General features: G+C 38.6%; 1 protein-coding gene across 1 annotated transcript; it reads left to right on the top strand.

Moving 5' to 3' along the window:
• Positions 1 to 12,515: 12,515 nt before the first annotated feature.
• Positions 12,516 to 70,269, top strand: LOC5568814 (fatty acid synthase). Its single transcript, XM_001658130.2, has 11 exons — positions 12,516 to 12,792; positions 25,180 to 26,029; positions 43,334 to 43,854; positions 53,708 to 55,374; positions 55,440 to 55,894; positions 55,958 to 56,103; positions 61,304 to 63,231; positions 63,296 to 64,011; positions 66,933 to 68,664; positions 68,733 to 68,876; positions 68,974 to 70,269. The coding sequence occupies exons 3-11, from the start codon at positions 43,482 to 43,484 to the stop codon at positions 69,079 to 69,081; spliced, it is 7,269 nt and encodes a 2,422-aa protein (XP_001658180.2). The 5' UTR covers positions 12,516 to 12,792; positions 25,180 to 26,029; positions 43,334 to 43,481; the 3' UTR covers positions 69,082 to 70,269.
• The last annotated feature ends 1,820 nt before the right edge of the window (positions 70,270 to 72,089 follow it).

Below are 72,089 nucleotides of genomic sequence, written 5' to 3'. Positions count from 1 at the left end.
TCAGGAATAAAAAAAAATATTAACTGGAAACAGTTTTCCACAAAATTTTCCACCGTTGAGAAAATTCATAAAGAAAAGCCGGAAAAACTATGTTCCAAGTACAGGGTGTCCGCAAATTATCCGTACAAACTTTGAAGACATGGTTCTATACAATCAAGCATAATAAATTCAATATTCTTGTATGGTTTTAAACATTGGCTTATTATATTCTTAAGAAGTGAGTTTGACACATTTCCGATTTCAAATAATTGCACAACCAACCAAAATGTATTGAGGTGTCTTAAAGGGAGCTGTTTTCCGAGCTTTATGACGGAAGAGAAATGTCCATACAACTCACTGGATTTGCACCGTACAATTTTCTATTTCCAGTCTAACTTGAAGCCACTTACCTGTAGATTACTTCAAATAATAATAGGACATTTGGATTCATCTCTTTTAGGTTTTAGGGATAACACATCTCCAGTATGACTAGCGGCCCTCAGGAAAAACGTTTCCGAAAAATTTAAATTTGCCTATCTCAGTAACAAGAAATTATTTCGAAATTTTTTAAAGTTGTATTTTGTGTTAACATATAGATATATTATAAAAGGTACATGGACATTGATTTTTCATTGTTTTCAATGCGAGGTCGTCTTTCTAATATTTTGCTGTTCGGATAATTTGCGGACACCCTGTAGTGGAAAACTTTCAAAAATATATTTTTGAGAAGGTAATTTCATAAGCTTTAATCGCTGAAATTTTTGAAATGTACTTTTTTTTCGTTTTTGAGTTATGGCCAATTTGTTGGAAAATGACCATATAAGCCTTTTCTTTGAAAACCCATATTTCAATCGAAGCATTGGAAAAACAAAGATTTTTTATCAAAACAATTGCAAATTTTCTTAAACATCTGAAAAAAAGATATGGGATTGGTTTTAATGGAGTATAAGTCGGAATGGATGATATTTTTCATGAAAAATTACACCGCTTAGAAAAACTGAAAAAAAACTTTCTGCCTCAAATTTTCATTACACTGAAAAGGGATTCTTTCTTTTCTATGGAACAAATAGGATTAATATTATTTTTTTTTAATTATGTTTATTCAATTATTCAGTATATAACTTACATTTTCATCTTAATACTATCTATTTTTTCAACCGGGAAGATTGTCTTTGGTTGCTAACACCAGAAGATTTTCGTTTCTTTGTATTATTAAGAACAAAGCATGCTGTGTTTTCTTGGTTTTCATGTGCATCTAAGAATTCACTAGCAAAAATGCTTTGTTCGTCTTTTGGTATAAATGAATGATATTGTTTGGCGTTATTAATTTCTGCTGACTTTCTAATACTAGCATCTTTAGCCATTCGCTTAATGTCAAATTTCAAAAATGTATGTAGATGCCACGCGACGAGAAGCAGAACAAGTCCGCCAAAACCCGTGCCAGGAAGTTGTACCTCAACATGCTGACGAAAGTTGAATGCTGCACCATGGACGACGTTAAGGCCGACTTCAAACAGATCCCCGGCAACCTGTTTTTCACGGCCAAGGATAAGTTCAGCGTTCCGGAGCATGTCCGCACTCAGGAGATGTCCAAATTTGCGAAGAAATTTCTGGTTTGGCAAACCAACGTCCCAACAATCTTCTGGCCGGATTTGGCCTCATGCCACTACTCCAAGGACGTGCTGAAGTGGTATGCGGACAATAAGGTTAATTTCGTGCCGAAAATGTTCAACCCTCCCAACACTCCGGAGCTCCGCCCCATCGAGAAGTACTGGGAGATTATGAAGCAGCACCTTCTTAAACGACCTAAGGTAGTGAAAACAGTCGAGGAACTGAAGAAAGTATGGGTTTACATGCAAAAAACGGTTGATTCACAGGTTGTGCAGAATCTTATGGCCGGGGTTAAGGCCAAGGTGCGGGCATTTGCGTATGGACTGTAAATAAAATACGAGTAAAATGGTAAAATGAAGTTTAATAGTTATTTTTCAATCCCTGAAAATTTGATGGCAATCGGATGAAGCCTCGAATTTTACGAATCAATTTTGTGTGTGGCAATTTCATCGTGGACACCCTTTAGGAACATTGTAAAAGATGTCTAATGGTAAAATTCTTAATGGAAGATTTAACTGAATAAGAAAATTTACCTGAATTTAAATCTTGGAGTAAATTTTGGTATTACTTTGGTAGTAATTTCTGATGGATTACGGGAATTAGAATTCTGCAAGTTTTCAAAACTTGAATTGACCCTTTTTTTGTAGATTCTCTTGATTTTGCTAGTATTGCTGTTTTGATACCGAAATCCGGGGTAACATTGATCAGGTTTTTGGATATTTCTCAAATATTTAATATGAAAATGCATATGTTGCAAGTTTTGTATTTTTAAAACAAGTACTGCCACCCATATCTCGTGACTATATATTGTATTTTGTTTCTTGATAGATGTAAGCATGTTTAAAAACATGTTTTAAACGACTTTTTGATTTAGCTGATATGAGGTTACATTGATCACCTATGTAAACAACGCTCGGTAATGTTAAAAATGTCTTTGCTTACTTAAATCATGGCTTCTGAAGTTCTAAAGCCAACCTTCGAAAATCGAAGAAATATCGAACGGTGGCTTCTAAAAATTTGCCACAAACCCATTGGAAATTAGTTTAAGGATTTCTCATGAATTTAAAAAATAAATTTTCTAGGAAAAATGTAGTTAATAGTTTAAAAAAAAAGTTTGTTCATACGAAATTACTTAACAAGTTGAAGCAAATTTTTTTTTGGTTTTGGTTGGACGTTTTCATACCAGGATAAATTTCCGACACCCATCTGAAGAAAACTTAGCCAGGTTCAAATTCCTTTAAAAAATCTGTTAAGCATTAACACACTGAGGAGTTAGCCTCAAAATCAGTTCGGACGCTAAATTCATATAGTAGGTTGAATTTAGCGTTCCAACTGAGCTATTGTACACTGAAAATAATCCACACGTTCGATACAAATTCTTTTTAACGTGAATCTGTCGTGTAGATTAGCAAGGTAAAATAACGTGTGAAATCTATGAATCTGTTAATGATTGTCATTTGTTCGATACTAAAGATTTTTTCACATGGTTTGAACGTGTTTTACAATGGCGATATCCTTCACTAGTAGAACTAGTTTGTCTATCATGACAAGGACTCACATTTGCTTTTCAGCGTGACATGTTGAACAACATGTTATTGACTTCGCAGCACCAATCTGGAGTTCGCCGGTTGGACTTCCGAAGCGAAGTTTTGAACGAACTAACTGTCATTGCTCTACCGGCTCGGCTTTTATCTCGACTGTTTTTGAAAACAGTCCAACATCACGTCGACGGATGAAGTTTCACCACAACGGAGGATTTGTCAGTTCGAGCGCGCCAAAATCCTTCCGATTGAAAATGTGTTGGCGGTGCTTAAGATGCAACTATTTGCTATCCATAAATGATGATCAATTTTGTAGTTTTGGGGATGTGATATCGGTTCTACCGGACAGAGATGAACTGAAAGTGTATCAACATGCCTGTTGTTAGCAAGCATATGATCCGATAGATCATCAAATGACCGATATGATATAAAACAAAAAAAAAATCCTTTTCAACGATAGTTTGAACATAGATTGTTCATGGATGCCAAGATGAGTCTATCGTGTGTTACCTTAAGTTCGTTGAAAAAGAAGAGGAAATTGAGCGAAGTCCTCTTTCTGAATTTTATCGGGATGTACAATATTTTTTGGGTAAATCGGGCGCTCGTAATGCGCTTGTAATGGGTACCTGGTATCAGAAAATCAAGGAATCGCTAACAAACAGTACACCAAAGCTTTCCATAATTTGTAAATAAACGTTTTACATTTGAATTTCGATTGTCGATAGCGACTGGTTCTACACTATCGATTAATGTGTTTTACAATTAGTGAAAATTCACGTGTTAAACAGTTTTCAGTGTATGAAAATCCTCGGTAGTGTCATTAGTCAGATTGATGATATGCCGTCATCCTATTTATTTACTCGAGCTTTCAAATGAACATAAATTTAAACATTTTTAATAACCAAGTGTAAATAGTAGCGAGAATTACTCAATACATAAAATTTGAATGCCTAGATGAATTCTTGAAGAAATTCTTGAAGATTCCTTTTAAGATGTTCTTTGTTAATTAAACTCCTGGTGGAGTCCATGAAAAATCCTTGGTATGATTCGTATAAGTATCTTCGAAAGAATCACTGGTGGGATTTTCACGCAAAATTCATTGACCAATCCAAAATAATAATTATCTACATTATTAGTAATGTGTTTTTGTCCCGAGTTATCCACTGAAAACTTTTGGAAAAATTTTTATAGAAAACTTCTGCAGAAGATCTTCACACTAGGAGTCTTGGTATGTTTTTCATTGAAATCATAATAAATTCGACAACTTCTTTCTAGTACCTTTGCATGATGTTTACGACAAAACTAATCAGAAGATTTGGGACTGCTTCCGGGTAGTCTTTCACTTGTTATTGGCAAAATTGAACTTACCCACCAGAACAAGGTCTGTCTTTTAGCCCAGTCATGCCATCTTGTTATTCGGCCTGTTTATTCATAAATTTGGACTCTTCTGCATTGTTCTCATGATGGTGATCAAGGATTCTGGATTTCCGCTATCGTTAATAGTAAAATGGAACTGGTTTTGAAATATTTTAAAAATATTTTTATCTTAACAACAAATAGTATACTGATTATAAAATCCTCTGGAACCGGTTTGTCCAATGCAACGGTTGCGTTTAGTGCACCCTAATCTTGGAAAAGTATACATTTGTGGTGGCCATACATCGAAAATGTTATCCGTTGGCCACAGACGTCTCTCTGAGAGAAAGTTCAGCTTCTCTTTTTCTCTCTTTTTTCTCTCGGGATTTTCTCTGATGAAGAAATATTAAGGTAATCAAGTTTTTCAAATTAAATTACTACATATTATGCTTATTATAGAGATATTTTTATGGTTCATTATGTTATTGCGAATCAAGATTCGTAGATTAGATTTATTAATAGAAATCAGTTTTTTATGTAATGTTCAAACTAATTATTTATGTTTGCCCGCCTCTCTACTGGGTTCTCAAATAAAATTGAGCACCAAAGAGAGCATTTTTTGTTCAGAGAAAGAAAGAGAGCTGATAAAATAACGCTTTCTCAATGTATGAGCTTCAATGTAGCCGGTTCGCCTGTCTCGTGTTTATTCATCAACAAAAAATTCACAGTGTGTGAATTCCACGCGCGCACTCATATAAAAAATCCTACATTCCCATTGGATATTTAGCTGGTGGTCTGACATCGTGCTACTCACACACAAACAACCACATGCTGCATGGGTGGACAATGCTGTTTGGGGAAGGTTTGTTGGGGAACTACACAATCATTTTTGTATTGGTTTATTGTTTGTACTAAACCCGTAAACAGAGTCCATATTATTGTTTGCAATAGTTTTCTCGAAAGGGCTACACGTCAACCGTGCAATGCGTAGTTGTCTGATTAGCTCACGCGTGAAAACAGATGACACGAGTGAGTCTCAGCAGACGGCGATTCGAACTAGTATCGCCATAACGATTGTTCGACTAGATATGCTATTAGTCACAGTTGAATTTGCATCATGACCAATGCACTGAATGGGTGTCGCAGCGAAGGGAAGGTAATGAATTTCCACGAATTCAGCGCTCGAGTGATTGTTTAATTAATGAGCAACGAGACATCGTACGATTTCCACTCGCGTACTAGTTCACCCACTTTTCACATCCATCCTACGATGTTCTCTCTCAATCTCTATCTGCGAATATGTTTCGCTCAGCTGTTCCGATCTCCACTGTACCGTTGAGTCTCAAACTGTGCACATAACTCATATTTGTAACACTCGACTTTTAATGGTCGTATTTAAGATAATTTGTGCAATTTTCTCTGAATGACTCGCAATTTATTTATATTTCAAGTCCTTTTTGTTTAAATAAAATTGTAATATATGATCTTGGTTTTCCAAAGTGTCCAGCCATGTTCAGAATACGAGGCAAAACGGTACTCGAATGTGGAAAGCAGTGGAGTTTGTTGCACGATACTTTCTGGTAACTAATTATAAATTCATTAATTGAGAGTTTTCAGTCATTATCCATTAATTACTTTTTGGTTTGTAATGCTTTGATATGTTTTCCCAAAGTCCTCTAATGATCACAATCCTTATTTTCGATTATGAGGCACATTTTGGGTAACGATTTTTATTTGCGAATTTATGTTCGAAAATATATAAAATCAGGCTAGTAAATAGGAAAGAAAGATAATAGGATGAAATAATAGGTAAGTTCAGATTTCCAAATTGGCCGAGCTGAAGACAGAGTAGCACAATTTTAGTCATATCAGCTGACAGCTGATTGCCCTTATTGGTAAATATCAATATTCAATAGCTATCGATACATTTTTGATTTATTGAGCATCAGCTCAGCACTTAAACTTACTCTAGTTCAGAATCACTACAAAAAAGTTATCACGAGGTAGGATGATGTGCTAATATCCATCGTATTATGCTTTGATCAGTGAGAATCTGCTATTTTCCCAGTATTGCTGATGTCTGATACAAACCGATGCCAAACATATTCCTTCCCAAGACGGCTTTCGCATTGTGCGAAAGTGTTGCCAATTGGCGAATACAGAACAACTAGGGAAAGTGTGCCAATTATGGGCATAAATATTAGGAATATGGAGAATTTACACTATGAAATTATCATGTTATGCAAAATAGGAAACCACTATGGCACATCTACCCTAATGATTTTAAGTCAATTAAATTTAAATCAATACTAATGAAGAAAATTAAAAAATAGGCGGGATATCTTAAACACTTAAACTCAATGTGTCATTGACCTATGGGTAGCATGGCATGGAAAACTGCGCCCTCTTACCTCTAGTTGGGGGTGTGGGTGGGCAATTTCCTTCACAATTTATTTCTACGGTATTGCTAAATCTATGCAAACGTCTAACTCTTCCAATATTTCGATTCGTATTTTTTATATTTAAAACTTTTGAAAATACAGCTAACACGGGGCGGGAGACTGCGACCGGACCGGACGTTGGTAAACTTGTGCGTGGCGTCATTTTCTCTCGCAATTTATATCGTACGATGTTTTGCTCTCTGATTCATGTGCGATCCCATCCCATCCCTCTTACCCCTCCATAACGACCGCGTGAGAACTCAGTCGGCAATCCAAACTTCTCTCCTCGATAACGATACACTGAACGCAGGGCTGGTAGCAGGTCTCTTTTTGGAGACGGCTTCTATTTTAATGCTAGTCTCTTAGAACTCTATATTTTTAATGGAAGGTCTCTGATATCTCCTTTTTCAACACTGCAACCAAGGAATTATCTCAGGAGTTCCTTCAGTTATTTTGCAGATATTGTTCTACAGATTTCTCCAGTTTATACAGGAGCTCGTTCAAGAAAGTCCAAATGGGTTTATTCCAGATTTAACGAATTATTCGTTGAAAGATTTTCCAGAAAATCCCCTTCAGGAGTTCCCACGGTGATTTTGTCAGTTATTGTTCTAGCCATTGTCATAAAGGTTTCTTCAAGGAATCATCCACATCTTCATGCATGTCCTCAATAAATTAGATCAGAAATTCCCCATAAAGTTACTCTATGAATTTCAATTGCAATTGAACTGTTCCGCAAAATAAAATACAGTAATTCCGTAAAACTTTGTTACCATACTACGACATTATGTTTTAGATTTTAGACCAGTGGTCACCAAACTGCGGCCCTCGAGATCATTTTGTGAGACCCACGAACAGATTTTGAGTGTTGAATGACCCGCAGTAGTTAATTCAAACGATTATCGAAATCACGGCCAATTCTTCTGTTTTTCTACATGACATGATAAATTAACCCCTCTACCGGCAGCTTCGTTTTTTTACCGCCAAAAAATTCAAATCACGATATTTTTTTTTGTTTCTTAATATTTTTGCACCATTTTTTTCACCAGATCTCAAAAAAACTCTTCTAGTTTAAAAAGCCGTTTCGATATTAATTATTGGTGATCCGGTTTAGAAGATATTGCGATGTTCCTTGGGGGACCGACATATTCCATATTAAATGTCTTTGGCGGTAATTTACTTTTTCGTCAATTTATCAAAAAATAAAATGTGGACTATACAAAACCAGGTAATAAGGAGCTACTCTGAAAAAATCATACAAATCGGTTCAGTATTCTTTGAAAAATCAGAAAATTACGATAAGAGGCTTTTTAGAGTTTTCAAGATCTTTATTTGTCCAGGGTGGTACCAGAAATATAAATGTTCATGGATTGGACATAAGCCGACACATGACACGAATGATATAACGGCTCATGCCCAGCCTCCTAAACCATGTGTTTTCGACACCTGTGGAAATATGGAATGCAGCCATCTACCCATTTCTCCGAAAAATTCATCGAAGGCTTTTTGACGCTCATGAACATCGCCTTCTTTTGCACCTACCTTAGCCAGAGAGTCCGCTATCTCATTACCCGGAACGGAGCAATGGAAAGGGACCCAAGCCAAGGTAATACTGTAAGAGCGGTTTGACAAAGCACTCAATGCTTGGCGTATTCCATTCAGAAAGTACGCTGAGTGCTTTACCGACTTCATTGACCGAACAGCCTCCAGAGAACTGTGACTGTCGGAAAAAATACAGAAGTGCTCGGGTGGGAGAGAGCTGATGTACTCTAAGGGGGCGTCCATAAATGATGCTACATCATTTTTCACTGATTTTTTACACCCCCCTCGTAACATTTAGTCACACATGCTGATACCCCCCCCCCCCTTGGAAAATACGTAGCACATCAAGCACCCCCCCCTACCTTATTTTTTGTTATTTGTTTTCCTCATCGATTGGGATAGAATCGGTTATTAAAATACAAATACAGTATGGCCCATAAAAAAATGCGAAAATCGACATATCATGTTTTATGGTAGTTTTTACATAGAAAATGTGGATGAAACATATATATTATTCATTACCTGTATTGTTTAATCTATTTAGACCCAGTTTTTCGCTTTGAACATGATTTTTATCTGTTACTTTCACCTTAATAGAGAGGAATTGGAAGCATACCTTCAAATTTTATCATGCGGACGTCGAGTTCAATATCTGTGTGATGAAAGCTTCTAAAACATCAACGATGGTGTGAGATTCTTCACAGGCCTTGTCTCCAGCATACGCCCATATCAAATGATAGAATTGGTTCATACCTGGGTAATTGGAGACTTAAATATATTTTCGAAGAAACGGCTCATTTTGGAGAGTTTTGATTGAACCTTCATATAAGTATGATAAGTGGCTCCGTTTTGCTCAAAACCTACGAGCTAGTATTGATATAAGTTGTCTCTAACCAAAGGAACAAATTTCATCCTCAAAAATCTGTTATTGGCCTCCGTATTTATTTTTTATTCCACTTTAACAAAAAATAAAGGCATATCAAACCTATAAGACGCAAATGTCCTCAAAACTATGACCCTGGCAAAATATTTTATTGTGATCATGAAAAACACGTTCTTCAAGAACTCCTCCATCCTCTGATACCAAACACACTAAAATTTTCAACAATATAGTGTAAATTTTGAAAGTGTAAAGTTTTTCACCATAGTATACGACAATCAGACGCTGTTTCTAGCTTTCTAGAAACCTTCGAACTTATTTGCTTTATTGCATCAATTAGGACAGTAAGAAAAATATTACAAAAATTGTCCTAGATAGCGAAGTTGTGTCAGAATATACTACAATAATCAGAAATTACATTTTCTATCAAAAACAATGAAAATAACGCCTGTGTTCAAACAATTTTCGCATTTTTTTATGGGCCATACTGTAAAGTTTGATATTAATTACTGACTGAAACTTCAGGATAATTTGACGGTTGTTAGTTTGATATACCGTAGAGCTCAAAAGTCATTTGGAAAACAGTTTAAACTAACTTAGGATTTTTTTAAATTATTCGTGGTCAAGAAACAGATTTCAGTGAATATGATCAACAAAATACCTTTATAGTTGGTTTTCATGGTTAACTTGATGGTCCCTTGGATCGCAGTTGCATTGGTTTTGTGTTCTGTAACTCGATACCTCGCTAACTCGATGGTCCCTTCAATATCGAGTAAGGGAGAGTTGACTGAATTTTCAATTCGATAAAGCATTAAGTTTTACTTTATAAATAAAATAGTTTGGACACGAATACAATATAATATTCACATCACAATTTGAAGCTTCATAAAATCTGTTTAATTGACAGGAAAATAAAAAAATCTTTTATTTTATCATACTAATGTATTGAATCATCATTTCATAACTTACATATATAATCAGTCTTCAAAAAATCTCACTCCAAGAGCTGCTAAGATCGAAATCTTCAAAGTCAAGATCGTTTGCGTGCGCTCAATTCCTTTTGATCAAGACACGCTTTGAATCTTGCCTCTTGTATGAGAGGATTCAATCCCAGGATTGAATCCTTGATGAAGATTACGTCTGGCATTCGATGAAAATATATCTAGTTACCGTAGATGATTTAGTGTAAGGAATAATTTGGTTTGACAGGACAAATTCTCTACTGCAGTGTATTTTTATTTTTTTTTGCGATCTTGGTGGGAAACTTGAGTTGATTCTAGCGATGCATAAGTGAAACGATTAATATGAAATCGGAGCTTTTCTAACCAACGTAAAAATATTGTAGACAATTTCAAGCAAACGCATCTGTCAACGTTCCTCCAAGTCTAATGCTTCCAACGTTGATAATGTTGATCTAGAAGGTGTAGTTTGCAAAGGTCATATCGTAACTATGATGGCACCGGAACGTATTATGTCCGTAACTAAAATCAATCAAAACTGACTTGAATTAGTTTCAAGAATACAGACGTCCCTTGTTCAGTTGGAGACCTTAGAAAACACTTGGAAAATGAACACCAAAAATATTGAAAAATAAATTAAATGTATCAAAAATGAAATTAAATAACGGTTTTGTGCAGAATTGTGTTTTCCCTTTCTTGAATTGCAAGCGAAATCCAATTTTAGTTTTAACTAAAAATCCTTGAAGTCCCTAGATTATATGTAATGCATTTTATTCTTTTCACATTAGCGGAAGCTAGAACGTTGCACGTTGAAAAATCTTTTTATCTTTACATAAAAAAATAAAAACAAAACCAATACTAAAAAAACTGGAGAGCGTCAAATGTCCACTACAAGTAAGCTCTCTTCTTGATAGGGATCTTGCGTTATTTTTCTGGAGCTTATAAGATCGATCATCAAACTTATCTATATTGGAGGACATTTTTGAATCTTTAATTTGAACAGTAGAAAAGACTGTTTTAATTGAGGTTTAATGACTGAGAGCCAAAAATTCTTCCAATATTTGAGTTACAGCCGATCTTTCACTTATATTTTTTCTATTAGTTTTAAAACGCACCCAAGCCGATTGTCAGATCGTTTGATTCCTACCAGGAAGGGTGCCAATGTGTGGCCATCGGCGTTCGCAAAAAGCTGGACAGAATTCAGCTGTCAGAATTCCACACAAAAGTGAAACAAACATCTCCCGTACAGAGATACAAAAATGACACTTCATGAGTAAGGATTCAATCCTTGGATTGAATCCCTAGCAAAATTACGCTCACTGAGATTGAAAAATCAGGATTCGAAACGATCCCATTTATTGGGATTTATTCAAAGCATGCTTGTTTGAATCCTGGAGTAGAAGGATGATCTTTGAAGACTGTATATAATTTTTCAAAAAACTATGAATGGTTCGTCCAGCCATTTTTTATATCCCAACGATCCATTTACCATTAACAAACATCCCTTCCTTTGTTGAGATGCAAAAATAAACAGGGTCTCCAAATAGCAAAGGTTACACACTAACATTCCTTCCCCAAATTCCACTTGACTACAAGGCCGTGGCCGGCGCCGTATAAATAGAAGCACTGAATTATGCACACTGAAGAAGCTTATGGCCTGTCCCAGAAAAACTTCTAGTTGATTCTTTGTGCATCTTCACTTACTTCGATCAATCACGGAATAGCAACCATTGATTTGTGTAGTCAGTGTAAGCTAAAGCTCTTTTCGGTCTCTTTATAGTTTTTTTCTTGAGGCATAGGTAAGGTCACTTAAGAGGAAAATCATCATTTGCGAATTTGCGTTTGCGAATTTTCAAAACCAGTTTTTTTGCTCAAATTTGAAGTAATGTTCATAAGTTCTTTAAATTTGATTGAAAAAACTGGTTTTTAGTTTCCAATGATTGCTGTTGATTGAATGATGGATTCTTGAGCCTCAAAGTTCCTATTTTGAAGACACTCAGTCGCTACCAGCCCTGTGAGCACTGGATATTCGCCTACGGCTTGTGGGACAGATGTAGGGTTGGTTGGATATGCGAACCTTCTCTTTTCTCACTCGCATCGATTTTCTCGGCCGCCGCGCGCTCCGTGACACGCGTTTCTTCTTCAGGCCACGCCAACGAAAGCCAGACCAGAGCAGAGCAAACCCATGCACATTTCGGAGCTCCGATCGGGTCACCTTTTCACTACTCAGACATCAGCTTTCGAGTGCGGTGGCGTGTTTTTCCTCCTCGTCGTCAAGTCGCTTTTCCTACACCATTATTGTGTGACATTTCAAGTGCATTTTTAATTGTGCAAGAGTCAAGAGATAACGCAGTGAATATCAGCATCATTTCGTACAATCCAGTCAGTTTATCTGTTCTCCCGGTAGCAACAGGGCAGAAGCCATCCGACGAAAGTGTGAACACATTCCTAACGCAATAGCAGCAGATCAGCGTTTGTTTAAAAAGGTAATTCTTTACAGTGATACACAATTAAACGTTTTCTAATCAATCGATTTGAAAGATTAATCGATAAACCGCATTTCATCGTGAATAAAGAAGGAAGCTAGCAAGCGAAGCTCTATTTTTTGCCAAACCGGACATATAGTGCTTATAAGCTCAGCACTATTAGATCGATTAAGTGCTTGGTGGTTCTTTGAGAATTGAATCAAATCGTTTTACGATTTCACTCGCGTTCTAATCGATATCGGAGATGGTGCCGGAAAATGTTACATATGTACTTATTTTACCGGGCCGGTGAAGGCTCCGTCTAGTGCCTAGACAAGGGAAGTTGGGGTAGGGCTAAAAAATCGGCGACTGCCACCCACAACCGTTACGTTGTTATCCGCAGCAAAGGGCCTTGGACCTTCATCCACACATCAATAGGACTCTGAGTTGGTATGTGTGAGTGAGTGGGTTGGAAAATTTAGTGAAATGGCCCCCACCCCTCTCCGGGTGAGGGGCCTCCTGATGTGCTGATGTGTGTATTTCCCAAGGACAGGGAGGAAAACCCGTGTCCTGTTGTAGACCGATTCTGTGGTAGACGAAATTCCCACGACAATGCTGGTTTATCACCAATTGTTAAATGTGTTACAAGGTGCATTCTGGGAACAATCGGGATACGCAATACGTACGAGGCCATTGTCAAGTGGAGTGTATAGTATTATCTTCGCAGTATAGTGATTGATTAGTGAATACTGCATATTGTTTGGGTTTGGGCAAAATACCGTTTGGCGTGTGAAAGTAATATTCCATACTGAGCACCTATTCTTCGATCCTATACCTAAAGATGTTTTTTTCTCTTTTGTTTTCTGTTATAATCAAAATGGAACTTAAAAGAGATTATCGTAAGATTTTGAACGGTCCTATCATTAAGCATAAATTTGCAGCCTAGAGAGAACTATATGAGAACTATAATGCTGCACTATTTTATGTTACTGCATAATGGTACTGCGTTTCTATTTTGTTTAGAACTTCATTATTTTTTTGAATCGAATACTCTATTTTAAATGTCATAAACATAACCTAAAAGAAACCAGATGATAAGAGTTTGATTCTTCATCAAAGAATCATTTCTTTTTATGCAATTTCTCGTGACATTACGACAGTATGACTGGTCGTATTACTGAATTATTTTTCATGATTTTCTCTAGGAATCTAGGTATTTTTACAAAGATTCATATATTATTCAGAAGATTTCAGCGGTAGTTCATTCCCAGTGGAATTCCTCCAAGAATTAAATTTCGGATATCTCAAGAATATAACCTAGTTTTTTTATTCTTAGGATAACCAAAATTCTATCAGGAATCTCTCCAAAAATTCTTTTAGATATTTTCCAAGGAAGTCCTTAGACCTAAAAGATTTTATCCGGTGATTCTTCCATCAATTTTCTTAGTTTATCCTCTGAAGTTTCCACTTAGATTTAAAATACACAGCGTAACAAAAATGACATTTTTGCGTGTCTCAAGGATCAAAATATGTGTCTACAGTAGATTTTTCGTTTCTCATATATGGGAAAATACAATTCTTTTCAAAACCATCAAAAAATAACTTTTACGCATCGAAAGTATTATGAACGTTGCTGATAAGTATTGTTATACACATAAAGTTTGAATTCTGTGGCAAATTAAGCAAATAAATTGCCTTACAAGCTGGTAAACTTACATGCAAGTTGGCTAAAATAGTCATTTTTTGCATTTTCGACAGATAATATCTCAAAAACTAGACGTGCTATGATATTTTTGAAAACGGCAATGGATTCAGCAACCCTTAATTGAGTGAATAGCGGTATTTTGGTGCTTGAGACAAAAACGTATGTATGTCCATAAAAGAGTCATGTAATATCTATCATATGCATTAATTGCCTTTGTATCAACAAATCAGATGTGCGATTATCAAAAAATGGTCGGCTCACTTTCTGCTTTTTTGTCTTCTTTTTTCAATGTTTCTTAAGTTGTTCAAATAAACTTAAAACATTTCGGGTACCGTCAAACGGGGCTTCTTTTGACATTATTTCCACATTCTTTAACTTTGAGGATTTGTAACTCTTAGAATTATGGATAGATGTTGATAATTTTTGCCTATATTTAAGTTGTATTTGGTCGGGGTTCTGCTAAACCGCACCAAGTGCCATTTTTTCCCTAATCGACTTTTTTACACCAGAGGACTCAAATAATCATTACCTTTCTACCACAAAAATATCAAGTAATTTGAACAGCCCCTTGTAATCTTACATCAAAAATTGTCTTTGGATGGACATGTAAAACTGTAATTTTGTTCAGCCAGAGCGAACCATAAACCAACGCACGTCATCAGAGCGAATTCATTTTTCAGATATAAAGCTACATTTTTTAAACTTCCTTCTATATTCTTACAATTTAACCATTGCAAGCAACTCATAGAAATAGAGGCCAGTGAAATTGAGCAGCAATTGATTAAATAAAATAAAATATAGCTCCGTTGGCGTTGATCTATTTTCTTTCAAATTTTATCCAGCCACACCGCACTAAGTACTGTTTATCTGAAAATCACATTTAGACATGGAGTAAAGGCATTTACATGCAATACATACTTGCATCAGCTTGTTATATAATATGTTTATCAAACCACCCATAAGCCGTAATGAAAAAAAAAAACGAATTAATTTAATCTGATGCTGTGTGAACAACTCAGGTGGACTTGGTGCGCTTTAGTTGTTCAGAAAATGGCATTATCGCCATCATACCCCGTCAGACAAACTGCACATTACTTGATTCAAGTTTATCACCAGTCCTTCAAGAAGTGAAGATGACCTAGTGGTAGCACACTAGATTACCACTCAGAAGGCAAGAGTACGAACCACGGTGAAACTTTTTTTTTCTGATGTTCTATCCGATGGTGATGGAAATCAAACAACTTTTAATTTCTGTAATTATTTTTATATTGCAGAAAAACATCAGCAGGTCAATGTACATCTGAAAAGATGGTGATTCCTGGTGAACACTTCACGCATTGAACTGTGAACTTTATCAGCAAAGGAGCACCAAATGGGAGCAACTTGGTGCGCTTTGGCAGAGCGAATTCATGGTTTTCTTCGATCATTAGGATCTATGTATGAACACGTGAGAACCTTGATTCAATGCATACGAATACTTCCCATAAACACTTATGACATGGATTCCAACATGCCCGGTGATGATAAACATAATTTGTCTTCAATTTTGTTTGTGTTGTTGAAAACTATGAAACACATCCAACCAAACCGAACCAAGAACCATATTTTTCAATTTTTGTTCAGCCAGAGTGAACTGAGTGCTTCATATTGTTTAATAAAATCCAATCACATCATTAATTTTTGATGATTTACTAGTATATTTAATCTCGGTGTACTTATTGAACACTGTTAATCGCATGTGAGCGATAAAAAAAATAAAATTATCATCCGCGATAAACTAGTACAGGAAAAGACTTTAAAGTAAAATATCTCTGAATAAAGATTTTGGCACTTGGTGCGGTTTAGCAGAACCCCGACCATTTGTACGTAACAAATGTGCAAAATATGAGGCAAATCCATCAAGAAATAATAAAAATGCTTGAATAGCGAAAAAAGTGTGTCCTTCAAGACAAAAAAGGGGCTACTTTGGACATTTTCACAATTTGCTAATGAAATGATTTATCCTCATAACTTTCAAACTGATTCAATAGATTGTCGTCCACTGTGATGTTATGGAACGTTTTTCATTGAAAAACTTAATGTAGAACATTGCAAAGCTAGAATCAATTACACATATATAACAAATTTCAATGAAACAGGCCATTCACTATTCTCAGTTTACAGTATGAAACTTTAATTTTCAGCTTCCTCTTAAATGGAACCATCAGTAACGAATGCTCGATTTTCAAGTTGACATAAACGAACGACATAACTACTAGGTACTGCGATGATGAATGAGTTATGTACAAAAACTCTTTTTTTCTATTCTTACTGTTATATGAACGATATGTTGAAGGATCACATTAATACCGGTAACTAATTTAATACCAGTAAGTAATTTTGATTGAAAACGCAATCTATGAAGTAAAGTTTAGCAAGATCGTAAAGAAGTAAGTTTGCTTTTGTAATATGCTTTTAGCTTCTTAGTAGTTTAGAGCTGGCTTAAAAGTAAGTTAATTTAGGCATTTGAAGGATGCAACTGTTCTGTACTATAAATTCATGTAAACTATGACGAAAATAGTTTTTTAGAGATTATGTTGTGAATTTGGCATTGGTACGTATTGAAATATATGTGTTTTATGTCTATTCACTTTTAAAAACATTTATTTTATTTTTTTATGTTGTAAAATACACAAACCAAAACATTGTAATAAAATAAAAGTCGCAAAAATAAGACCTGTGATCAATTATTTTAATAAAACAACAATTTTAAGCAAAACAAATCACAAGATTTTCATAAAACATGACGATTCGATAGTTTTGTGATGCACCCAATAAGTTTCTAAGACATGGGTAAAATTCAAACAATGTTTGTATAGCCAATGTTTTATACCTTGTGAATATTAATACGGGCTTTTTTTAAATGTTTTCTTGTTTATCCTGTTATTGTTGATGTTGTTCCAAGAAAAAATCATGCCTAGTGGTAGAGCATATATTGGTTAATAAAAGTGCTGAAGACACAAAATTGCTCAGATTGATATTTACGCTGCTAATAAATACAAAAGGTGAGTGTCCAAAGTAGCCCCTGGAATCAAATGTAGCCCCGTCCGACGGTGATACATTATTGGCTGTTCTGGAAACAATCGAATGTATATGCAAAATATAAGAAAATATCAGTAAACCCAAACTTTCACTGAAATATAATGTTCAATTTAGATTTTTTAAAGCTTTGATCCATGAAATTTTATGTCGCTCAGGCCTATTTTTGAGTAGGGTGATTTACGTATGTGGTATTCAGTGATTTTATCATTGAAACCCGATTTTTGTCCACCAAAGTCACATGAATTTGTTTATAATATGATTTGTACTATAAATACTATTAAGTATGCGTATTAACAAAATATCCAAATGAGTACTTTAATAAATGTGTGAAACATAATAAAAACTTAAGGTGCCTTATTCTGAAGATCCCCTAACAGAAAGTCAACAAACTTTACCTTAGACTAATAAATTTCACACATCGCCAAAAGTTTCTGCTTTCAAAAAGCATTCAATATTATTTTTAGCAAAAACTATTTAGATTCAATGACAATCGTCAAATTTGTTTATCATAATTTAAAAACGAGAACTGATAAATTCTCGCGTAACATTACTAAAGGACCTATGTACAAATGAGAGGCTCTCTTTGTTTACTTTCTCTTTCATTAATAACTGAGTCACATTAATCTCTTCTGTTGCGTTTTTTGTATGAAACGCTAGTCAAGGAAATTGACTTTCGATCTATAGTGAAAAACTTCCCAAAATCTTTAGTGTTCCACTGTTATAATCGAAAGAGAACGAGAGAGGAGAGAATCTCTCATTTGTACATAGGTCCTTTAGTAATGTTACGCGAGAATTAGTTAGGTGTCAAATAAATTCTTCTTCAGATGATATGCTATCATTAAAATATGAGTGCCGCTTACAAACTTTGAATCTATTTTTGATTTTCAATTGCTCCCACTTTCGCCCCCTTTCTAGCATTTTCGCCCCCCAAATTCAGTTTTATAAATTTTCGAATTCGCCCACTTTGGGAATCACTGTCCTAGAGTAACAACTGGAGAATTTGGTTGCAGAGTTAGTAAAAAAAATATCTGGAGGAACTCCTATACAAACCTTGAAAAACAAATCGAGATAATCCCTGATGAATTTACTGGAGGTAGTATCGTTGGACTGCCGATGGATTTTCTTAGCACTCCCCAAAATGGAATGTGAAAATCCTCAAAGCGCCCTTTGAGAAAACGCTCGAAGAATTTCTGGGAGATTGGTAGCGGAATCTCTAGAAGAATTTATGAAGAGATCCACATAGGAGTCCCTGAAAGTATTCTAGATAATCTCTGGCCAAGATTTCTTGAAGTTTTTCTCGACGAATGTGAGAGAAAATTCTTGAATAGCCGCGTTATAATCTTTGAATTTTTATCTGGAGCTTGTAGAATTTCGCATCATAATTTAGATCATGCAATCAGAAAAGGGAGAAAGGAGACTTTAGAGCCTCTTTTGGTTGGAATAGAAACTTTAAGGTGATTTTAAAACGAAGCCATACATTGAATTTCTAAAAGCACAAGGCTGCAAAATCTAACAACCGTTCACGTTGAAAATCGATCAAATCAATCATTAGCTAGTGACCAATCGATTAAGTTTTCAGCCTGAACGGATGTTCGGTTCTCCAGATTTGTGCTCTTGAAAATTTGAGGTTTGGCTTCGATTCACCTTCACTTTAAAGCAGAGTCCATGTCTATGGAAAGAGATCTGCTACCAGCCCTACACCCATTTCTTCAACTCAAAACTGATAAGAATTGTATGTTCAAGGTACCAATAAGAACGGAATCATCAAATGGATTTTGATGTTGACGAATAAACCTCAAAAACGTTGAATTTAACCTGTAAACATATGGAATCTACAAAGACATATTAAATACTAGAGAAAAAAATAGTTACTCTAACTTTCTGGATCCACCATTACTAAAACCTGCATAACTTTTTTTGTTTCTTGATGGATTTTGCTGAAATTTTCAAGAGTTCCCGAAAAACTCTTCTAGTTTAAGTTTTGGATAAATAGTCTAGGTATCAAAATTTGCCACATCATCCCTCCAACGGATATCTCAGGATCCTGATGAGCTACACTGAAATGAATTTTATTGTAGAAACTACTGAATCCATGGTAAAATTAAGAACTGCACCAACGATTTTCAACCGACTGCATTAATCTGTTAACTCTACCAAAACATAGTCAACATCACTACACAAGAAAATTAATTCTGTTTATTTAACCACAGTTGTAGTATTTATGACTAGAAACATTCTAGATTTGACAAGTTTGGCATTATACTTTTGACCACACTGTGTTGTACGGTGGGTGTCACGGATCGAAATACAATGCTGTGTAGTGTAGTTACTATGGACATAGTCACATTTACAGCACTGCTCAGTGATTTTCACCAGATTATAGTAAACTCAACAGATTTTTGTAGTCGGTTGAAAATCGTTGATGCAGTTCTCAAATCTACCATGGATTCGGTAGATTATACAACAAAATTTGTTTGCGTGTAGACGGTCGCTTGTTGTTCAGTGGACTGAGGGATATCTGGCACTGAAAAATCTGTTTGGGAATTCGTCCGCTAGGTGGCACTAGTAACATTTTTTCTTAAATTTTCAATAACTCTAGATCCTGATGAGCTAGAAAGTTGGTGTTTTCGGCAAATGTTCAGTAGCACTGAAAAATCTATTTGTGAATTCGACCGCTTGGTGGCGTTAATAATTTTTTTTTTCTTTAATTTTCTATAACTCATGATCTTGATTGGTTGGTGTTTTTGGCGAAGTTGTTCAGTGAATCGAGGGATACCTAATGGTGAAAGATCTGTTCTAGATTTCATCCGCTAGGTGGCGCTAGTAATATTTTTTCTTTGATTTTCTATATCTCGGGATCTTGATCTAGCTCATTTGGTGTCTCAAGCAAGGTTGATCAGTAGAACGAAAACTATCTGACAGTGAAAAATCTGTTTGGGAATTAGTTTTTTACCTATGGATCGTTTGATAACAATAAAATATGAAATACTATTGGAAATACCTAGTTTTGCTTGGAATATCAATGCACTTTACTGTATCCAGCTTTTTACGCTCGATATAAAAACAATATGCTATAAAATATTTGACAGATGCTGACTATCAGCACTGAACTGAAACTTGGAAATATATCCTCAGCATGCCTTGACGAACCTTCAAATTTCATTGTATTTCTTTCTGTCAATCAAATGAATTATTTTTGAATTTGTGGAAATAATCTTATTTGTTATTTTTGTATTTAACAATGAAAAACTCTTTATTTTATTTTAGGCTTAAATTAGTTGGTTGACCATACCTCGCAACAACTTGAAGTAGAAATATTTAAAAGCTCTTTGAATTTCGCAAGGCCAAGGCTTAACAAATTTACGAAAAAATAAAATAAAATGGATCAAACATTGCACAGTAAATGGCTGGGCATGGCATACCATTGGTACCTCGCGTACCTGCAGGAATTAAATAGACCCCTTTGTATGGTCCTTTGCCTCTTGCCCAGCAATTCCTATCCCTACCTCCTCGTGGTATTGACCGGGGTACGAGTAACCTTGAGAAAGATCGGGTAACCAACTCCGGTGGGAACTTTGATCGTATGCTGACAGAGAAGAGCGGGGGAGGAGTTTGCTTTTGCTTTTTCTTCTGCAAACCTGGACATCATTCTCACCGAATTCATGGCAAGAATTTTCTTTGAATCCAGAGCTGGAGTCGGCAGACTCCATGGCGTAATATTGAGCACGATTTTAACTCTTGGTAGGTGTTTTCACAAACCTTGTTGGAATTGTACAGTAGCAGGGATCTCAAATTTCCAGACAACAATCCCTTGAGTGATTTTCATTCGATTTACGGAAATGATGTACCGTATTATATTGTTTCAATAATTTGGCCTGCAGCTCAAATGCAGCGACTATAATCTAGATGAAACCTAAAAAACAAAAATGATTAAAGCATTATCTATGGAAATCGGAATTAGATTTAAGTTTGAGTGACAGAAAAGCAACGAAAATTATTTCAGTGAGTGATGGGTTACTAAGGATTTATTTTCATGTTTCAGTTCAGTGGTGATGGTCAGCTTCTGTCAAAGATTGTATAGCATGACTAGCGTAAAAAGCTGGATACGTGTTGAAGTTATACAAATCATAATAGGCATATACTCGATGAGCGCAATACATATGCTTAATAAAGGATAATAGTTATTTGAAACTTACTGTCACAGACAAATTTCCATCATCTATAAATCACTTACAAAAATCAAACAAACTGTAAGCGTTTAAATAGAACTAACGCCAACGAATTCATGTAACGTACTACATACAAAACAGCCAGTTGGCTAGTAAAGAAAAAAATGCCTAGAACTGGCTAGAATGGGATTCGAAACACACACACCGTATCACTTATGAATATGCCCTCAGTTTTAATTTGAACTTTAAAAAGTTGATTGTCACCGGTTTCTTTGGAGTATACCCGATTCTGTTTTTGTACGGATTTTTTTACACGGCCATGGAAAAAAGTTTCCATACATTTTTTTCCTCCAAAACCATATTTTTACATGAAACGTCTAGAAATGATGTTACTTTTTTGCAAGGTTTTTGAAATTTTGAACTGAAAACTTTGTTTTTGCAATTCCGTTGCAAATCAATCAACTTTTCATTGAGAAGTTGATCAACATAACGGCCTACTTTTCCTACCAAAAGAAACAGTGCTGAAAAGTACTACTTTTCAGCACTTTTTTCGGTGCTGAAAAGTAGCACTTTTCAGTACAGTAGGCGTCAACCGAATAACCCAGTGTCCCAGTCTCTTCATGCCATGGTTATTCTGCGCGGCATGTGAGTCGAGACGAGTCGTTCTCACCTCGGGTGACGTGAGGCGACTAATGTTAATGAAATGGAAACGAGTCGACACCTTACCGACTCATCTTGCCTTACATGCCGCACAGAATAAGCACAATGGGGCTCTGCCAGGGGGGTGAAATGAGCCAATAATTAGCTACCCAACATTGATTCAACATGGCGTCCAGTGTCTTTGTTTTGATTTTTTGGAGACTGACAAAACATATGATTTTTTTGGATTGGATACAACAATGATACCACACTGATGCGCAAAACATTCAACAAAATGTCGAAAAGATGAAGAGCGTCATCAAATACGACGAATCATCGCAATACATGTAATTGCCAAAAACTAGCACTAGCAGCACATGAGCCGTATACTCGAAAATCAGGAGCAAGTTAGGGCAAACCGACCAGAAAGTGGGTACCAAAAGGCGAAGTACCAAAAACGATGTGAGGAAGAGACGAAATGTATGCAGGATGACAGCCGTGTCAGTCCTCTGGGCTCTGCACTGTTTTGATTATGTATGGAATTTTGACGTTTACTGGCTTTGTTGATTACTAATTTTATGATAGAGTGAAAGAGAGAGAATGATTTTTGTGCAGAGCCCCATGGCATCTGATTCCTGAGTTTATTCTACGTCTGGCGTGAGCTGAGAATTGTCGGTGTCCTATGAACCGATGCATGAGTTCACTAATTTGACGTTTGAGCGGTGCCGAATTCACTAGTTGCCATGGTCACGTAAATAACACGGCACCGCTTAAACGTTAAATAGTGAACTCGTGCATCGGTCCATAGCGAGCTGACAATTCTCGACTCGAACGAAGTGACATTCCATTTGATTTACACGGCGAGTCCTTCACTAGAGTCTACATCCGTTGTGCGATAAGCTTCCGACACATGTTGGCGATTCTGATGTGGGATCGGATATTACCTGTTCATTCCTCTAATAGGGAATATAGATCTTTATGATACCGTTGGGAGCGAGAAAAATTGAGACATTCATGGGCACTACTGTGTCACAGCCTACGTGATAGAAAAATACTGAATTGAAACAACGCATGGCTGTATGCCCATGTGGCTCCTCTTGAAATGTTTGTTTGTGCTTCCTCCGTGCAAAAACAGGATCTGGTGTATTACTAAGTTTATTTGTTGTAATTTAATTAAAATTCACAAAAATGTCCAAATTCACAAAATTCACAAACATAAAGAAAAGATCAAACCAACTTTGTGCTTTTATTTGCATCAAAGTATCTTTCCTAAACACTCATTTCTACAAAAAAGAAAACATAATTTGAATCAAAATTATCCCTACTAGATTTTGACTGTCTGAACAATTTGCCAAATACACTTATCTTATGAAGATCTTAGTAATCTGAACAACTTTTCAAGATCATGAGACAGAAAAAATAATTATTTATAAGAAATCCATTAGATAAATCAGAGGAAAATAGAGCCTGAACAATTCTGCAAAAGAAATCAATAAATCAGTAAAGTAGATAGCAGAATCTTAAAATCCGAAAAAGAAAAATGAAAAAAGATGTTGGAGGCTGATTTTAACCGTTCACACATTTTCACCAGGTACTGCTGAACTGGGATTTTATAAAACACATATTCAGCTTTTAATCATGTTCATACTAAACATTTGCAATGAGCTGAACTGGAAAGAATCTAAACCGTTAATTCAACTTTTGAAAACTAATTTATCTAGATACATTTGTTGAGCGGAATATTTAACAGAACGTTTAACAGAAATAGAAATATTTTAAAGGAACTGGTTAAATTTCATGATTCTATAAGGAGGTTTTTTACCCGTAGGTGTTGAAATGTTATGCCTCTAATTACAAAACTGAGCTCCTCTATACTTTGGCATATTCCTTATACATGTGAGTGAAACAAAATCATTCAAATGGACCCAAAATTTCCCAGCGACTAAAATAAAAGATGTTCAATGAGCTAATTGCTTATTAAATTAATAAATGTAACAAATCTGAAGTGAATAGATGTACGGTTGTACTTTTGCAAACTAAGTTCATCACAGTGCTTAGTAATCAATATCATTCAAGTAAATGATACTGATTTAAAAAATCTGAATTTTAGAGGATTTTATTACAAAAAAAAGTAGAATCATGATCAGTTTGCTTTCAGCTTACGGGCGCTCACAAACTCTTGGGTTGATCATTATTAAGGAAGCAAACCTTCACGTTCATGGCACGATTACTTTCATTCAATATTCCCTGATCTACTTCGTCGTCCCGGCCTGGCATCACAACGCTGCTGCGTGTTATTACCTACCTCCGATCTATCATCTATCGTGTCACTTGCCGTAATATTCCATCCAGACATAAAACAGCGTCGATCACGCCAGTAATCCACTCTGGTTCATCCATCGCACCTACATAGTCTACGTAACGTAGTCTTTACGCTTACTGAAATTCACACATCACCATCATCATAATTCGCATAGCTATACGGTTGTGTTTAACTCATCGTCATCATCGACACGCCACAGCATCCACCATCCGCCGGTTGTTTGTCCTTGAAATGTTTCCAGGCGTCATGTGTGTGGACTGTGTAGTGCACCGTAGTCGCAAATCAGCCGATCGTCAGATCATGTAGGAAATCCATGGATGTGTGATGACGAGACGCTAACGCTTATCAGCGGAATATGTAATAATGTCGTATTATGCAATCCATACGTATGCATGGAATTGGTCCATATCAATCAAACCTCTTTACCATGCCGTCTGGTATTGCTCTGGATAAAAATAGCTGACATTTTGCTTTCTCTCCACTGTTTCTAGCTGATTCAGAACATTTTGGGGAAAGACTTGCGCGAAGACAGCGGAGACACGCCGGCATACCGCCAGAGGAGTGTGCATAACAACAATACGGACTCGGCTACATAGTCAGCGGCGGTGTTGGGAAGCATCAAGCGGAGGAGTTATCAGTGCGAATTTCACGAGACGGGAGAGTGTCCGCGGAGAAAGAGTGTAATCGAAAAAGAGAGCGCGCGCGAGAGGACCATTCCTCGCGTCGGAAGTAAATAAGTACAAGCCAACGCCGTGAAGAAGGTTTAGTTTGAAGCAGTGCTTCAACGCGTTCAGATCGTGAAGTAATTTCTCAGAAGGAGCTGTAATCTCACAAATCGCGCGGATTGATCCCTTGGCAACCGCTACCAACAGCTTCCCAAACGGACAATCAAAAAAGAAAAAGTGTGTGAATTATTGCTTTATGTGGTTTGATGAGCATCAGGATCAATAAAAGCGATTGAAGCAGCAAAAACAAGTGATAACAGAGTGCACCAGAACAGTGAAGATCAATAACGACAACAGCGAGGTACTGTTCCAGTGCGCACCCTGATAAAAAAAGTGGTGTGATCCAGTCGGAAGCCGAAGTGTTTGTGTGTGCGAGAAGTTTAGGAAGAGAGTCCAGTGTGTAGTTGCTTCGCGAGAAATTGAAGATCCTTCTGCGTTGACCGTTCCCCGTTCAAGAATCTGATCTGAAGCGTTGCAGTCTGCTGAGGAGTTCAGTCGTCTTCTGGACTTACTAGTGAGAAGGTGTTCTTCAAGTCTGCTGACTAGTGAGCGGAGGATCCTTTTTTTGGGATTCCAGTGAAAAGTTTTCATCGCCCAATCGTTAGCTGAATTAACGGTGAGTTTAGCTTCATTTAGTATAGACTTAAGTAATTCAGATCGGAAGTGCAAAATGAAGTGAATTCGGTAGATCGATCTCTTCTTTCAACCTCGTTCGTGGGCAGAGTTTAGATTTTGAATAATTTGGTTCGCGAGCATGGTTGCCCGCGAGTTGTTGTGTGTTGCGCTGAAAGAGGCAGCCAAAAATGGCGAAAATGTAATTATTAGCTTTGTTGGAGGGCTTGCGGATCCGATGTGCAGATTTTTCGTTCACATTTGGGTGGCTTTCGCCGCCGTCAGCCAGCCATAACGAAGACCTGAAGCGATGTGAATTTTCTGAAACCGCGGTGGCAATGTGAAAGTGATGAAAGTTCGCGAGCAGAAATGTGGCGTGATTTGCCCAATTGAAACCGTTAGCGGAGATCTTGATTTTTGATGGATGTTTTTCGGCTGACGATTTTGCTCCCATTCCATATGGGAGAAGCTTATGTAACGGAGCATTAAACTTTTTTTTCGAGTTGTTTGACTTTATATTTAAATCTAATTTGGATTAGTGAAAACTATCTAAAGATGTTCTGAAGTTGTTTAGAAAACAATAGGGAAAAAGCACTCATTTTCGACCTACAAGAATTCCGGATTTTCATACAAATTAGAGGTGGGTCAAAAATTAGTGCTAGATCGAAAATAGATGCTTTTCTTCTAATCGAATATTAAATTTTCAAAAAGTTTGTGTAGCCAAATTGAAACAAATCAATATTTCAAATCAAAGGTTACAGCATATTTTTAAATCAAATTAGTCTTTTAAGGTGAAGAAGATAATCTAGAGAACCATATAGTTATTCATGCTAAAAACTTGACAAGTTTTCATTCAAAAGTGTTGAATTGTTCCCTATACTTGTGCTCTTGGAAAGTTAAGGTTTGGCTTAGATTCATCTTGACCATTTATTCAAATTTATCATAATTTATATAGTAGCAGTTATAATATTGACTTCTATTTGACTTTTACTTCTATTATAGCAGTTTATGTAATTTCTTATAAGAACCACTTCACCTTGTTAAGACTTTACAGGTTCGGAGAACTACAAAAGTTACATTAGAGTAAAAAAATATGTTCTACGAAAATCTGGCTTAAAAACCTAAACTCAAAGTGTCAATTCGAATGAAGTATGCTTTTAGCTTACCTTCAGTTTGGAGGGCCGAATGTTGTTCGGTGTTAAAGCTTCGTGTACTGTTTTACCGTTGTTACTAATGTTTGACCTTGGCCACGAAACAAACAAATTGACTGGATTGTGGAAAAACCTGAATATCAAATCACCCACACAACGCTAATACAGAGTTGCGAGAATTTTTGAAACTCTAAAGCGTATCTGGAATATCCAATGTCTTCAAAAATCCCATCAATTTATTGGATACGAGTAACTGACACTGAAGAAGACTGCAAGTGGTAGTCGATATACGCGTATCTGTCAAAGATAAGCATTTAGGAGCGGAATTAAAAGGTATACGGTACTCCATCTACTTTTAAGTTTCTCTATTGAGATTCTGCTCAGAGGATTCGAACATTAATTAAAGAATTACTAAAATTATTAAAATTTCTTTACCTTCATAATTAACATCTAACTTGCACTGAACTCAAATTGAATCATTTATTCCGTACTAAACAGTACAAATAGTATTTTTTTTTTCTCAAAACGAATATAACAATGTTTTGGTTAGAGGTTACACTGTTCATTTTTCCTACACGCTTCAAAACAAATACTCATTTTTATCAATATAGTTTGTTGAATTGAATGCTTCCAGAAAGACTACTCCAGCAATGTTCCTAAGAGTTCGTTCTGAAGTTCCTCTAGTTATTTCTCAACAGACGCTTAGAGAAATTAATCAAGAATTTACTCTTGGAAATTCTCCAGCAGTTCATCGCTGATCCCTTCAGTACTTTCCACCGGGGTTACTCCGAAAATTCTCCCAACGATTCTCAATTTCAGAAAATTCTACAGCATTTTTTCCAGCAATTTTCATCTAAAATCCTCAGATTTTTTTTTCCTTAAAATCAGCCAGCAATTTCTCGTACAGTTTCTTCAAGAATTTTCTTCAAAGATGTCTCCAGTATTTCATACAGATTCCTCTCATGCAAAATTGTTTCGAGTATTTTTTTTTTTTCAAGAAAATTCTCCATGAGTTCTTTAATAGTCAATTTAAGGGTTCACACCAGAAAAAGCTATAGAAATTATTCGTGCAATTTTTCTGATTATACCTATAAACATTTCTTCAAAAATACAGCTTCAAGGATTTCCCCACCAAATCTTGTCGGATATTCTCCAGGGTTTCAGTTACATGATTGTTACAACTACACAAACGTTGCGATTTTCACTGATTTTACAATTAATTAAACATGATTTCTTATGTAGAGTAGTTAAGAGAGATTTAAAGGCAAGAAATTCGAAGAATAAATCTGAGGAATTTCAGAAGACAGGAAAGACAAAGTTCATAACAGGTATGCTTTTTTTTCTTTTGTTTTGTATTATAACTTACTGAATTCTTTAGAAGTTTTGAATAATTCCAGAACGGACACTAAATAACCAAGCTATAATGCAAAATTTGATGCCGAATGGATGATGATATTTCAGATTTGGACATCAAACCCGCCAAAAGAAAGACCCAGTCAATCGAAATATTTCAAGAATGAAAAAAAAAACAAGCATTGGAACCGTTGGTGTTATAAACGCATATGTGATTGCCCAATAATGAAACGATCTTATAGTTTTAAATTAACCAACATCAACATCTTAGAATCCCAAGATAGTCGACACAAAGGTCGACTTGTGACCTTACTTTCGTTTTCAAAGCCTCTTTACTAAAGAAATAGTAAACCAACGTTCCTGATCTTCCGATTTTAAATTTTCGGTTTGTGCACAAAGCTGATATAAAGAATTCATGGTTGTTTCTATCATGTTTCGTCAGATTTGTGCTTCAAAAGATGCAGTGTAGTATTAGAGTTCAGTTCAGAATTTATGAACCAATTCAAAATTATTGTTTTATTTTTGCAAAGGAATTTATGATCATTAGTTGAGTGTAAATCGAGCTTTACATAGTTTGAAATGATCATAGTACCAAATATTTTCGTATTAGTTTTGATCTCATACAATCGTATAACAAAATCCATATTAATTTTGTGAAATACCCAAGTAACCAAATAGCACTTTAATTCGCCCTCCATGCTTATATAGGGCTATTATAGAGCTGGCATGCCCTATATTAGCCGTATAACAGCCCTATAAGGCCAAAAAGGCGAATTAGCGGGCTAGTGGTTACTTGGGTAGTGTTCTTTCTTTATTGTGTATTTAGCCAGAGTAAATAAATTATGTAAATGACTCTGTATTTAGCGTACATTGATTTGCCTTTTAGTATTTCTATCATCTCAAAGGTATTCTGAACAGGTTGAATCGATTTTCTAGAAATCAGTGTTATGTAATTCATGATACAACTAATTTGATAGCGATTCGAAACAATTGATATACGTATCTGGTATTTAAACAAATATTGAAGCACATCATCATCGTCATTCTAAGGATTGTTAGATGATTCTGCATAACACCACCATATTTGTATGAAAACAAAAAACAGCCAACAATTCATCCATTGAAAATTTGCGTCATTCCGCCCTGGACATGTTGTGAAACATTAATACCTACATGAGTATAACAAACCAGCGCACAGTATTACCTCAACAACACACATCATCCGATTCCGAATTTGTTCGGCTTTTAACGGAACAACTCACGCGATATCCAACCAACAAACCATCCGACCGAAAGCAAAAAAGAAAGAGGAACGGCGAAAAAACACCGTGCCCACAAAGAGATGGCCAGAAATTTTGCAAACGAATGCGAGAGAGCCCCGCAGAAAACCCTCAACTACAATACCTACAATAGGAGAGTCGAAAATCAGGTGATGTTCGCGCTTGGCTGGGGAGAGCACATGCTACTGCTGCTGCTGCTAGTGATACTACTACAACAGCTGTCGTCAGAAATGCACATCACACAGAGGCACGATTGATGTTTATACCAACGGACGGAGGGAGTTCCCCCCGTGCAGCTAAGACATGGCCGATGCCTCGGGCCAGCTGCTGGGGATATGCTGTACCTATACAAGGGCGGTGGATGTCATTATGTCTTTGTCTAACAATGGGGATATCCAACGACCAAACCAGAGGACTAGTTTTCAAATATTTTTAAATATCCAGGATCAACCCATTCTGGAACTACTACACATTGCATACTTATTGAATGTCTGTTCCTTACAATCATGTGTTATTGTTCATCTAAAAACATCAATAATGAAATTGATTTCCTAAACCTATTTAATATCATCTTGAACGCTAGTTTCTTTAACAGTCCACCGTTAGATACTAACTGATTATTCTTTCCGTGTATACTTTCCTCCACTGTCCGCCTATCGTTTCCGTGATACCTACTTCAGTCTTCGAGTATTCGTGCCTGTATATTTTATCGCTCCAACTTAATTCTCTCTTCTTTAGCGTCGCTTTTGTTGAATCATTAGATTCGCGAAAATTGGTCAATTCTTCTGTTGGGGTATTCTCGATTACTTTTCTTGCACGGTTGTAATGAAAGACCGTAATATTGCTTGAAAGGTATAGTCATTTTGGCTCAGAATGCTAAACAGATTCACTGCTATTATGTGCTGCTATGCTCTTGAAGACGAACTAATTTTGGATTCACTGACTTTCTACACCTACTTATGTTTCATGGTTTTCTATGTAATCCGAAAGATCGCGAAACAGATAATATTATGTGTGAACGACAATGTACTCAAATGACGATAATATGATTCTCGAGTTGAGAATACTCCTTTATGTCGTTTTATGTTTTGTATTCCAATTCATGAAGTGTATGAGAAAAGCCATTTTGCCGAAAAATGGATTAGCTAGTTCCCGGTGGTGCAGAAAACGCTCTGGCGCTCATCATGCCAAACAGTTCGGGATAGCAACAACGCAGTGTGCTACGATCTTCGAATCGCTCGATTGTTTGCGTGGTAACAGGAGCATTTTGGAAATCCAATCAAAGTAGAACTGGCTTAGGTTGGTATAAAGAGCAAGCTTTGACAGATTTTGAGATCTTAGCATTGGAAATGCAGACACGCGACTGTAAAATATGTACAGTTAGTAGGGCTGTGATCTCAGAACATCGCCTACTAATAATTCGTTTGTTCAAAATAACATTTAGTAGCAAAAGTCCGTGTACCAGTAGTAAGTAGTAAGTGATTTGTACTTTCATACAAAATTCTTCATTTTATAATGTATGCTTTGTGTACTCCAACTTAGCAGCTTTATTAGGATTTAAAAATCCACTTTGCATGTGTTATTTCATCGTATCCGATGTGTATGCGACATACTTGAGACCGCGGGTTGTGACGCATAGGATGACTATAGGATTGCGCATCTAGTTCACGTTTGCGGGAAATTTGACAGTTAACTCAATGGAAAATTGTCAGATTTGACGCACACAGATGTTATGTATGTTAACTTAAACCCTTAAACGTTAAGTTAAGTGTTGGACAAAAATAGCATATTAGGGTGTTTGAAATTGAAACCATTTTATTGAACACTAAGACTGCATAACCCTCTTAAAGTTTGTATGAAAATTACTATGGACAAATCAAAACCATGCTAATACTTTGAGATACATTTCTCATCTATAAATTTGTCGAAGGCCGTTTTTGAATCTGTTGCCTTAGAAGTAACACTTACCTCATTGAAGACAACAAAACAACAACTAAACTATATAAGTTCGTGATCGTGAGGATCATCTGAAAGTTCTTCGTGGTATAAATGGAAGATAATATTTAAAATATTGCCATTCATCGCATTCAATATTGATACAAATAAATTCATTGTGATGAGCGAATTGTGTTTACTCTAACACATGATTTTCAAAAAAAAATCCTTCTGTTGTCGTTCGATGAAGTTCAACGATAATTGATGGAGTATCTTTTACGGATGGTTTCAGAATCTACAGGTTCAAATTCTGCGAACATAGGATGTTTTGTAGAAATTCTTCCTGACAGATTTGTATATAAAGTTATCAAAGGTCCATTTAAAAGTTCGATTTTTTTACAGTTTTTCAGGAATTCTTAATTTCAAATTAAACTTTAAAACCATTTTTCACATCCAACACACATGGGAAATTATTCATATGTACATCATAAGATTTGTCAGAAATGAAATTGCAACCTGGCATCGACTGACGACGTGCGATTTACTCACAAGCTCATCGACGCTTGATTAAAACTTATGAGTTACGTTAGTACACGTTAGTGTACATATGTTCAGTGATTGCAGTCAGAAAAGCGTCCGGATTGTAAGGTCATGGCCGGCATCACTATTGAACCCTACATTCTGAGCGTTTAGCGCACGATTCTGATGCCGACGATGTAGAAAAATGATTGTAGGCGAGGTATCTGCCTATAGCACTGAAATAATCTGAAAAGCGATTTGATCCAGATTGTGAGCAGTCAGTCCCCTTTGTGAAGGGCCAGAAATGGATGTGAGGGCTCGCAAGCAGTGACACTCGCACGAAAATCGTTTCAGCGGAAGAGAATCTTCTTCCAGAAGGAAGCTTTCACGAACAACTATAAAATCAAGGCCTCGATTGACAGAATACTCCCAATAGCTGGGGTTGGAAGAGCCCGCCCTTTATCAACGAAATGTTAACAACAGGAAGGAGGCAGTCCCAAGCTCCCTGCTCAAATCGTTATATTGGGGTGCCCTGATGGTCCCAGCTCAACCCAAAATCTCACCGGTATTTGGACGCGAGAACTACAAACGATCTCGCTTGCTTGGTTATTCATGAACCTCTACCATGTCAAAGACGCGCAGACTGAAAAAAAAACATTCCGGCGACGCGAAAACAAAAAAAAAATATGATCTCGCTTGCTTGGTTATTCACAAACTACTACCCAGAAAAAGAAGCGTAAACCAAAAGAAGCACTCCGACGACGTTAAAACGACAAATGGTTTCGCTTGCTTGGTTATTCACGAACCACTGCTATATAAAAGACCAAAAAAAAAGCACTCCGGTGACGCGAAAACAAAAACAAATGATTTACTTGCTTGGTTATTCTCAAAGTACTATCCAGAAAAAGAAACGCAAACCGAAAAAAGCACTCTGACGACGTAAAAATGAAAAACGGTATTGCTTGCTTGGTTATTCACGAATCACTACTAAACAAAAGACGCGCAGACCGAAAAAAAAACACTCCGGCGACGAGAAAACGAAAAACGGTCTCGCTTGCTTGGATATTCACGATCAACTACCAAAACAATAAGCGCAGGCCGAACTCCAGCGTCGCGAAAACTAAAAACAATCTGGCTTGCTTAGTTAGTCACGAACCCCTACCAAGCAAAAGACACGCAGGCTGAAAAAATCACGTTGGCAACGCGAAAACAAAGAATACGGTCTCGCTTGTTTGGTTATTTACAAACTACTACGCAAAAATCGACACGAATGCACCAAGCGGTGTAAAATGTCGTAAATAAAACAAAACAAACAAACTATCCGGAAACGAAGCGCAGGCCGAAAAAAAGCACTACAACGACGTAAAAACGAAAAATGGTCTCGCCTGCTTGGTTATTCACGAACCACTCATTGAAAAATGATCGTAAATCTGCAGTTACTTAAAATCGTTGTGGTGTCTACTGCGCCATGATTTGAGTGCTCTTCTGGTAGCAATGTTGCATGTCAAGCGGTGACAAATGTAAGTATTAACACGGTATTAGCTCTCAATAGAACACATAGTAAAACAAAGTAAAACTGATTGAGTGCTCTTTTTGTTCTTCCCATAATGATTCTCATACAAAATTTAATGTTTTTTTTTGCGAAGAAGCTGTCGGGTTCTTTTTCGCGAGCAATCAGAGTGATTTTGAATCCCACCTTTTGCTTGTTGATTTCGTGTTTGTGACTGTCAGTGAATTCAGTCGAGGACGAATTACCAACTGGTGAGCTCGTTTCATGCTTACGATAACACATATTTTCATCGTGGCAAACCTGAAGGCAGGCATAAATCCCAATTCCTGTTTTATATAATTTTGACGATACGCGTACCTTTCCCTTCATTAATTTATCGCAACTACTAGAAATAACCTTTGAAAAGTTCGACATAAAAAGTGCAGACGTACTGATAGATAACATTTTAAACTGAGATTAGGATAATTTGTCATTATTGATTTCAAGGTGTAGATCATGCTGAGATGGTCACTCAATTGTTTTCAGAGCAACACTGCTTTTTTGCTGTATAACATAGTAGCCTGGATTACCGTGATCTATTCTTCCCGCCAGGAGCAGCACTGTTGCCTGCCGAACAGTTGGTGAAGCATGCTGCATACAAACCCGCTTTATGATGATGAATAACAATTTATCCTGACGTCGAATCAAAATGTGGTCTTCGGCAAAGTTGTAGCTGGAAAAAATTTACATGAGAAGAGTTTGTTCACTTTTCCATAAAATATTATGACGAAGAAATAGAGGGCTGAGCACAAAAGGTTGGCGTAGTAGTATAGTATAGTAAACTTCAAATGGCGTGTCCATTATCAAATTTCTTCCGAATCATTCCAAACTTTGGGAGAATGCTATTTACCATATTAAAAATCGTTCAAGCATAGGGGAGCAAAAATTTCATAATTTGCATCACTCTAATGTTTATGTTCATGCTACAAAATTTGAAATGTTTTGTAATCTCAGCTTTCATCCAAATGAGCTAATAATTTCTCGGGGACACTTTCAATGTAATCAAAAATCTAATGAGCTGTATGGAACAAAAATGTTTTCTGAACCACTCTATTAGTATATACTTTACTAACAAGACATCAACAACCTAAACATCGATCGTCAAATTGTGATCGCGCAATTTTGCAGCCGTCGACACACATGCGCCATAAACGACAAGCCCATGCCGATAACAAACGAGCGCGAGCGGGGAGAGATGGGGTCGTGCGTGATTTGTTTTAGTGGATGGATGGAATGGGAATTATGAAGGCATACCTAATAGTTAGGTACGAGTGGATGGTTCACGCCAGGAAGACCGGAGCTACACCTGATAGCACCTGCTGAGTGTTCACGGGAGGAGGATGTTTGTTCTTGAATATTTTTTGTTCGATTCCTCTAAGACATTACTAGGCTGTGCTTGGGAATCGTATGACTTCGGCTCACGTCACGTGTACTGTAATATGCATTGACTGCGTATACTGTACCAAGAAAATACAAGTGTCCCCTTGTTATTCGAGTAGGTTCAGCGAAATGTATCCCATTACGGTTGGGTTTCTTGTATCGAGACATGGATGGAACAGTTTATAACTTAGTTTTGTTTCAAGACTCCTACACAAATACAAAAATGGTCAATCAGCGAAGACAGCTCTCAATTAATAACTGCGGAAGTGCTCGTAGAGTACTCAGCTGAGAAGAAGGCTGTGTAGATGTGTTTTTAAAGGAAAGAAGAAGAAAACGTTTTATCAAATTCGTAAAATCCAAGAACTAGACAGTGTCCGGATTATTGCAGTGATTTCGGTTCGTGGTTAGCTACTGCGTAACATTCCGAGGAACGACATGAATATTCAAAACAACAAGGAAATCGAAAATAGTCGGTTTCAGGAACCGACATTCGGAAATTTCGCTTGCGAATCAATATCACGTCAATCCGGCTGATGTGAATCCAACAGTTTGCAACGATTTACATATTGTAGCAAATATTTGTTAATGTCATTCTAAAAAACCTGTGCTGCAAGTTTTAAATTTCCGAACAACTTCACGATAGCTAATCTACACAGAGGAAGCGCATCCGAAGACTGGTCGATGCTAAGAGTGGTACGGATGTCAGTTTATGATTTAGCACCACACCCAAATTGTTTAAATTAAAGGTTATATTTAGAACAGTATCGTTGATGGTAGTAACTTTTGAGTGGCCTGAGTCACTATAGTCAGCTTATTTTGATAACTTTAGTCTACAAAAAGGTGCAACAATGTATGTTTCCTTATGCAATCGTCGATAGAGTGCATAGTAAGTACAAATATCACGTAACTTTTCAAAAGGACCTATGTAACAATGAGATTTTCTCCCCTATCTCGCTCTCTTTCGATTATAACAGTGCAATACCAAAGCTTTTGAGAAGGTATTTTTCATCATAGATCGAAGTATGATGGCCTTGGCTAGCGTTTCCTACAAAATACCCAACAGAAGAGGTTAATGTGGCTTAGTTAAATCATCAATATCACTGCGGAACAAGTTTTTGTCTCAAGTTCCAAAATACTGCTGTTTACTTAATTTTTAGGGTCGCTGAACTTATTGCCGTTATGTTCCATGCATCTCAAAATTCTGCACTACTTTTCGTTCTTTCGTAAAAAACAATAAAATTTGTTTGAAGGATTGCAAAGCACATTTTCTAGAAGAATTGGGAAAAATCACGTAAATGGGAACGTGTCACTGGAACATCCAGAGAATTAGTTTAGTTTATAATACATCCTTACTTAGGTATTTTACGTTTGAGATTCCCATCTCGTAAGAAACCATAAACAAACTAGATGTTCTAATATAACAACGCTTTCCACCCTGCATCGTCTTCCCACTTTGCCAGCGAGTTGTTTGGTAGTAAAACATGCATTGTTCGTCGGGTAGGTAGGTAACCCAGGTAATTGCGAATAGGTGTTTTTTTTGCGGCGCTGTTAGTTTACCCCGGTCTAATCTTGTTTTTGTTTGTGTTTGGCCAATCACGCCACGCTGTGGACGCCCGGTGGAGTGCAATATAGTGTGCTCCAGTGAAGGTCATCTTCACATGTTGCCTTGAACCTGGAAATTGTGATTGGCGATTTTATAGGGTTATCAATTCCACTATCCGGTTTGAACGGGCTTTCAAATATTGGGGTAAAGGATGAAGAGGTGATTCTTCTGGTGTTACGCCTCTAGTTGGACAGTGTTCTTATGATTACTTCCGCAGTTATTAACTGAACGTTTGCTTACCTAAAAGTTCTACTTATTGTTCTCCATACAAAATGATCAACTTCAGTTGACTGCATCTCAGTTATTTATGAACCGATTTGAATTCAATTTTCACAGCACATCAAACTTAACTTGTATTTCAATATATCCTATTCTTGAGTCATGAGTTATAACATTTTTGACAACTAAATATATACGATTGATCTGAAAATATGGAAGCCATTCACACAAAATGAATTTAGAAAACTTGTTCATCTCGTCTAAATCTACAATTTTGATGATGATACCATGAATCTATTCATTTATTACTTTGAGTTATGTCAATTATTGAAATTTGTTAAAAATTTGACATTTGACATGTTTCAATATTGGATATTCTATGTAACTCATTGGTACTATACCAGGGAGGTAGCTTCAGAATCATTTTCAAAATTTTATTTTGAATTCTTTGCAGAGCTCTCTTCCTGGTACTACAACAGCTAGTCCTTATTGGTACAGCATACAACATGGCTGGCCTTGTTTTTAAGACAAAGTTTTGATTTTATATTAATAAGGGGATAGATTTAACATATTTGCTTTTATATTAATAAGGACATTTTGATTTTATATTAATAAGGAGATAGATTTTCATATTTGCTACATTTGGCTTGAATGCCCTCAATGTGATTTTTGAAAGTTAAATTTATCTAGCATGAGCCCTAGATACTTAACTTCATCTGACCAATTTATTGGAACCCCTCTCATCGTGACAACGTGTCTACTTGAAGGTTTCAAATAAAGAGCTTTTGTTTTATGTGGAAATATTATTAGTTGAGTTTTGGAAGCACTAGGAGAAATCTTCCTTTTTTTGCAAGTATGAAGACACAATATCCAAACTTTTTTGCAATCGACTACAGATAACACGCAGATTTCGTCCTTTGGCGGAGAGGCCTGTGTCATCCACAAACAAGGATTTTTGACATGCCTGAGGTAACTCAGGTAAGTCAGATGTGGAAATATTGTATAATATTGGTCCCAAAATGCTGCCTTGGGGAACACCAGCTCTTACAGGAAGTCTTTCTGATCTGGAGTTCTGATAATTAACCTGAAGTGTACGATTTGACAGATAACTTTCAATTATTCTAACAATGTATGTTGGAAAATTAAAGTTTTTTAATTTTACGATCAAGCCTTCATGCCAAACACTGTCGAATGCTTTTTCTATGTCTAGAAGAGCAACACCAATAGAATAGCCTTAAGATTTGTTGGAACGAATCAAATTTGATACACGTAAAAGTTGATGAGTAGTCGAATGTCCATTGACCATGGCGGAATTCATACTGTTCATTGGCAAAAATTAAATTTTCTTTGATGTGGGCCATCATTCTGTTCAAAATTACTTTTTCAAAAAGTTTACTGATGGAGGAAAGCAAACTGATTGGACGATAGCTAGAAGCTTCTGCAGGATTTTAGTCTGGTTTTAAAATTGGAACAACCTTAGCATTTTTCCATTTGTCAGGAAAATATGCTAATCAAAAACATTCAGTTAAATCGTTATTGCTTGTGAACTCGTGATTGAAAAAAAAACGCTCATAAATATGTTATGGCTGATCCAGTGTACAATAATAGTGGTAGTGCGGTTTTAGCACCCAATTATTGGCAATTTTAATTTGTGTGTATTTTTTTTAACATACACGCAAAAAAATTGTGCGATCAAAACTACCATTTCAGGGGGTTAACTTAAGCGCTCGCACCGGCAATTTTCAGCAGAACAGAAATGCGCTTAATTTTACCATGTCTGTAGTCGAAATCAGATTGTTGTAAATTATTTCTGTCAAATGTACCAGTAATGTGGTGGGGTGTACCGTAAACATAGTGAATTGGTCTGAAATTCCATGGTAGTTTCAAGAATGGGCGTAGTCAGCTAAAATAGTCATTTTTACCACAGAATTTTTTTCCGTGTAGCCCTTGTCAAAATAAAATGAGTTATGTATGCATTTTAGGTTACGGTCCATCTCTCAATATCAAAGATACGCCAAAAACATGTCTCATTATTGCAAGATAGGCTTTACGTAACACTATTGGTATTGCAGGGTCTGATGATGATCTGCTTTCAGAGGATTTTAGTGATCCTAACTAAAATCCACCCAAATCAGATTATCACCAGAAACCGTACGATACGTAGCGAGCACGATTAGCGATGTCCAAAGAGTTCAACGACCTAAGCCCAGAGCCTCGTCGTATGTTGTTACTCCAAGGTGTGCTGTTGTTTATTTATGCCAAAAAGCATGTTGATGGTTTCGAGCGCTCATTCGTTCGGTATGCTGTTACGTCGCCGGGCTTTATTTTGGCAAACCCCCCAAAAAAAAGCGCAATCAAAATGGGGTAACCTAGAGTTGCCGAAAGGGGGGCTCTGCCGCTGCGCAAATGCTTTCTTCGGTCGAACTGAGCTGCAGGTATTTTTTGAGGTGGGAAGTCGAAAAAAAATGCGGAGCGAATTTTCGGAGTCGCATATCTAGGCTTACATCATTTCGTCGTTCGGTTGGTGTGGTTGAATGAGGCACTACAATCGGTGACGTGATCGTCAGCGAAAGCAGAAAATTAGCGAAATTAATGCGAAATCACGGGCGTAATGACACACATCTTGAATTGTTTGGAAGAAAGAATATCATTGTGACTGTTTCAAACTCGAACAATGATAAGTGCTTAGGACTCGATACTGAAAACCAGCTTTTTCTGGTAATATCTGGAACAGACATGGGTTTTGGATACCATGGTACCATAAAACGAGATAACTTTGGTACCGTAAAATGGGGTGAAGTTGATCACTTTTGTGCCATTCTGTTCTATAATTCCTAGTAGAATCCATGTATTATCTTTCAAATATTTTTAAAACCTGTACTGGTTGAATGTTTATCGAATTATTCTAATTGATTAATTCACTTATAAATGCGATACAATTTTTATTTTCTCTGTTTGTCGATTGGCTTGGACAAAGTTTTTGGAAATGTTGAATGAAGCAAAGTTGTCGAAAACACTTTATCTCTATCTACTATAATTAATGGTTTATTGCGATTTCCATATAAAAAACACTTTAACCTTCCAGTCGTCGCGCGGTTTGCCACCGTCAGAACCACCACGCTGCTGTTGTGAATGAAAAGCGAGCTTTTTGCACTAGTGTTGTACAAAATACAACAGCGCGACGACTGAAGTGTTAATGTTTTTTTATGTTGTTTGTAAGAAAAATATTGTCGACCGATGAGATCGAACCAACCAGGTGCCAGGTACAAGTATGTCCTTAACTTTTTTCACAGCGATTTTTATGGCTTACAATTTTCTAGGACTACGTGAATATTTTCAAAATACAAAACATGGGTGAACATACCTAGATAAAATCTTCAATTTTTCTATGTTTTTAAAATATCTGTGCTACATATGTTTTCCAGGTGGACTCATCCTGATGCATATACACATTTCTCCCACTTTTCGATTTATTTTAGTGTAAAAATTTCAAAAATTTTCCACAATAAAATATAAACAAAAAATTAAGATTTATCTTGGTTTATTGAGCAAAGCTTTGTATTTCTAAAATAGACACGTAGCCCTAAAACAATGTAAGCTATAAAAATCTCTGTGAAAAAAAATTAAGGGCGTATTTGTACTTTTAAAGTGGGTTTTATTTGAGAATCACAATAAATCCTTTGTAAGACAATCGATGAGACAGCTGCGATAAGCTGGTTTTTTTATTAGTTTTAAGATTTTGACGTTTCGCAGTCGGAGTGACCGTTCGATTACAAAGGAAAATGTATTGGCTGAATGGATCGGTAGGTCTAAGCCAGATGACAGTTAGAAAAGAAACAAAAGGAAAATGTTAAGCTCTGGTTACATTCGCATCTAAAAAAAATTAATCTTTGGCATCGAAAAAGCTGATGATCGTGTTTTTGTTTTTGCGTTTTTAAGCACTGTGTGTTGCATGGCTAACCATGGTCACTAGCCTAGGACACGACTGGGCAGTGCGCTTCGTAAAGCCCAAAGCGAGTTCGTTCTTCATATCATTTTAGTTCATTCTAGAGTTTCTCTGGCCAGTGAGTAATGTGTGGTCATTCCATGCTGCTGCTGTGGAGCGAGCGACGGAATCAAGATGTGAAAAGGTATTCGTGTTCAGTCAAGGATTGATTACCAATTGGTGAGCTCGTTTCATGCGTATGATAACACATTTTTATCTTGGCAACGATATGTTTATGAAATTTTGAAGAAAATTTGATACCTGAAATGGGTTGCAATTTACATTTTACTATCTACATAATCATAATACAAATCGCTAATGAAATGGCCTGGAATATTGTTCGGTCATTGTAAAATATCATATTTTCCGAAACATGGCAAAGTAATCACTTCCAGTGGGGCATAACAACAATTCCAAAGTCTAGTCACCAGAACTTAAGCAATAAACAACATCTAATATTTAATATAGTTTTGAATTTGTCAAGGCTTTCAGTTTACGAAAAATTGAGGAGATAACAGGGTTGAATGTATAAGTTATTGTGGAGTAATATGAGGTTTTCGGTCATACAAAAGATGAAAGACTATGAATAATTAACTTTTCAATTTTAATATGAACTGTTTCCTGTTCTGAATCAACTACCGAGCTAGCCCCGTATTATAGATAGGGTCATATTCTGAACAGTCTGTTCCATATTCTTATTACACATCGTTTTTACATTCAAAATTGTAACTTGAAGTTCGAAACATTATTCATTGTATCATTGTAACATTTATAATCCAAGGGATTAGAATTGTGTTTTCAACAAATATCCCAGCAGTTGAAATTCTTGACTATTGAAGTAATTCAAATTATACTTGCTTATCCGTACAGAATATGGTACTTGCACGGCACAATTTGATTTAGATTTCATATTTGGTAATAAACGGTGGTAATGCAGGATACTCTCAATATGCCCTGCCTAATCTTCTTCATCTTAGCATTTACGTCCTCACTGAGACAGAGCCTGCTTCTCAGCGTAGTGTTCTTATGAGCACTTCCACAGTTATTAACTGAGAGCTTTCTTTGCCAAAGTTGCCATTTTCGCATTCGTATATCGTGTAGCAGGTACGATGATACTCTATACCCAGGGAAGTCAAGGATATTTTCTTTACGAAAAGATCCTGGACCGACCGGGATTCGAACCTTCAACATGGCTTTGCTTTGTAGCCGCGGACTCTAACCACTCGGCTAAGGAAGGCCCTGCCTAATAAAGCTTTCTATTTTTTTAAATAATCTGTGCAGTTGTCTATCAGAGATCCGTATCTATCAACAAAGAATTCATTCGTAGTAATTTTAACAAGAACCATTTATTTCAATCAAGTATTTTCTAAAGTCGATACGGACCTGCTGTTTGTAGTTTTTAAATCACCTTTAAGTCATTGTTTTCATATTTTTTGTCATTATTACTTTGTTGATTGATCACTACCAGTTTCTAATCGAAGACGTCTTTATTTCGACGGGTCATGTTTGCTCACAGCACTTTCAAGGCTGCATTGCGATGTGAAATAGACTATCTATAGTACCATATCCTAGTTGCGATTCTATATCGGTACCTACCAATTTATGGTTTTAAGTCAGAAAAATGACTGACAAAACTTAGAATGTTGCTTGGGATATTTTAATACATATCAAAAAATAAAGTTATCATGAACGATCAGCGAAATGTTAAAATATGTTTCATAAGGGCAATTTTGGAACATCCTAGTTCATTCATTGTATTGAGCAATTTATGAATGGATTCTTATCTCCAACCTTATCACCATGGGTTCAACGAATGTCCGAATCAACTATGCCTAAATTAAATCCTCTCGACTGGACGATAACGACTAATCAGTTCATCCTCCCTCCCCATACAACTTATCACGTTTATCAATTGGCTTCAGTCGCAAAACGTGTGCCCCAATCCTCCAGCGTTACTCCTGTGTACCGGAGAGGCGACGTGTGCCAATTGGACGTGTGATAACAACAGACTGACACCAGAGATCACAATCATGCCACATAATTGAATTAATCGAATCAGCTGAGGTTGATTTGATATAATGCGTGTTGTGCTCTTGGCGGTGTAGTGTGCCACGCCAGCCACTACGGGCACCCAATCAAATCAATCTCAATTGATCAGAAAGCGTGCCGGTATTCCTCGGCGATCTTTGCCGTCAATTAGACGGCCTCTGCCATAAACGCGGTTCCAAACGCATATTGAATTGCCCTTCTCCACCAAATGGGTGAAATGCACTTGTGAGGTTTCGATTGCTAATTGATTTTGTGTTGTTGCTTCTGTTTCTACTCCAATTACAGATAGACTAGACGTCGTCCAGCACTTCGCGGCTTGGTCAGAAAGCAGGACACCCTCTAGCCGATCGTCAGTGCAGCGGACAAGGCCGCCATTCCTTCCCGCGGAAAACGTTCCAAACAGAAGAAAACACGACGCAACAAAGGCGCAACGATGCCAGCCCGCTTCGACGATGTTACTACTGACACCCGCCGCGGTGTCCCCAGGGACCTGGGGGGACACTACGATGGCTGTCAGATTCAGGATGACATCTGCATCACAGGCTTCTCCGGCCGCCTGCCGGAGAGCTCCAACATCGAAGAGTTCAAGCGCAACCTGATGGAGGGCGTCGACATGGTGAACGACGATGACCGCCGGTGGCCCAAGGGATTGTACGACCTCCCGACCAGGATCGGCAAAATTAAGGACGAAGACCTGCAAAACCTGGACGCAGAGTTTTTCAAAATTCATCAAAAACAGGCGGAGTGTATGGACCCGCAGATGAGAATGCTGCTCGAGTGTACATACGAGGCTATTATTGATGCGGGTAAGTCTGAACTTCTGTTATCATAATGGCATAATGTTATCAAAATTATATTTGTAACTTAATATCAATATTATTTGCTATTATAATATGAAATTGCAACCCGAGCAAGTAACGATAACTTTTTTAGATGTTTTGATATCATCGTTTTCATTAGCTGCATATGAAATAATGAATTCGACAAGTCATAATGCATGTTAATTTCTTCAGAAATTCCTCTTGGGATTTCATCAGAAATTTCTCCAGGTATTCTACAAGAAATAGCTTCACGGAATCCTTAAGGGATTCCTCAAGAATTTCCTCCAGGAATTCTTCCATAAATACCTCCAAAAAATCGCTATTCATACTGCAAGATTATTTCTAGGTAATCTTCCAGGGATTCTCTCAGATATTTCTCCAGAGATTCATTCTACGCCTCCGAAAATTCCTCCGAGAATTCATCCAAGAATTTCTCTAAAAAAATATACTTGAAGAAAAATATACAGTCAAGAGTCGGTATTGAAAAGACTCATGGAAATATCGAGTTATGGAATAGTTTATTTGCGGGAAACTGTTTGAGAGTTATCGCATTAATGTTACGATCCAAGGGGGAGGAGACCAATGAAAAAGTAACAAGATTTACAAAGTTTAAGAGGTTCCATAGAAAAAGTGGATAACATTTTATTGAGTTTTAATTGATCTTTATCAATTGTTTTTTCACTCGTTATAATATGACCTACAACAATCTGAATTGACCATTACCATTTGAAAGTTACAAAAACTTCAATTTTTGGCTTAGTTTTCAAAGCAACACTTTCCAAAAAAAAACGCCAAAAATATCTTACGTAATTAATGGACGACCCCTACTAACAATCAACTGATAACCAAGCCCTGTCTCAGGGCCAGAAAAAAAGAGAAAACATGATTTGAAATATCCTTGAGAATTGTGGAAATTTGTAACGCTATTTCCTCTTTTTTAATACAAAGTGGACAACTTTGGAGGCTTTTCAAAATTGTATTCAAATTGGCCCATTTAAGACTCCAAAGTTGACCGTTTTGTGTGGAAAATCGAAAAAGTTACAAATGCATTGCCCAATACTGTATTGATTCATGAAATTCACTAGATATTTCTTCAAAAAAATATATAGGAAATTTATTAAAGAATTCTTCTAAAACACTGATGATGTGATGAAATTCACCTGATATAAATGGATTTGCGCCAAGGAATATAAAATAGGAAGAAATAAATTGGAATTGCGTCAAGGAACCTTAAAAAAAATTTAGCAAATATCTATATTAATTTTTTATCATAATTGCCATGAATACAGAATTACAGGAAACATATCTCAGGAATTTTTCGATGACGACACGAACAAGATTTACTTAATATCTTTGAAGAAAAAATGGACAAAATCCGAAAAAAAGAACTTAAAAAATCTTCAGGTAGATTCAAAGAAGAAGTCCTTACAAGAATTCACGGAGATATTCTCGAGGCAATCCATGAATAGTTTTGATAAATCTCTGGACAAGTTTGGTAAAGGCGCCTCACACTGGGTCACATCGTTGTTTTCGACGGCTAAAACTTCTAATACTTGTTCTGAATTTTGTTCTCATGAAGCGGTAGATGGTGGCAGCTATTTATTTCTCCTCGACTAGTTAAGAACATTTGCTCCATTGTCGCGAAGAACGAAAAGCGGGGTTAGTTGGAGGTTTTTGTTAGCACAATTTTAGGTTAAAACATGTGATCAATATGTGATTTACAATAAGAGATTTTTTATTCAATCTGAAAATAATCAAATGGAGAACCTTAAAAATTTAGACGTATTCGTTTCATTTATTTGAATCGGATGCTTCTCTTCCAGCAACTTGGAAGCTTCTCTTCCAGAGGCTTGAAAGCTTCTCTTCCAGAAGCTTGAGAGCTTCTCTGCCAGAAGATGTGAAGCTACTCTTCCAGATGCTTGGATGCTTCGCCGCATGTAAATTTTGCATTGTTTACTGACATGACTGCATTTAACAAAGCATGGACTTGTTCTTTTCATATCCAAGCTTTATTCTTTAGTTTTGTAAATTTAATTGGGCCTTCTGTGATTCGGCTTTTTGTAATTTGGCCTTTTATACTTCGGCCTTTAGTGATTCCGCCTTTTGTGATTCGGCATTCTGTGCATTCGGCCTTTTGTAGTAGGCTATACTGTATTCAGCCTTCTGTGATAATCCCGTTTGGAAGCTTCCCTCCCAGAAGCTGGGAAGCTTCTCTTCCCAAAGCTGGGAAGCTTCTCTTGCAGAAGCTGGGAAGCTTCTCTTCCAGATGCTAGAAAGCTTTCCTTCCTGAAGCAGGGAAGTTTTTTTTTTCAAGAAGCTGGGAAGCTTCTCTTCCAGAAACTGATAAGCTTATTAGCTTAGCTTAGCTTAGCTTAGACTGACTACACATATCAATGGTTGCTATTCCGTGATTGACCGAAGTCAGTGAAAATGCACAAAGAATCAACTAGAAGTTTGACTGGGATTGGCCATAATCTTCTTCAGTGTGCATAATTCAGTGCCTCTATTTATACAGGGTCAATAACGGCGCCGGCCACGTCCTTGCAGTCAGGTGGGATTGAGGGAAGGAATGTTAGTGTGTAACCTTTGCTATTTGGAGACCGTGTTTGCCTCTGCATCTCCACAAAGGTTACTGGGAGGGATGTTTGTTAATGGGGAGGATCGTTGGGTCACAGGATTCACTTTGATAAGCAATTAGACCATGATAAATAATTATTTGTGAGATATAAACATGATTATGCCGACACTTGGGGTGACGAACCATTCAAAGTTTGTTGAACAAATACCTAAATGAAACATTCCTAACACTCCTATTCTTATGCCGACACTTACAGTGACGAACCATCCAAAGTTTGTTGAATAAAGTGAACCTTTCGGAAGTCTACACTTGTAGTGTCCAACCATTCAAAGTTTTTTTTATTACAAAAATAAAGGTAAAAAGAAAGGGGTGTTTTGCATAGCATAGCATAGCATAGCATAAACTGACTGTACATGTCAATGGTTGCTACTCCGTGATTGATCGGAACTGGTAAGAATTGCACTACGATCCAAATGAATAAGGGATGGGAGTTTCCGCTTACTCTCGAAGTGCAATTTTAGCAGATCTAATATTATTGATCAATAACGGCGCCGGCCAAGTCCTTACAGTCAGTTGGGATGGGGAAGGAATGTTAGGGTGTAATGATTGTTGCTTCTAGAGACCGAGAATACCTCTGCATCTCCACAATCACCACGGGAAGGGTGTTTATTAGTGAGGAAGGAAAAGATCTGGGAGTCACCTCTGGTCGGTGATGCGATCCATGGACAAGGGGGAAATATACGACTTGTATTTAAAGCTAGTTTTGTATTTTTGTCTCGAGAAGTTTTTGGAAAAATTACGTCAACATCTATAATGTCGAACAATTCAAAAGACGTTTTTATTAATGACGAAAACTGAAAATTACATGTATATATTTTAACTTATATGAAACAGGAATAATGCCGACACTTGTAGTGACGAACCATACATAGTTTGTTTGAAAATTACATATGAGTATTACTGTGCATTTTGTCTCGATATGGTAGAAGTTTTAGAAAATACGTCAACATTCACAATGTCGAACAATTCAAAGGATAATTTTTAATAATGTCAAAAAGAGAAAAATATATGTATATTCAAATTGTATAAGAAAAAAGCATAATGCCGACACCTATAGTGACAAACCATACAAAGTTTGTTTTAATATTACATAAAAGTTACGCTTTCAAGAAAATATGTGTTATCATAAGCATGAAACGAACTCACCAGTTGGCCATCCATTCTCGACTGAACACAAAACTGACACTGACAGCAAAACTTCTTGGCGTCCCGAAAATAAACCGTCTTGCTTGGGCCTTCCCAAATACGTACCCAGCAAGACGCTCCAAAACAAAGGGAAAAAAAAAAAAATCTCCGGCGACGAAAACACGCGCGAAACCGTCAACAAACTCTATCGGACGACGCAAAACCGAACCGTCCTGCTTGGGCTTCTCGAAGCACTACCCAGCAAGACGCTCCAAAACAGGGGGAAAAAATTCTCCGGCAACGAAAACGCGCGAATCCGTCAGCTAAATCAATCGGACGACGCAAAACCGAACTGTCCTGCTTGGGCTTCACAAAGCACTACCCAGCAAGACGCTCCAAAACAGGGGGAAAAAAATTCTCCGGCAACGAAAACGCGCGAATCCGTCAGCTAAATCAATCGGACGACGCAAAACCGAACTGTCCTGCTTGGGCTTCACAAAGCACTACCCAGCAAGACGCTCCAAAACAGGGGGAAAAAAATTCTCCGGCAACGAAAACGCGCGAATCCGTCAGCTAAATCAATCGGACGACGCAAAACCGAACTGTCCTGCTTGGGCTTCTCGAAGCACTACCCAGCAAGACGCTCCAAAACAGGGGGAAAAAATTCTCCGGCAACGAAAACGCGCGAATCCGTCAGCTAAATCAATCGGACGACGCAAAACCGAACTGTCCTGCTTGGGCTTCTCGAAGCACTACCCAGCAAGACGCTCCAAAACAGGGGGAAAAAATTCTCCGGCAACGAAAACGCGCGAATCCGTCAGCTAAATCAATCGGACGACGCAAAACCGAACTGTCCTGCTTGGGCTTCACAAAGCACTACCCAGCAAGACGCTCCAAAACAGGGGGAAAAAAATTCTCCGGCAACGAAAACGCGCGAATCCGTCAGCTAAATCAATCGGACGACGCAAAACCGAACTGTCCTGCTTGGGCTTCTCGAAGCACTACCCAGCAAGACGCTCCAAAACAGGGGGAAAAAATTCTCCGGCAACGAAAACGCGCGAATCCGTCAGCTAAATCAATCGGACGACGCAAAACCGAACTGTCCTGCTTGGGCTTCTCGAAGCACTACCCAGCAAGACGCTCCAAAACAGGGGGAAAAAATTCTCCGGCAACGAAAACGCGCGAATCCGTCAGCTAAATCAATCGGACGACGCAAAACCGAACTGTCCTGCTTGGGCTTCACAAAGCACTACCCAGCAAGACGCTCCAAAACAGGGGGAAAAAAATTCTCCGGCAACGAAAACGCGCGAATCCGTCAGCTAAATCAATCGGACGACGCAAAACCGAACTGTCCTGCTTGGGCTTCTCGAAGCACTACCCAGCAAGACGCTCCAAAACAGGGGGAAAAAATTCTCCGGCAACGAAAACGCGCGAATCCGTCAGCTAAATCAATCGGACGACGCAAAACCGAACTGTCCTGCTTGGGCTTCACAAAGCACTACCCAGCAAGACGCTCCAAAACAGGGGGAAAAAATTCTCCGGCAACGAAAACGCGCGAATCCGTCAGCTAAATCAATCGGACGACGCAAAACCGAACTGTCCTGCTTGGGCTTCACAAAGCACTACCCAGCAAGACGCTCCAAAACAGGGGGAAAAAATTCTCCGGCAACGAAAACGCGCGAATCCGTCAGCTAAATCAATCGGACGACGCAAAACCGAACTGTCCTGCTTGGGCTTCACAAAGCACTACCTCTTCCAGAAACTGATAAGCTTATTTTCCAAAAACTGGGAAGCATCTCTTGCAGAGGCTTCCACATGCATCGTAAAATAAATTTTTATTGAACACAACACTATTCTCTTAATAAAAATCGAACGATGAAGATACACATATGGAACATATTATGTTGAATTGCGTTCAAATGTTAAAAAATTTAAAACATTAGTTTGTATTGATGACTGAAAATCTATTTGAATTATAAGTATTTTAACATGTTTTCATCAAAACTTCAAACTGTTACAACAAAGAAGCCCCATTATTCTTTCTTCACGACAATGAAGCAAATGCTCCTAATTAGCCGTAGACAAAAAATTAGCTGCCGCCATATGCCGCTTAATGAGTAATCCAGTAGGTGAATTCCGGCGAACAATTTCTTCGAAGAGAAGAAATTTTCTTCCATTACGCACCAGTAAGAAATTTTTCTTTTCTTCGAAGAAAAAACGCGCCGGAATTCGCCTACAGGATTTTATAAAACAAACATTTTGCTAGAAAATGATGTAAATTTAATTTGTTATTGTTAAATTTTAAAAACTTGATGACAACATATTTTTAAACAATTTGAACAGTCTAAATCGATTTTAAGTGTCATACAACGCTATCCACGTCAGTGAAAATGCCTCAATCGACAACTTTGCAGAAGATAGCTTTTTTTTTTTGCTATGACCCTCCTATCAACAGATGAAATTAATCTAGATCAGTTTTGATTAATCTAGATCAAATCCGATGCTGTCAAATTATTATAAGATACTTTCTTGAAGATACCAGGATGCACAGTCCAGATGTTTTGGCCATCGAAAACAGCGATCTGCCACAGTGTGCGCCCTTAGGAAAGAACCTGAAAAAATATTGAAAAAAAAATCTCCTACAAACATTGATGGCCGCTAGACAAGTTCCATGGGAAAATTCTAAAGCAAATTCAAGGAAAGTCCTTGGGACATATTTTACAAATTCCTGAGATACGTTTACACTAAACTCAATAAGAAAATTTAGATTTTTTTTTTCGACAACTTTTAGATCGGTTTGTATAATTTAAAAACATAGAAAATAAGAAACAAATTCTTCAAGAATCTTGGCAGATGCTACTCGAGAAAACGGAGCAACTTTTGCAGAAGTCCTATCTGAGGCATTAAAAAAAACATTGGGAAGATTTCAGTAGAAGCTATCGAAAAAAAAAATAAACCTTAATTGAACCGCTTTATCGACCTTAATTGAAAGAATTCAAAAAGATCAATTCTGAAGAAATCTTAGTAAAAAAAATTCCTGAGATATCCCTGAAAGAATTATAGAATAAATTTGTAAAGAAAGCACTCTTGGAGATATTACTGGAAGATTACTTGGACGAATTCCTGTACAATGCCGCCTGCAGGAATGTTAGGTCAAAATTCTTTAGATATTTTTACAGTAATTACATAAAAAATAAGTTATGATTACAGTATTTCCAGATAAAGATCGATGTTACATACAACATTGGATAACATTTACGTTCCTTAGTGTAACAAATCCAATTTTGCTATCTTGTTGTTTATCAGAGATCTGACGATCTGACTTTTCGTATTTCGGTTTTAGCAACTTGGAAACGAACGCGTTTTTTTTCATATTCAAAACTAACTTTAGAGAAAAATCTGGTTTCATAACAGCAGGTTTGAGATGTTGAGTCTTGTTTGGTACGATGATGCTCAATGCCAAGGGAAGTCAAGAAAATTTCCCCTACGAAAAGGTCCTGGACCGACCGGGAATCGAACCCAGGCACCTTAATGGCTTTACTTTGTAACCATGGACGGTAGTAAAGTTTAAGGAAGGCCTCAGAGGTTCTATATTCTTTGAAATCAACCTCATTGGTAAATTATTGTGCTGAAGTATTTCATAGCATTCCACCCTTCGGCTCTTCATTTATACGTCTCATGATAGGCACTTATAAACTCCTTAAGATTGAGCGACCCACAAACCAATTAGTTTGCAAGTGCGAAAAAAAGCGCCAAAGCGGATACGCAAGAGCGGCCAGTCAATGGCGCGCAGTTCGCAACCTATACAGTCGCGTATTGTCCTACCAATAATGTGGGATATGTAAGGTACCGTAATCCGGGGTAACATTGATCAGCGGGGTAACATTGATCGGTATGATCCTTCTCGTAAAAAGTTAAAATCATCATTTATTGATGAAATATTTTCAAAGCATGAATGATGCCTCTCTTTCTTACATTCATAAGCTAATAAAAATTGAGGTTTTTGTGAAAATTGCATTTCATTCATGTGTAAATTTATCAACATTTTGAATCAATGATTTTTATCTTTATGGATAACACTACCAAAGATTCATGTCTCACACAAGTTCTGCAAATGGTATGAACAAGAAAAATGTGATTGTTACTAGAAATGGCATCGCCGAAAACGATTCCGTTGTCAAATCTTTCATAATTTTAGTCAATTAAGCAACATTAACGAACTACTATTGGGAATTCAAAATTTCCTTAGGAAATTGCCTACCTTTAGGCGTATTGCACGGTTCAAAGTGATTTTATTTTTGAAATAACTCAAAAAGTAAATGACTTGTAAGAGTTTGGTCTTCATATTCGGCTTCAGGGGCTATGGTTTAAGTAAGCAACGACATTTTCAATATTACCAAACGTTGTTTACATGGGTGATCAATGTTACCCCATATCAGCTAAATCAAAATATCACTTAAAACATTTATTTAAACATACTTAAATCTTTTGTAAATCAAAATGCAGTATATGGTCACGAGCGGTGGGTGCCAGTACTTGTTTTAAAAATATAAAACCTGCGACATTTGCATTTTCAAATGAAAAATTTAAAAAATATCCCAAAAACTGATCAGTGTTACCCCAGATTACGGTACCTACATCCATAGCAGTTTTCAAACGAGATGACGAAGATGAGTGGATGATAACTCGTTGCGCCGCAGAACAAAAACGACGTACGACGGGGCTTAGAAGTATTTACGTACACCATGGATCGAAAGCAAATAATCGCAATCGAATGGTTCCGCATGTGCGTCATTGAGGGATGAGATTTCCGTCCCGAGCGCCACGCAAACCTGGGATACCCACCCAGGGCTCGATCAGGCAAGCCGCGGCAAACGGGTTTGTGTATAATTTAATTTGTCGTTTTTGTGCCCGAGAGATATCGGGCTAATTGTGCTGCAAGTAGCCAACCAGCAAGGTGACCAACAACGCATGATGATGAACTATCGGGTTGTAGATTTGGATAGTAATGCGATCGATCGATCGATCGATCGATCGACCACCATCAAAGGCGAACGATTACATTTGGTGTTCGGTTGATGCTTAGGGGTCAGGATGCAGCCACGCTTGATCGACCTTAATTGCGCCCAATTCATCATCTTTGAGAGGCGAGGTACAATTCGCTTATCGATTGGTATAAGCGTGAACCTAATAAAATAACTAAGGTGTAAACTTATAAAATGTAACCCGAGCAAAAATAAAAACAAAATAAAAATTGATAATATTATTTTTTTAATGATGATAACTTGATTTGATAATGCATTGGGGCTGATTGCCCTATTTTTGCCTTCGTATATCGTATGTCTAGCAAGGAGATATAATAAAACCAGTAAAGTCCAGAAAATTTCCAACTCAAAAAGATCCCAGATCGGCAGAGTTCAAACCACGACCCTTCGCTCGTTTTTTTCAGTAAGACGACTATTAGGGCCCCTGGTCATGGAGTTCAGCCGCATATTTCGACATCCACTCCACCGGGAATTGTCCAGAGGATTTAACGCTAAATTCTCCAGTAATTTAGTAATATATTATTTAAAGAACAACGACTTTAAGTGTTTCTCAAGAAATTCTTTCAGAATGTTTGCCGTTTGTAACGCTGATATTTTTTTATATTTTTCTCATGAATTTAACTGGAAATTCTCTAAGCATTTAACCAAAAATTACTCCTGATTGTTTATGAGTTTTCATTCGAGAGTTCGTCACGATACTTTCTCTAGAAATTTAGGATTTTTTATACAATTGGAATAGTGGATACAAGTAACTGACACTGAAGATGACTACAAGACTTGTGTGGTAGTCGAAATATGTATATTTCAAAAGATAATGCAATTATTGATATATTGTGCCTTCGGTCTGATTCTGATAATAACTAGCAACTTACTTCTTCCTTTGGCGTAAACTTTAAATATCTTCCGTATTCGGTTCTAAATCCGCCCTCTTTTTAAGTTTGTCGCTTCTTGAGCCAGTAGACTTCTCAATACTTCATACTAACCTAATCTATATTAAACCTTCTTTCTTCTTCTTCTCTTTTCTCCGCAGGCATCAATCCTCAGGAACTCCGCGGTAGCCGCACCGGCGTGTACATCGGATGCTCCAACTCCGAAACGGAACAGCACTGGTGTGCCGACCCGGACCTGGTAAATGGGTATGGCCTGATCGGATGTGCCCGAGCCATGTTCGCCAACCGGTTGTCCTTCACGTTCGACTTCAAGGGACCCAGCTACGCGGTCGATACGGCCTGTTCCAGTTCGTTGATCGCCATGTCCACGGCCTTTGCCGATATGAAGGCTGGGCGGTGCGACGCGGCCATCGTGGCCGGGTGTGGAATCATTCTGAAGCCCACCATGTCGTTGCAGTTCAAAAGGTTGAACATGTTGGGTAAGGAAGGTATGTGCAAGGTGTTTGACGAATCTGGCAATGGGTACGTGCGGTCAGATGGTTGCGTAGTTACTTTCATGCAACGTGCTTCCGATTCGCGCCGTATCTATGCCAGCGTTCTGAACGTGCGAATCAACACCGATGGGTACAAGGAACAGGGAATCACCTTCCCGAATGGAGCCATGCAAAAGCGCCTGATTCAGGAAACCTATGGCGAAATCAATCTCAACCCAGCGGATGTGGTCTACGTGGAGGCTCACGGTACCGGAACGAAAGTCGGAGACCCGCAGGAGGTGAACAATATTACGGATTTCTTCTGCAAGGACCGGAAGGCGCCCCTGCTGATCGGTTCGGTCAAATCGAACATGGGTCACTCGGAACCTGCCTCCGGAGTTTGTTCCATCGCGAAAATGTTGATCGCTATGGAGGCGGGCATCATTCCCGGAAATCTTCATTTCAAGAACACCAACCCGGACCTTTACGGTATCATGGACGGCAGCGTTAAGGTTGTCGATCGTAACCTGCCATGGAATGGTGGCATAATCGGGCTGAACTCGTTCGGGTTCGGTGGTGCCAACGCTCACGTGATCATGAAGTCATACCCGAAACCGAAACCTGTCAGCCCCAAGGATGGCTTCCCTAAGCTGGTTTTTGCTTCGGGACGTACCGAAGAAGCCGTTGAGGCATTCTTGGATGCCGCAGACACGAACAAGGACGATGAGGAGTTTGTTGGACTGGTGAATGAAGTTCACAGTAAGAACATCCCTCTGCATTACTACCGTGGCTACACGGTATTGGGAGACGGACAAGCTGTACGAGAGGTCAGCGATTTGAATGACGAAAAGCGGCCAATCTGGTTCATCTACTCCGGAATGGGATCGCAGTGGGCCAGTATGGCCAAGGAGATGATGCAGGTGGAAGTGTTCAACAACAGTATCCATCGCTGTGCAGAGGCCTTACGACCGGAGGGAGTCGACCTGATCGATATCTTGACCAAGAGTGACGAATCGCGGTTCGATAACATCTTGAACTCGTTCATTTCGATTGCTGCGGTGCAAGTGGCATTGACCGACGTTCTGAACCATCTGGGCATCACTCCGGACGGTATGGTCGGACACTCCGTTGGTGAGCTGGGCTGTGCCTATGCCGATGGATGCTTCACTCCGGAGCAGACTGTTCTGGCTGCCTACTGGAGAGGACGCAGCATTTTGGATACCCAGCTGATCCCTGGCCTGATGGCTGCTGTGGGCCTCTCGTGGGAGCAATGCAAGGAACGCCTCCCGAAGGACATCATTGCCGCTTGCCACAACAGCAGCGATAGTGTGACGGTAATTTCCAATCAGCTTGGGAACTGATAGATGAGCTAACTACAAATATCTTTCCTCCATTTCAGATTTCCGGACCGGTAGATTCTATCAACAAGTTCGTCGCCGAGTTGAACGCCGAAGGCGTCTTTGCCAAGGCAGTCAAATCGTCCGGCATTGCTTTCCACAGTCGTTACATTGCCGACGCCGCACCAAAACTGCGCAAATCGCTAGACAAAATCATTCCGAACCCTAAGAGCCGTTCACCGCGCTGGATCAGTACTAGCATTCCGGAGGAAGCCTGGAACACTCCGTTGGCCCAACAATCGTCCGCCGCCTATCACGTGAACAACCTCCTATCGTCGGTGCTGTTCGCTGAAGGATTGCGGCACGTGCCCAGCAATGCGATTTGCATCGAAATTGCTCCGCACGGTTTGCTGCAGGCCATTTTGAAGCGCGCCCTCGGCAAAGACGCCACTAATTTGAGTCTGATGAAGCGCGGTCACGACAACAATGTGATCTTCATGCTGTCGAACATTGGAAAGTAAGTGCTTGGGAAGGGGGACTGGTCGTTGTAAATCGATGCTAATTTGGTGGATCATTACAGATTGTACGCCGCCGGAGCTCAACCGCAGGTTCAGAAGCTGTACCGCCCGATTACGTACCCGGTTGGTCGTGGAACGCCCATGTTGAACTCACTGGTCAAATGGGACCATTCGACCAAGTGGTACCTAGCCAGATTCGGTGTTGAAAGTAAGTATAGTTTAACTTTTCTTGCACAGGGCTGGTAGCAGGTCGCTCTTTTAGAGACTTGGTCTTTATTTTAATGCATGATCTATTAGGTCTTTTTTCAACTAAATTGGTCTATAATGCCATTTTTTCACATTCAGTCCTGGTGTTAATTCTAGAAACCTTCAGAGACTTATACGGGACTATTCCACAGACTGCTCAGGAGTTTCTTATCACATTCCCCGAGAAAATGCTTCAGGAATACTTTTAGTGATTTCTCCAAAATTTTCACCAAGAAACCGTTGGATACTCTAACGGTACTACCTTCAGAACTTTCCACAGAAATTACTTTGAAAAATTTTCCATGGATTATCCCAATATTTCCTCCAGAGATTTTTCCAATGATAGGGCTAGTAGCAGGTCTCTTTTAAGAGGCTTGATAACTTTTGTTAATATAAGTCCATTTTAACCAAAGAGGTATCTAAAGTCACTTTTTTCCTAATTCTGCTTGCTGGTAATCCTGTTGCCAAATATTAGAGCAGGCCAGCCAAACGTATGAGCTTTAAGATCCTCCTCATATCTGGCCCTTTTGCTGCTCTGCCAACTTGATATTAGAACAGGACTGTTTTTACAACTTTTAGGACTGATTGTTACAACTTTAAATTTTTCAATTTAAGGCTATTTTGTTTTAAAGATTCTTCACATTAATTTTCTGATTTTTTAAGATTTACTTGCTGTCTTAAACTTGGTCTGAAATGATTAAAAACACTTTTTTAAATAAGGCCAATTTTTATGAGGAATTGTCAAAAACCTAATTCACTATTAATGAACAAAACTGTTTTTTATACCAAGTAGGTATGAACAAATGTTGGCGATGAAAAGTATATGGCCGAACCCAATCTCATTGAATCTTATACGGGATTCTCCTTATTTCTAAGCATGGACAACTATAACAAATATTAGGAAAATTAATAGCCTATACAAGATTCTCACAAAAACTTCACGGGAATCTTGGGCAGGATTCTCACAAAAAGGTAGAGCTAGATTTTCATTGAATTCTTAGGAGGATTACACAAAATCCTAGCCATGATCATCACCTAATGTGGTACATTATTCCGAGAAAAGTTCTCACGTAATCCTTAATGTTTATTTTTACAGAATTCTGAGCAGGGCAGATTTTTTAAGATTCTAGAACAACATTTTAAAATGAGTTTTGGGTTGGGTTCTGACGTCATCCTGCGAACAATTTTCAAAAAAAAATCCATTCTCGCGAAATTCGGGATTTCATTCTTAGAAAACCCTGGAACGGATTCTCAAATAATACTAGATGAGATTCGGATAGAGTTTTTTAAAAATTTGTGATGTGATTTTAAAAATCTGAGAATGATTTTTATAATATCCTGGACAACATTTACACATCCTGTGATGGATTCTGCCGTAGTCATGAACAAGATTCTCACATAATTTTAGGCAAGACTATTTCAAAATCAATTGTCTATTGTCACTTTTTCCAAAAGAAATTTTCATTATTTTTATTTGATATTACAAAAAAAAATACTGCACCTAAAAAGGTTTGGCCCGTGATTCAAAAAGGTAGGACTTGCCTGTACTAGAAGTTCCAGAAAAAATCCTCAATGATTATCACGCGAGTAGGTATTTCACAGGTTCTTCAGGATTTTTTTTTCTTATATTGTTCAAGGAACAGCTTAAAGAATCCTGATTTTTTCAGAGATTTGTTCTGGCATACTTCCAGGGACTCTTCCAGAGATTCCAGGCATTTTGCAAAAACTCCTGTTGGGATTCATCCACCAATTCGAAGGAGTTTAATGGGATACTAAGAGGAATTTCTTCAGAATTTGCTTGAATCAAAATCCTTGAGCACTCCAACGTTTTAATCGCATTTTTCCCAGAGATCAATTCAGGATTTCCTCTAGATATTTTTTGACTAACTCTTCCACCGATTTCCCTAGTTGTTGTTTAAGGAGATTCTCAAACGATTCCTACAGAAGTTCTTCCAATAAAATTTATAAAGGTTTATTCCGGATTTTTCCTTGGAGATCTACAAGAATTCCTAGGCCATTTTTCAGTTACCCTTCCAGGCATTTCCATATGAATTCTCACAATAGTTCAACCATATTTGCTACTCGGAATTGCTCCAAAAATTGCTTCAGTGTATAATCGAGGTAATATATTGAATACTTTCTAGTTTCGACCTGAAGTTCCCGTTATAATGTTTCCAGAAATTTGTGCTGCATTCCATTCAAGGATTACAGCCCGAGGCTGGTTCGTCTTCAACCTGTAGTCATGTCTCAAGTAAACTAGGTAAAATCTTCATGGATTTAAAAAAAGTTCATTTAAGGATTCACGCCAGCTAATACTACAGTAATTATTCCAGTAATCCCTCTAATCATTCTTACACAACTTTCTTTAGGAATTTCGTCCAATCATATTCAAGGAATTCATGGAGTATAGATGCTGTTATCCAGAGATTTGATTGATTTTTTAAATGATCTGTCAATTTATGTCTTCCAAGATTTTACCAATTGTCCAAGATTTATTTCAGAGAATCCTGTGGGGTAAAGCAAGGGTTAATCTAAAACTTAATCAAATTTAATCAGATGATACTTAAGGATTTCTTTCTAAAATACCTCCTAAAACAAATTTTCAATAATTTCTGAAAAAAATCCCTGCCATTTTCTAGGAGACATCCTTAAAAAAAATCTCGGGTAATTATTTGAAGACTTCCTTGGGAAATTTGTCAATAGAATTCTGGAAGAATGCTTAAAGGAATCGTAGAAGGAATATCTGATGTAATTTACCTGAAGTAATTTTCAGATTTAAATGTTAAAGAAATCCTGAAGAACAATTTGTAGGAAATCCTAGAAAATCACTGTAGAAATACTGGGAGCGGGCCATTTGGCATAACCAGAATTATCCCCCTACTTTTAAAAGATGCCTATTCTTCATGAAAAACAGTTATGCCAAATGACCCACTAGCGATGGGTGATTTTGGATGGATGTTCCGGAAATCGATTCTTTTGTTCCGATTAATTGATTTTTTGAATCGACGTCAGGAGCATTCAAAATCGAGTGAATCGATTTTCTTCATTCGATTTTGAGTTTCGATTCAAAAGAATGAAATTGTTTAGTATTTGTTAATGAGTTGGTGAACCATAAACCTAGTTTTGAAATAGTCTTGAAGTGTTTAATATATTATTTTGATTGATAAACGTTATCCAATTGAAAACGTATTTTGAGAGCTTGTTTTTGTGAATTTTCATATGAGCTTAAAAATTAAATCGATTCTAAAAAGATCGATGTAAATGATTTGATTGTATCGATTCAGTAACATCGATGTTCAGGTCAAATTTGCCCAAGACCCAGAAATACTGGTTGAATTCTGGAAGACGTTCTAAACAAGAATATTGGAGGAAGCCCTAAAGAAAATAAATACAATAAAATGTAGGACTTTCTTTAAAACAAATCTTATGGTTATCCTTGAGAAAATTCCTGAAGATATCTAAACCAAAACTCTTAGAGGGATTCCATAGGAAGTCCGTAAAAATCTCTAAATGAACTTTTGAAGGAATTGTTGGAGTAATATCTGAAGGAATCTTTGAATTTACCGATTAAAATGTTGAAGAAATCCTGATCGACAATTTTGTTAAAAAAGCTATCAAATTACTGTTGAAACACTGGTTGAATTCTGGAAGACGTTTTAAACAAGAATATTAGAGATTTTTAATTTCCTATTAAAGAATAGGAAAATTCCCGAGGATATCTAAACCAAAACTCTTAGAGGGATTCCTTAGGAAGTCCATAAAAATCACTAAATGAACTTTTGAAGAAATTGTTGGAGTAATATCTGAAGGAATCTTTGATAAAATCCTCTGATGAAAAACCATCGTATCTACTAGTTTTTTTTTCTTAGTCCCAAGTAATATTGGTTTTTTTCAGTTTCTTCCAAGTAATATTGGTAGCTGAATAACAGCTTATTTAGCTAAAATGCTGTTACACAGCTCATTTAAGCTGAACAACCTGTTATTCAGCTACCAATGTCACTTGGGCTGTTTGGTATCAATATGGTCTCTTTTTTTCAGTCAAGAGGTCTCCTAAGTTTCTATGTTCAAGACACTTAGTCGCTACCAGCCCTGCAACAATTCTTTCGCCGATTTAGCCACTCTACACTGAAACAAGCGTTGAAGTAATGAGAACCATGAACAAGTTTTTAAATTTACTATTCCAATCAAGATTGAGCTATCAAGAGCGCTTTTTATTTGCGTTTTGGTCCCTCTCTGTCCAACCGCATCGATAGCCGAGCGGTAAGCGTTCGCGCTTGACAATCGCAAGATCCTCGGTTTGATTCTGGCTTGCTGCAAGTTTTTAACCATGATATAGTAATTTTTACTGTCAAAATGGTACCATGGTAAAATTGGATACACAAAATATTTGAAATAAATGCAAATTTAGTCTGCACAAATCAAGTGGCGTTGTGTATTTAATTTAACCCTCTAACATAGTATTTTCAACTGCAACGCTGTTCTCAGTGTAGCATATATTCCAAAAAATCCTACAGGGACTTTTGAACAAAAATTCAATATTTATTCTAGAGTTTTTTTTTTTTAAATTCGTTTGGAATTTTTCCAGGAAATCATTTTTTTCAAAAAGTCGATTTTTCCTGTATTTCATACAACCATTTTCATTGAATTTCTTCTCGTTAAATCATCCGCAATGTCTCCCCCAAATTGCTTAAAGAATGCCATCAGGAATTATTCAACGGAAACTTCAAGAAATTACTCAATAATTTCGATTTGGGATTTCTCATATTGTGCCTCCAAAAATGTCTCTGAATTTCTCCAGCATTTCATCCAGCAATTACTCTTTTGAATTCTTTAAATATTTCTCGAATAATTTCTTAGGTAAAATCTCCATGAATCTGTAAGGTTAAGATTTCGATAAGAGATTTGTGCTGGAGTTTATCAGAAATTTCTTCAGAGATTATTTTAGATTTATTTTAGAAATGCCTTCAAGATTTATCTAAAAAATACTCAAATCATTTATGAAAAAAAATTGTTGACGTTCCGTTGGAAGAAGTTCCCTGTCAGAATTCCTGGATAAATTCTTGAGGACTTCCTTGCATGCTTCTCAAAGATTTTTTTGAAGAATTTCTGAAGTAATCTCCCAAGCTAGTAAACATCTTCTAACGAATTGATCCCTCTTCCAGACAAATCCGGCGAAACGGTCATCGACGTCAACCTGGAGAAACCGGATGATGCCTATCTGGCCGGACACACCATCGATGGACGTGTCCTGTTCCCTGCCACCGGTTACATGACCCTGGCCTGGCGTACATTCGCCAAAATGCGCGGTTCGGACATGGAAAAGACGCCGGTGGTCATCGAAAATGCCGTTTTCCACCGGGCCACCATTCTGCCGAAGGATGGTTCGGTCAAGTTTGGAGTGAATTTCTTCGATGGTACCGGGGCTTTCGAAATCTGCGAAGGTGGATCGTTGGCCGTGTCGGGCAAGATCACCGTTCCGGAAAATATCGACAACGAGGAGTTGCCGTTGTATCCGATCGATGAGGACAAGTCGGGTCTGTCGATGAGTACCGGTGATGCCTACAAGGAGTTGAGATTGAGAGGATACGACTACGGTGGTATGTTCCGTGGAATTACGAAGGCTGATGCCAGCCGAGTTACTGGTGAGCTGCAGTGGAAGGATAACTGGGTTAGCTTTATGGACACCATGCTGCAGTTCAGCATTTTGGGCAAGAACATGAGGGAGTTGTACTTGCCCACTAGAATTGAGAAGATTGTGATCAACCCGGCCCGCCACATGGACATGATGAACACCCTGAAGTCGAAGGATCAAGATGTTCCGGTCGCTGTCTACCGCAACATCGATGTGATCAAGAGTGGAGGTGTGGAGATGCGAGGATTAAAGGCCACACTTGCTCCGAAACGTTCGGGATCACAGGCTCCGCCAACACTTGAGAAGTATGTCTTTGTACCGAACTTCAACGAGAAGGAATTGGCAGAGAGTGGCGAGAAGTCCCAATTCCGGTCAATTTCCACGGCTGTCCACTTGGCTATCGAGAACAGCGCAGGAGCCCTGAAGATCAAGGTTGCTGAAGCATGCTTCCAACGTGCTCCGGAGAATACCATGGCTGCTACCGTGCAGGCCATCATTGAAGGCGAACCTACCCTGGTGAGTGACGTAGCAGTAGTTACGAACTATCAACCAGATACCCTTGTTCAGCACTTTGGAGATAGTGGAGTTCGTGTAGTGGCCAAGGACGCTGCGGCAGGACCTATTGAACAAGGTTGCCATATGGTAGTTTCTTACGATATACTTGGCCGTTCGGACAGCCAAGCTGTTCTGAGCAATCTCCGTGAATCGATCCGTGATGATGGATTCCTGTTCCTCGAAGAATCTCGCACAAACTTTGATGCTACCAAGAAGGGTAAGGCTCTGTTCGATTCGCTAAAACTGACGACCGTGACGTATCAATATTACGACAAAAAGGTCTTTGTACTACTCCGTCCCACCAACAACTACGAGCAACGCAAGTCCACAGTTATTCAGGTCACCGAGAAGAACTTCACCTGGGTGGAAACGTTGAAGGCTGCTTTGGCGAAGGCCGAAGAAACCAATACCTTCGTGTACATTGTATGCCAGGGCGAAGAGCTGTTCGGCGGTCAAGGATTCATCAATTGCATCAAGAACGAGGCTGGCGGTAAGTTCGCCCGTATGGTCTTCATTCAGGACAAGCGAGCGGAGAAATTCTCCCTCACCGGCAAATCGTACGTTGAACAGTTGAAGAAGGACCTCATTTGTAACGTTATGAACAGCAGTGGCGTTTGGGGAAGCTTCCGGCATCTGAGATTGGACAACCAGACCAACGGAACATCGCTGCAGGTCGAGCATGCCTATGTCAATGCCTTGACAAAGGGCGACTTGGCGAGCTTGAAGTGGATCGAAGGACCACTGTCGCGGGACAGGCCAGATCCGAAGGACAAGAAGCAGGAGTTGTGCACCGTTTACTACGCTCCGATCAATTTCCGTGACGTAATGTTGAGCTCTGGCAAGCTTGGAGTTGATGCTCTGCCGGGAGATCTGCCCACTCAGGACTGCATTCTCGGATTGGAGGTAGGTTACGAACGCAATTGCCCACGTACAAACCTTGTTCTTATTATTTCATTTCTTCAATTAGTTCTCCGGTCGGGACGCAGCCGGTCGTCGCATCATGGCCATGGTTCCAGCCAAATCGCTGGCAACTACCTGCGTAGCTCACCGGAACATGATGTGGGAAATTCCGGACAACTGGACTATGGAGCAAGCCTCGACAGTCCCGTGTGTCTACTCAACAGTTTACTACGCCCTGGTCGTGCGTGGTCGCATGAAGCGTGGTGAATCTATTCTGATTCACGCCGGATCCGGTGGCGTGGGACAGGCCGCTATCTCGGTTGCCCTTTCCGCTGGACTCACGGTCTTCACCACCGTTGGTAGCAAGGAAAAGCGTGACTTCCTGAAGCGTACCTTCCCACAACTGCAAGATCGCCACATTGGAAACTCCCGAGACTGCTCGTTCGAGCAGATGGTCATGCGTGAAACTCAAGGACGTGGCGTGGACCTGGTACTGAACTCGTTGGCCGATGAGAAACTGCAGGCATCGGTCCGATGCTTGGGATTGAACGGACGGTTCTTGGAAATCGGCAAGTTCGATTTGAGCAACAACAGCCCGCTGGGTATGTCGGTGTTCTTGAAAAACACTTCATTCCACGGCATTCTGGTCGACAGCATTATGGACGGCGATGATGACGTGCTTGCCGAGGTCGTCCGATTGGTTTCGGAAGGTATCAAGAGCGGTGCGGTACGCCCGCTGCCAACTAGCGTGTTTGGCGACCAACAGGTGGAACAAGCTTTCCGGTAAGTTAGCAATTGATTTCAATAGGAATGATTAACCCTTAACACAGTACAATACATTTCTGCTACTGCTTCCTTTTATATTTTTTTGATTTATTTTCACTCAAACATAACTTCGACCCATTTACCAGAAAACTGCCATTTTTTCACAAGCTAAACTCTCAAAATAAACACTTGGAATACTAAGTCAACTTTTTTACAGTTTTCGCTACCTACCTTGATACCTTGATGGCTACCGCGTAGCGTCACGCCATTGCCGGGCGTATTGTAAAGCTCCATCTTCGTCGGTCTTGGGCGAAACTTTCCCAGTTGTCCCGAACGTTTAGGTTCCCCGAAGCCGCCGACCTCTACCTGGTTCCCTGCTGAATATTATTTTAACATTTTTTTCTTCCGACATTCGCACTAAGTGACCAGCCCACTGAAGTCTGCAGTCACGCTTGATAATATTCGCATCTTTGTACACTTGATACAACTCGTGATTCATGCGTCTGCGCCACACAGCATTTTCGAGTTTCCCACCGAGTATTGTTCGCAGCACTTTACGCTCGAAAACACCGGGATCTTTCCGGTATGACTCTTTCAACGTCCACATTTCGTGCTCGTAGAGAACCACGGGAAGAATCAATGTTTTATACAGGGCGAATTTTGTTTCCGTTTGCATGCTGCGGGACCTAAGCTGGTTACGTAGTCCGTAAAAGGCCCTATTAGCAGCCGCAACACGTCTTTTTACTTCGCGGGAAACGTCGTTGTCACATGTCACAAGTAAACAAATTCTTCAACAACTTCAAACACATCCCCATCAAACACTACCTCAGCACCTACACCACCATGCCAGACTCTACCTCTACCTGCGACCATGTACTTTATTTTGGTAGAATTAATAGTCAGGCCTATCCTCGCTGTCTCCCTCTTCCGATACACGAAGGCCTCTTCCAATTTTTATATACGTGTAATTGATATAAGCTAAAGGATAAACTAGGAAATAAACAAGGTTTCTCGAGATAACTTCAATATTAAAAGATGTTGTTTAGTTGGCAGTTCAAGCTATAGAAGATCGAGTGCCTGCTCGATCACTTTATTTGTAGGAATCTATACAAAAGATCTTCTTTTTTAGGTATTATCAGTTAATAACAATTCGTTATCTTATAAGTATTTTGATCGCTACAACGGCAGTAGCTGATCGTTTTAAATCCTAAGGATGGTATTCACCACAATTCTTCCCTCTGTAGAAGTTTCAAACATCATTTCGTGATTGCTGAACCACAAATAGCATTCGTTCTAGTCTTAATTGTCAATAGACACTGTCAAATCATTCTTATCTAACATACACAAAATTTCGCACTTTTAGTATAGAATTCATAGTACACTTTCAAAACAATAGTCTTCTAAAACAAGCCATTTGACTTTCTCAAACAAAGCATTAAAACTCGATTCCGTCGAATTTTCGATCTTCCTAGCGGATTGTTCGGATCTGCTTCAACAGAATGTTCGTTCAGGCTATACCGTATCTCATGGAATATCACAGCGAACATTTTCGCCATCCATACGCCGATGATCAATCAATCGATGTGAGAACTGCTGTAACGCAGCTTGTGTCGCCTCTGTCCATCATATTGTGTAGAGCTAAACTCTTAGCTTGAACCAGGACTCCAGGGACGAATACTCCATGCACTACCATATACCTTTGCAAAAAAAAAATAAGGCACTTTTTATTATCACAAGCTAGAAACACTGTAAAAGAGCATCAAGTAATTTAGCTCAGACTTGTTCTCTTCCCTCTCTTGGAAGCGGTTGTAATAGTACCGTCCCTGTCATGCTGTCGGCCTTAGCCATACGATAAGCCATCAAGATAAAACTTGTATTAGCACTAGCTTACCAAAATCTCTAAAAAAATTCGGACAATTTCGTCACACGTCAGTCAGTCAGGCCGTTTTACTGATAAACTTTTCCGTTTGTTTCTTATTGACGCTGGATAACCGCGCTCGAATTTTAGCTACAACGACATAATGATCCAAGTCGACATTAGGGCCTCGGAAGGTCCTGACATCCATGACATCTGAGAAATGTCGCCCATCAACCAGCACGTGTTCTATTTGGGAGCAGGCATCGCCACTCGGGTAAACAATAGAGTAAACATTTCTTGTCAAAACGTTGAAAAAAGTTGTGGGTGGGAAGGGGTTAAGATGTTATTTCCTTCCCTCGAGATTGGTATTTTATTTAAAAAATGATCCCGACAGCTCTATGGGGATCCTGTTATGAAAAACTCCATAAACTTCTTTAAGGGTCCGAGGAATTCTTCAGGAATCACCCAGCAATTCTCCCAATCCATACACTTCCGCATGAACTGGCGTAGATGCAGTCGGACTCCACGGTCTACAGTGGGACAGTATAAGTGCAACATCATTTCCTCCCCTTTCCCATCATTGGTCTGCATTCTGACGAGGCAGGCGCCATTGTTGCCTAAAAATAGAAGATCACCAGCACTTATACACTGAGGGTGTCTGTTAGTCCCAAGCAGTCATTCGGTTGGTTCCTTGTGTAAGTGCAGCTGATCTGGCGAAGCTGAAGAAGCATCCACGAGCGGCCAATCAAGCTCAAGCTCAAGCTCAACTGATCAGCCCGTATCCTGTGTTTATTGAGGAATACATTTTATAGAATACATCTAAGATATTCTGGAAGAATTCCTAGAAAAGTGCAAAATACTCGGGCCGGAAGAAAAATAAAGGAATCTATACAGGAATCCCAAGACATACTTCCAAGGGATTTTTTAATGGCGCCCTATTCTTCTTTCAACATTAACAAATCGTAGGTCTGGGAGTCTTAATTTTGAGTGGAAATCTACCAAAAAAGAAGTCAGAAGCAGGAGAAAATTTGAAAATATGGTTGCAATATCTACTTGTTCTTATTATTCTTCACACTTTCAGATTCATGGCTTCCGGTAAGCACATCGGCAAGGTTGTCCTCAAGATCCGCGACGAAGAGAAGGCCAAGGTGGTCGTCCCGCCCCCAAAACTGATCTCCGCTATCCCTCGTACGTACATGCACAAGGAAAAGAGCTACATCCTGATCGGTGGACTGGGAGGTTTCGGTCTGGAGTTGGCCAACTGGTTGGTCTCGCGCGGAGCTACCAAGATCATTCTGACCTCTCGCAGTGGAGTTCGAACCGGATACCAGGCCCTGATGATCAAGCGTTGGACCGAACGTGGCGTTACGGTTTCGATCGATACGAACGATGTCACTACTTTGAAGGGAGCACAGAAGCTACTGCAGGCCGCCAACAAGCTGGGACCGGTCGGAGGTGTGTTCAACTTGGCGGCGGTGCTGCGGGATGGTCTGTTGGAAAATGCAACAGAAGCGGACTTCAAGACTGTCTGTGTGCCTAAGGTTGACGGAACGAAGAACTTGGATCAGGCCACGCGGGAGCTGTGCCCGGACTTGGATTATTTCGTTGTGTTCTCGAGTGTTTCGTGCGGACGAGGAAACATTGGACAGGTGAACTATGGATTGGCCAATTCGGCCATGGAGCGAATTTGCGAAGCACGTCAAGCCGTCGGTTTGCCTGGAACTGCCATTCAATGGGGCGCCATCGGAGACACCGGTTTGGTGTTGGAGAACTTGGGTGACAACGATACGGTTGTCGGTGGAACTCTCCCGCAAAGAATGCCATCCTGTCTTCAGACAATGGACTTCTTCATGCAGCAGCCTTGTCCAGTTTTGGCTTCGATGGTTGTGGCTGAGAAACGTAAGGCGGAAACCGGAGGAGTTGGATTGGTCAGCTGCGTGGCGAACATTCTTGGTTTGAAGGATACCAAGAACGTGTCCGATTCCGCCACTCTGGCTGATCTCGGAATGGACTCCTTGATGGGCGCTGAAATTAAGCAAACCCTTGAACGAAACTTCGACACTGTTTTAAGTGCAGCGGAAATTCGTATGCTCACATTCGGCCGTCTGAAAGCGCTGGAAAGTGGTGGCGCCGATGCTCCTGGAAGTCCCGTCCCACCGGCATCTGCATCGCCCGAACCAGAGCAGCAAGATCAAAATGGACTGGGAGATGGCACTCAGGTTAGATTCAGTGCAGATCTCATGCCTACGCAGTGCCTGGTTCGATTGGACTCCAAGGCCCCGCCATCCAGCAAGGACCGCCCAGTGTTCATGGTACATGCCATTGAAGGTGTCATCACTTCGCTCATTCCACTAGCACAAACCCTCCCAGTTCCTGTGTACGGTCTCCAGTGTGTAGCCGAAGCACCCCTAGAATCTCTGGAAACGTTGGCCGCGTTCTACATTAAGCATGTCCGATCGGTGCAGCCAAAGGGTCCTTACACCATCGTGGGCTACTCGTTTGGAGCGTCCGTCGCCTATGAAATGGTGGCCCAGTTAGAAAATGCCAAAGAAACCTGTCGATTGCTGATGCTGGACGGTTCGCCACGATACATCGCTGGTTACACGGACGCACAAAAGCAGCGAATCGACAACGGAGAAGCCCTCCAGGCCGAGGATGAAGCCTATGCGCTGGCCTTCTTCGCCATGGTCTGCGGCAATCTGGACTACTCTAAGACTGCCCACGAACTGATTGCACCGAAGACGTGGGAAGCGCGGTTGCAGAAATGCGCCGAAATGGTTCGCACGCGAACGCCACAATACTCTCAGAAACTGGTAAGATAAATCATAATTTTATCATTTGAATGTTTAACTAACGAACAACTTCTTTCCTTCATTCACAGCTCGAGACGGCAGCGGAATCGTTTGTACATAAAATCGTTGCTGGCCATCTGTATAAACCCACTTCCAAGATCAGTGCCCCGGTGAAACTGGTGAAACCCACCGAAAACTATGCCAAACTGCAAGGCGATTATGGTCTCTCAGAGGTAAGCATCCATTCAAATAAAACCCATCGTTTTCCAAAGTGTGGATCGCGAACATTTTTAAACTTACTAAACTATCTTTATATTTCCGTTCAAACAGCTCTGCACGAAGGACGTCAAGGTGACGACTGTGAAAGGCGACCATCGATCCATTCTTGTCGGTGATTCGATGCTGGAAATCTCTAAACTTCTCCACGAGCTGCTATAAAGTGAAGCGTATCGTCATCACACCTTCGCACACAGGAAACACCTGCATGGACATTAGAGCATAGAAATCACTGGGGCGTACCGCCTTTTCCCCCAATCTCTCGAAGCGAGTGAGAGTCAGATGGAATGTGTAATTTATTTTCGTTCTTTTGTGTATAGTTCAAATCTACTTCCCGACTTTTCTACATTAATTTTGGTTATAAGATGGTTCCCAGTGGACCTATTGGCACTGTTAACGCAAGCGTGATCTATATAGAACTAGTAGGATGCAGTCCAAAGAGTGCTGGCACTGGACGTCTGATCCAGGTCCGTTTCAGGGGCAGTGTCACCGCCCTTTGCTGTAGTTTCGAAAACATGAAAATGTATAAAAAAGAACGTGATTGCTTATTAGCTGTTAGTTGCCTTCTTTCTGAGAAGCAAAAAAAAAACTTCGACATGAACATTTTCCAAGATCTTGATCTATTTATGAAATGGATTTGAAGAATGTGTTAGTTGCATAGCAGACAACATTCCACTCCTAGAGTAGCTATTTTTTTCCTTTAAAATAATACTTTAATTATAAAAAGTAGATTTTAGTGAGTCGATGGGATTTTATTCCTAAAACAACTTGTAAAAAAAATAGTTATTTTACATCACAGAAATGACAAAAATAAAGAAGGGATCTATTAACCATGTGTACTAAATTTATTCTGTCTTCGACCCAACGAAAAACAATCGGACAAATGATCGAACACACAAACAATTTTACAAAACAGGGGCATCCAGGTTTAGCATGTAAGGACCATTAACTATCATAAGCAGCCATTCAACTTCTATTACCATGTGTGATGCAGAAATCTTACCCGGTACAGGCACATGATCAATCTACTCGAAGTCACACTATCACACGTTTACTGAAGTTGTTGTGTGTAATCACGAATATTTAACAATATTGTAAACTAGCACTACACTTCTGTTGCGGAACACACACACACCCGAAAGCGGATAAGTAAAGCCTATCAAATCTCAAAGCACCAATTGCGTATACCCCCAAAATGGCTTATTGCACTCACCCACACAGAAGTACTGAATGTATGTATTTGAACAGGAACATAGTTATTTGTGCATTTGGAAGAACAAACGGCCAATTATGATGGCAAAACAGGAAACTGTATATTTGAATGCAAATAAAAATATTGCAAATGAAAAATTGTTCGGTTTTTGGTTTATACGTTGAAGACTCTTTTTACCACTATTTCTTCGAAAAAGGTTTACTAAGGTACCGCGGGGCAAGTGGGTAAATGGGGTAAGTGAAAATAATTGGTATATTTTACTGAATATGTGAATTAACGTTTTAAACTCATGCGTAAACCTTTGAGGCCATTGAGAATATTACGATGGGAAAGAGATTTCTGAGATTTTTCAGCCTTTATTGCATAATAGAGCGAAATATTAGCTGTGTTCAACGAGCTGCTCGAACTTGGTTGCAACCACTTGCGAGTCAGCTTTTGGTGTTCATTGAGCCACTCCAACCTACTTCGAGTCGCTCGGGTTTGTGTTCATTGAGCCGAGTCCAACCAACTCCGAGTCGCTCGAAACAGGTTGGAAGCTAGAGTCCGAGCTAGTTCAACCAGCTCGCAGTAGCTCGTGTTTTTGACGTTTAAAAACGTAAACATTGAGAAAAAAAGCAAAATTCCGAAGCGATACGGATTGTTAAGTGCGCGAATTTTTTTTTCACGTGGAATTCCGGTAAATTAGTAAAAAGAGCGTTCATTGAGAAAGCAGCTTGGAGTTGCTCGAAGTAGCTTTGACAGTTATTTGTTGACAAAAAATACGAGCTAGTACAACCAACCCCGAGCAAGTTCGATCAAAGTCATTGAACACAGCTATTGTTAACCTGTCAGCTACCACTCCGTAACAAGTTGGCGCGTGCAATATTATATAAATATTTTCAGTGGAAAAAAGTTGCGGAAAACAATTTTCTGTACCATTTCTAAGAGGGGACTGATAGTTTTAAACCCGGACCCGACCCGAACCCGAAAAATGTTTGCTGTGTAAACCCGAACCCGACCCGAAACTCGAAATTTTTTTGTAAGAAAAACCCGAATAAAACCCGAGTTTGAAAAGATGGTAAATTCATCGTTTCTGATGCATAGGGAAGCTTTTAGGTTGTTACTCTGTTCACAATTCTCACCAAACACGACCTAAACCCGAATCAAACCCGACTTTTTGTACACTCAAAAAAATCCAAACGTCATTGCTACGTGAAAAATCACGTAGATCATTCCAAATTCATTTTACCTCCACTTCACCTGACTAAGATAAAGATCACTAAACTATTCATAACCACCAAATAGTGACTCGGTAATTTTTACTGAGGTTACCTATCGCACTTACGTGAAATTTACGTAGGTGCCTAGGTTCATTTTGACATCTGCATATCGAACCTACATTCGGTGTTGAGCTCAAATCCTAAGATAGCGCCCGCTTGATTTTAGAAGAATTTCAGAATCTGCTGCTGCTGTGTAAGATTGATTTCAAGGTAAATATGCTTTGAATACCGAAGAATCCCTGCATTACTTCATATTTTATACATGGTTTATAACCTTTATCAATTATAGCACGCGAAGGCTACAACAAGACAGTCTAAACTCACAAAATTGGGAAAACAGAATTCAAAATGCTCAGATTAACAATAAAAATATCAAAATCTTTTAAGTTTGTTTACATTTTCCAATTGGGAATTAGTTTTCTTACAAAGCCTATTAGAAATAAGATTGGTCTTTATTACAGTTAAATTTAATGCAAAACCATCTAGATCCTATTGCAACGCTTCGTAAAGGCTACCGGAAAATCCACGTAGCTCTTACGTGTAGCGCCAGTGGAATGGACGTAGTTTAAAAGTTCATGCGTTCATTCTGGGCTACCTATGATTCACGTAAGAGCTACGCGAAAAGTGCGATGGAAAAAAATCACGTATGTTTTCACGTAACAATGACGTTTGGATTATTTTGAGTGATAAGCCCGAAC

Source organism: Aedes aegypti, chromosome 2, assembly GCF_002204515.2.
Source record: "Aedes aegypti strain LVP_AGWG chromosome 2, AaegL5.0 Primary Assembly, whole genome shotgun sequence".
NCBI classification, from domain to species: Eukaryota; Metazoa; Arthropoda; class Insecta; order Diptera; family Culicidae; genus Aedes; species Aedes aegypti.
This window is presented reverse-complemented; position numbering and strand designations above follow the sequence as displayed.

Coding starts and splice junctions, on each gene's coding strand:
- LOC5568814 (XM_001658130.2), top strand. CDS start 43,482: ATGCCAGCCCGCTTCGACGATGTTACTACTGACACCCGCCGCGGTGTC. Junction 56,104..61,303: donor AGCCAGATTCGGTGTTGAAA/GTAAGTATAGTT, acceptor TCCCTCTTCCAG/ACAAATCCGGCGAAACGGTC. Junction 63,232..63,295: donor ACTGCATTCTCGGATTGGAG/GTAGGTTACGAA, acceptor TTCTTCAATTAG/TTCTCCGGTCGGGACGCAGC.